Genomic DNA, 72,089 nt, shown 5'->3' on the forward strand with positions numbered 1-72,089 from the left:
GATATGCAACTTAACATGAATTAAGCACACAAAGTATGTTGAATCAGATCAGATATAAACAACTAAACAACTAAAGATGAACCATTTCAACATTCATAAATAATCTTTTGAATTATTAAATATAAACTCAAGTTACTAATTGTTGCTTATAATATTTGTTTAATTTATTTTTATTATTTATTTCAATCAAAGAAATGTCGGCACATGTTGCACGGGGCCATGGTGGAGATGGTGGGAATGAACCTCCCCGACGTCCACAGAAGATCCCAACATATTGTGAGTCATGTAAGCAACTTCTTATGAGAAAATATGTCTTCATGTTGAATATATTTTTAACATATTAAGTTTTCAATTACATGTGTCAATGTAGCAAAGCCAAAGAAAACTCGTATGAATGGACGACACATAAATTTGAATCGAATGTTTGATGATAACAAAGGGCCACTACCACTTGAAATTGAACTTATGGGAAAACAATTTAAGTTTTGTGGAGACAATTACCAAGTTTACATACGTTGTGTCTCAAATAGTGTTCCAAAATTTGTCCCTTTTCACTATCCAAGTTGAAACGATGTCCCTACAAAATTCAAAAACAAAGTTTATCTCGAAGTGCATGTAAGTATACAATATGATGTTTTATTTTTATTTAAATCTTATAATTTTTTGATGTGTAATAATCCTTTCTTTTGTAGAACTATTTTGATGTTGAAGCTTTCTGAGACGCACCTTTCTGGAATCAAATGATTCAAGGAATCGATAGTGATTTTGCATCATGTTACAGGCGTCAGAAAGGGAAGTTGAAGTAACATTTTGATAAAATGGGAGGCTATAAGGATGTAGACATCGTAAAGAGAAATCCCCTACGGGCACAATCTGAAAAAGAGTGGGGAAAAGTTATCGGCAAGCTTTACACAAATGAAAAATGGAAGGGAAAGTCTGTACAAAATAGTGAGAACAGAGGAAAACAACTTTATCCAAGTTCACATGGGAGTGAACCCTATTCCCAAAAACGGTTTAAGGAAGTAAGTTTTTTTTTCGTATTATTTAAGGATTTATTAACAGTTATATGAAATCTTATTAATAGTTTTTTTTTTCTAACTCTATATAATGAAAAGCAATAGGAAAGGTGAATTACATTGAGGGTTGGAAAAAGAGTCACTATAAAGAAGGTCGTGGATGGTGCAACATGTGAGCACAACAAGATTGGGTAACTAAAAAGTTTCTATATTATTATGGTATTAAAAGTGGATTACCAATATTGCTTATATTTCTATTTAAAGTAGATTAAATATATTGATAGTAGATTGCTATTATAGGTATGTTGAAATTTTAGACTTATTGTTCTTATTAATTATAGTGGGACAGGTTGGTTGTCTTCTTTATAGTCGTCATGCTTCCGATTTTTAGTTAAAAAAAAAAACTAATGTATGCTTATTGTTTTTTTGTTGTAGTTTAAAATTGAAAATGAGTATAAGAAAATATTGGACAAGGTTGGTGGTGATGAATCAAAAGTCAAACAGCTAGAATGCTTGGCTCGTGTACTTGGAGAAAGGAGAGGGGTCGAAAAGTGAAAAATGTAGCACCTTATAATATCTCGGCTCCTTCAAAAAATAATGTAGACCTTAATGCATTTGCTCTTTAGTTAACTCAAAAATTGAGTCAACAATTTAATCAACAAATGCAACAAATGTCCATGTCTCAAAATCCAAACACCCAACTTCCACCTCCGGTTCAGTTCAATATTGATCTCTCACAGGTACAACTTCTGAAAAGACATGTGATATATAATGATGATGGTCAAAGTGTTAATGATCAAAGTAATGATTGGCAAACTTCTAGTGGATCCGATTAAATTAGGTAGTATGTGTAATTCTATGAAACTTTTATACATTTCAAATGAATGTGATGGTAATGTTTTAAGTCTTTAAATGTTTTGCGATTGTTTTATATTTTAATGTTTTGAGATTGTATTGTATTTTAATGTTTTGAGATTGTATTGTATTTTAATGTTTTGCATTTAAATTTACCGATTTAGCTATTTTGTAAATTTAGTACTATTTTAACAATTTGGAAAATTATAGAGATTAAAAGGAGCTATATGGGCATAGCTATAGAGACGATATGTTTGTTTTTATAGGGGTATCTATAGAGACGACATGTCGTGTCTACAAATGCATCAACCACGACGTAATGCCGCTGCTATATGGTGACGCCTGCCCACTATGTATCCATCTATGGGGACGACTTATTGTGTCTATCGCTACATCTATGGAGATGACATGTTGTCGCCATAGGTGTATGTATGGAGGCTCCTAGACACATTGTCTCTGTAGATGTACTTGTGCAGACGACAAGTTGCGATTATAGATTAATCTATAGGGACGACCTGTCGTTTCTATAATTATACTTGTGGAGACAACAAGTTGCTTTTATAGATTAATCCATAGAGACGACTTGTCGTCTCTATAGCTTTATCAAAGGAGGCCAGAAACTTATAGCGACGAGTCAGTATAGGACGACATATTGTCACCAAAGGCTACCAATCACGACGAGTTTATTAGCGATAACAACACAGATCTATTGCGACGAGACTATGGAGACGAGAGCTATAGGGGCGACATATCGCCCCAGGCACATATAGGGACGACTTTCGGAACCTATAGAGACGACGATTCTCGTCGCTATAGGTCCCGTTTGTTGTAGTGCGTGTCGTTGTAGGTCAGGTGAATAACACACAACTCTATATACTCATCGTTTCATGCTCCTTGTAACACCACAATGGCCGAAAACTAAGCTTTAGAAATCAACTTGACATTCTCCGCTTATAGATCTGGATATGTAGCAAATCAGCTCGATGTTAAAAAAACATCCTCAACTTTTGGGGCAATTGTGATTAGAAAGGAAAAAAAAAAATCGTTTGCTATTTGTATGTTTGCTTGAGAAACTGAATACCACAATCCAAATTGGTTGTTGAGTGCAAATTCATATCGTTTCAAGGTCTTTGGTTTGGTCTATGGATACTTTTTGTATCATGGATTTTGGTTGGTTTTTGTGTGAGTATTCATAGGTGTGGTATCACCACCCGTGGGTCCCACAACCAACCTGGGAAAGTAAATCACAAAGTCCCTGAAGCAAGGAATGTAATGCGGAGGATTATGACGTTGAGATAACTTATTGATTATGACCTTCTTAACTGCTAGGATAAACATGCGGAGGTGTCCTATATAAATGTATACACAAGAACTATTGTCTTCTTTTACCAACACCCATCATGTCTTTTTAGATTATGTATTTTTCTCATGGTTCTTTCATTATATGTGTAAAAAAACTCCCAGCTGATTATATATCCAACCTTTTAGAAACTTCAAATGGCTATTTGTTGATTGTTATGAGTTTGAGATTGTTAATGGTCTGTGTCATATATGCTAAACCACTTCACAATACTACCTTGAGAAATTGGAGTAGTCGTCATATGCTTCCGGTTGTATTGCCTCGGGTCATGTTTGTTACAAAGTTTTTAGGGCTATTTATTTGTTTATTATGGAATTATACTTTCAGTTTCTTCCAATTGCAACATTGTACTTTGAAAATTTTCTTCGGTTATAAAGTTTTGTCATCCAAATGCAAAGCCATTTTCAATGTTGTTATATTGGTGATATTTTTAAAGCATATCATCCTAATAAGAAAAGAAAAACTGAAAGTACAATGTTATAATAAGGCAGATTTTTCGAAGTACAATGCCTAATACCTTAATAAGAAAAAAAATTGAATTACAATGTTGTACTAAACAGAAGAAAAAAAATGCAGAAATGGTTCCTGTCCACAGAAATCACAAACTTAGTCCGTAGCTTTTTTCTTGATGCGAATGGTCCTTGTGGTTTCAATTTCTTGTCTCTTTGATCCTTGACTCATGTAAAATTACATTTATACCCTTCTTAATTTCATTCACCTGTTTTTTTTAACTAACTTTAGATAAAAAAAAAAAAAGCAAATAAACCCCTTCCCTACTCTCCCTCCCCTCATCTTCATCCTTGTTCTTCTTCGTCACTATTTTTTCTCACTCGAATGTTATTTTCGTCTGTTTTTTCACCATTACGAATATTTAATGAGTCTTTATGAGAAGATTTTGGTTTTTTTGGGCTATTGGATTCTTGTTACATAACTTTCATCTGTAAAATGCTACAAGGTGGATTACTTAACAGTGTCAAAGCATAATAATTTTGTATATAAGACTAGAAGTATATATATATATATGTCTAACCTTTAAGTGGGACAGGTCGTTTCTCCATTAGAACTTTTTCCTGGAATAACCCCACGAGCATCATGTGTCTAACAAATCATGGTGTGGACTCTGAGCTTCTAAGCAACAAACAGGATTTTGGTGAAAGTCATGTGGTTTACAAAGGTCAAGAAAGGAAGTCAAAAAGTTGGATGCTAGGTACATGCCCACTTGTTTCCATGGTTTGAGGTTGTAGTTACATTGAGTGTTGATAAAGGTTATCTGTAGGCCCATGTGGACATGAGCATACACTTAATGTGGCACTTTGTCCATTGGTTAATATTACATGTCTAAATCAATAGATGAAAATCATAAAGGGAGAAGAGAATCAGAACTAGTGTAGCAGGTTTGTTGTCTTAGGAAAAAGAAAGGTTGAATGTCATGCCAAATGTTTAGATAAGGATATTATATTTTGTTTTACAATGAATTTTTTACAAAAACCGACTACATGAGAGGACATCGATCAAAAAGCAAGTCATGGGTGTGTTCAGTTAAGGTGATGCTGTAAAGGCATATCCCACAAAGTAACATAAAAAATGATAACCTCTGCAATAATTTTACTTCCAGAAAAGACAACTCATGAAGATTATCTATATCTTTTTTTATTTTGGTTCTCAAGAATGAACAATTAAAAAGCTATTCTTAAAATAACCAACGAAAAAGATAGAGATTCCAATAAGGTCTGTATGAACAACTAGCAGCAAAACATTGAACAATGAGAATCATAGCAACTCAGCAACCACATTTTAGTCTTTTCTTTCAATCACAATCAACAAAATAACAAACATATAAAGTAATAAAAACAACATTAGGACTTTACACCTGTATTAATCAACTAAAAAACCATTTATATAGTTTTCCTCTGTTTTTGGCAATCAAATATACAGCTATCAAAAACAAAAACCAAAAAGATAAATCATTACCAGAGGTGACAAAAACCAAATCATCTTATTATTCTGGAAAAGATTAGGATATAACTCATTGAGTTACTGTAGTATTAGGTTACCCATCTGCTGCCTCTCTTTCTCAAGTATTTTCATGTTAAGGACGAGACCCTGAAGATTCCCCCTTATCCTACAGATAAAAGGAAACGTAAGAATATCTTTAAAGTAACATAAGTACATAGAGATCTGATACAAAATGCTATGAAAACAAATAGATGGCAATACAATACACCAAGAACTCTTTGAGTTTGTTTGTACGTATCTGTGACTCAGCTAAATAAATGTGGGGTATGTTAAAGAATAATATCGAAAGGATCAGAACATGTCCATAAAAATACAAGACTACAATAAAACATTTTTAAAGCATCAGCCGTGGAGGCATGTAACAGAAACCCTTGCTTATTAGCAAGTTGAAAAGACTTCAAGTGAAAAAAGATAAATATTAAAATTTATATCTATTCTTGGAGGTCAAATGTAAACAGCGAGAATTGTAATCTAAACATCTAAAGATCTTAGGATTACATAATGTTCATGGAGAAGTAGCACAACACTAAAAACTTATTGGTTAAAGTCCAATACAATGTGGTGGACCATTGCCATTGTTTAAAGGGAATTTAATGACCTTTGGTAGTCAAATAATAGTTCAAAGGTTATATAAAGTTTATTGGAGGAAATACAAACTATGAACCGAACCCCTGTGCATTTGCTGTATATTAACCAGAAATAAGGGCTGAGGAAAGTTGGGTTCCAAAAAATGTGATGAAATTTTAGATTTTCTTACAAAGAAGTTCCACAAATTCATGAAGAATCCAAACAGAGGAAATCATCTTTTAGAAAAGATTACAAATATGAAGAAAGTTTAAACCCCTATAAAAGCTGAACTGGGCAGTGATGGTGTTGTAAATTTTCACAAATATGGCAGAGAAAAAACATTTTTCCAATGATAGCAATGCAGAAAAAAGTGATGAAACACGGATCATATAATTTCTAGAAATATCAAGAAGCTGAGATGAATGAGAAAGTGCACATGGGAAAAATGTGGTGGAGAAATATCAACTGAAGTGGAGATCTGGTCATCATCTGATGAGGACTCTGATAAACAAGCCAAATTCTTCCTTAGGTCGCTAATCCGATATAAACAAACTCATCAAAGGATCAATTATTTGAATTTTCCAATTTTAATATTTCTATTAATGAACTTAAAAACCATCCTGCAAATGTTGCCTCTAAACATGTCGATCAAATTCAAAAGAAATGTAGTTAAATGAGTTAAGGCAAAGACTAAGGTGGTGTTTGTTTGTTGGCAAAAAGTCTTTTTGACCACTTATGGCAAAAAAAAAAAAAAAAAAATTCAGGAAAAGACTTTGTTTTTCAGAAGAAAAAAAGGTCTTTTTACCAACAAACAAACAAAGAGATCTTTTTGACCTCTTTTTCCAGAAAACAAAAACACTAATTTCTTATTTTGGAAGACGTTTTCTAAGTTATAATCATAAGGTGATACTTTTTTTCATCACCACCACTGCTGCCGCCACGTATTTGACATAAAAACAAACATAAATAAATAAAACCAAAAGACCTTGATAACAACTAAAAACCCTGAATTTAGTGCCCTAAATGGAGGAAATAGGGATCCATAAGTCCTGACTCTAATATTAAATAGGTAAAGAAAATCAGACAAATTCCCATCATATCAGTCCAAACACATTTTGATATTGCCATTTCCAAGCATTGATTGCAAGACTATGACTCCTTTTATCTTGTTACATCCTAAACAAATCAAAGATATAGTATATAACATACTTGGATGTGTATGCCCTTTATTCATGTGATGAGAGAAAGGTTTGGGTGTCAAAAAGTATACCTCGCATGCACGACCAAGTATGCCAGCCTTCCCTGGGGATAAAGCTCTGAACCAACACTTTTCCTTTTGTTCTGTGTTCATTATTATTCACAAACATCAACATGGACAAAGTAGTTTGTACTGGGTCCTGATATATTTATATGATCCAACATATCAAGACTTAATCGGTTAACATAGACAAATTCAGACGGAGCACTACTTGGGTTGATTCATTTAAAAGGCAGAAGTAGAAATTTTATTATTCATATTTTGTAAGAACAAACTCTTATGGTGGAGGTCAATAACATCGACGATAAATGGGTGGATTTGGGCATGAAACATTTATTTATCTCCTAAAAAAATAGGTCATTATCCATCTATTTAAAGAATATTTATCAAAAATCACATCTACCTTGACAGTCAGGGCCGTGTGCAACGAATTACACAGATAGGGAAACACTCTAATGGCAGGAAGAAAAAATCTGTCATAGAAATTTGATTTGTCATATTTTACAAGAACAAACTCTTAGAGTAGAGGTCAATAAGAATCAATGATAAATGGGTGGGTGGATTTGGGTTATATGAAACATTTATTTATCTACTAAAAATAAATGGGTCATTATCCATCTTTCTAAAGAAGTTGGGTCATGGGTCAGATCATTACGCATAAGACATGACAATAAAATATTTTAATAAGTGGCATCTACCTTGATAGTCGGGGCCGTCTGGAACGAATTTATGATGATATTAAAACAAAAGAATGGCAGACAAAAAAAATCGCATGCGGTTTAGGATGTATTGTCCTGTGGTAGTTTGAAAAGGAGAGAGATCTCCACCAATTATGTGATTCCATGACTTGTAATAACCCAACGCATCTTCTTCTTCTTCATCAGCATACACAAGACTCACCCCACACTCCTTTACAAGTTCATAATATGGATCAAGTTTACGCCTCCGCGGTGTAACAGTGATAGTAATGCGGTCACCAGCGTCCATCTCATTCATCCCAAATATCCAATGACTTAATATTACCCAACAATTCAGAGCTTTACTAACCATGGAACGTTCGTATATCCACGTATGGTTTTTTGTTATATTACTAATTGTTATCATTGGAACCCAAGGTAAAAGATCATCATCTGATAAATCCAACCCCTCATCAGGAAGGTTTAATGTGTGCAGAGAGCAGAAGTTGAGCCCTGTAAGGAGGTTGCTTGGAGATGATGATGATGATGGGATGGTAAATGATATTGATGGCCCCGTGCTTCTATGCCTAAATCAACTCAGCATCTCCTCCGCCTCATACCTTGTGCTGAATATTCCAAATTCATAATACATCCTCTACCAAACACAACCACCTTAATTAATCACCATAACAATTATATTATACGTATTCACATAAAGTAACTAGACAAAACCTGGATTTCAGATTTTGAAGAATTTGTTGCCACGCGCCTTTCGTTGAGGAAGTCTAAATTAGTCCAGCCCAAGCTACGTAACACCTTTTCTTCAACGGTCATCATTTCTTGGATTTTGATCATACCTTCAATTTCGTAATTGTTCACCCCAAGTGAAGAAGACATCCAGTCTGACCAGTATGTTGGTAAGTGGAGTGGGGACATTTCTGGAACAAAAACAACTTTGTCTGTATGATAATCAACAACAACATTCAAAAACAACTTTTTTAGTGTACGTGGAGGATACGCGACTAACTTCAAATATTTACACTCCTTCATACTAAGTATCTCAAGTCTAGGAAGGGTTCTCAAACAACTAGGCATGGAATTGAAAAGATTGCCATCTAAATATAATTTCTTTAACATGGATAAACAACTGAAGTCCAAGGGAAAGGATTCATTGGACAACTTGTTCTTTGTAAGTGACAACGTTACCAAAGACCTTGGTAAAGACATTGCCGAGGACTTCAAATCACGTGGTATAGAACCAACAAAAGCTCTGTTTATGCCAATGTTGGTAACCGTGCACATTTCCACTGAATCCATATCCATATTCTTGATTCGAGATTCACCAAGATTACAACCATCTAGCAACATTGTTTTAACATTCTCTAACATTCCTATATTTCTTGGAAGTTGTTCAAGCTTCGTGCAGTAGCTGAGATCGATGAGGATAAGTTCAACACAATGCCCAATTGATTCACAAACATCACCCAAACCAATACAATTTCTAAGTATTAACCTCTCAAGCGCAGGGAGTTGGTCAAAGTCGCCAACACTATGAAGTTGTTTACAGAAACTTAAATTAAGAATCTTCAGTGAACCAAACAAAATTTTCTCTTTACAGGGGAATTAATTTCTTTCTTTAGCCCTTCCATGCACCCTTCCCAATATGCCACATCCCGATTATGTAGAGACTTGCCCAAAACTTCAAGAGCCAACGGATGTCCTTGACAATACTTCACAAGCTTATCTAACACCTCTTCTTAACCAGCCTTGGGATGGTTACACATGAATGCATGGGAACACAAAAGTTGTTGTGATTCAATCCTAGATAAGCCTTCAAGGAAGTGTTCTACATGCTTGGCTTTACTGTTTGTTTTGAATAGTGCACAACTCTCTATCATCCATCTGTCCTTTGTTGTTATTATAACTTTGCTTCCAGAATGAAAACCTTTTCTTCCAAGTAATGCATCCAACTGATCAATACTATTGATATCATCAAGAACAAGAAACACCCTTTTTCGAGCTGCTGCATTCTCTATCATTGATGTGTATTTTGACACATTAAAAACTTGAATTGGACATGTTTTTGAAATGTCAGCACACAGCTGCTTTTGTACATCAAGCAACCCATTATACTTTCCAGCACATCTCCTACCAATATCTTCAATATAGCTGCTTGTGTGGAATTCACGCCAACATAGCCCATAGACATGTTTGGCTAAAGATGTCTTCCCGATTCCACCTATACCCGAAATAGTGAGTATGTCTGCTGTATGTGAGGATCCATCTTTCAACCATGAAGTTACAAAGTTAATTGAATCATTCATCCCAATAAGTAGTGGTCGAAGAGTCCCTAAGGTTACACGTAATCTACGGTAGATTTCCTTCACAATTTCTTCAATAAACTCCATCTCAAACCTGAAACTTGATTTAATAAAAATTACAAAACACAATCTACAAAACTAACAAATCATATTTGGAGATCTAATTTATATAAAGATCCAAAGCAAAATTATATCACAAGTGTTAGTGTTTGATATATGTAGAATATGGTTTATTTGTTTCTAGGTTACTTTATTTATATTTCCTAGGTACTAGATGATTTATAAATGAGGGTTTAATCTCTTTATCAATGAGAAAATAATATTCCACAAATCTCTTTATTAGTTTTAAACTTTTAATTAAGTTCTTTGCATCAAACCATATAGTCTTTTCATTTTAACCATATAATTATCTAATGTGTAAGGTCATAAATATATATGTATAATAAGACCAAAATTACCAATGTTATACAAGTTTTCACTAATAGGGCTTGTAACTTCACTATGTTTCTACAAGGCTATCAAACTTAACTATCAATGTGGTAAGTTAGAAAAAAAAACTAGGAGGTTATCCTTTACTATTTACAGGTTATCCTTTACTATTTACAACATAAGTATTAATAGTTGTTGTATAGGAACATATTCAAAATTTGGTTTTAATAAAAGGGCTAATTAGTTATTCATGCAACAACATTTCATCTTTTTCCCGGCGTATGCAACAACGTTATGTATTGTAACAACCCAAAATTCAAGACTAAAAATTTATTTTAATAAAATATTACTTAAAGTAAAATCATTGATTCAAAGCATAATTAACATAATAGTTTTCAAACACATGTTCATTATTAGAGTAAAACATTCCCAGGTTGACAATCCTATGGTGTGTGCCATGCGATCACCCCGAGCTCCATCATCAGCTACCAGAAGTACCTAAAAACAAAACTGAAAACCGTAAGCACGAAGCTTAGTGAGTTCCCCACCCTACCACATACCATGCACATAACTGTACACTGCACATACTGGGCCACGCCCTCTATCTAGCTGCAACTAACACAAACTGCAAATACTGGGCCACGCCCGCTATTCTAGGCCTCGCCCCTTACCACGGGCCTTGCCCGCTACAACGGCTCCGCAGCTCCAGGCCCCGCCTGGCTTCGAGCCCCGCTCGGATACAGATCTGTTTTACTTAGGCCCCGCCTGTCTCAGGGCCCCGCGCACTAACATATAATAGCACATACACATATCACATAACAACACATAAGCTAAACATATACTAACAGCTATTGCTCTAAGGCCTTGCCTATCTCTGGGCCCTGCCCGTGTCCTACTACTGATGAGTCATGGAACCCCGTCCATACTCCTACTGATAGTGAGATACGGGCCTAGCCCACACTCACCCTTTCGTAACTTGGGCCTCGCCCCTGATCAGCTGCTACTGAGATGTGGAACACCATCCACACTCTGCTATTGGTAAGATACGGGACCTCGCCCACACTCAGCTCCCTACCAGGCACATACAAGTATCACACAGACAACAAGTATAAACTATCACATAAACCATTCCTTGGGCACCCGCCCTCTATCATTGGACCTCGTCCGAATATCATGCTAGCATACTGTGCCTAAGGCTAACCCCCGGGACTTCTACTCACAACTACATGGGCATGCATTGTGGCCGTAGACCCATTCACACAAAAGGGAAACTCACCTGCACTGGCTGATCTTGCTGATGATCCCACTGGTTGCTGCCCGACCACTCACTGAACTCCTACTCTACTTGCTTCCCGAGCTATCAATATCAATGAAACACTTAGTCTAACTGATCCCCGGCAGTCAACCAAGTCAACTCTAGTCTAAGTCAAAGTCCTGGTCGAAGTCAACCTTCCAGGTCAACCCTACTCGCCGAGTCCACATACTGACTCGCCGAGTTCTTAGGCTCAAAGTCCTTCCAATCGCGACTTGACTCGCCGAGTTAGCCCCTGACTCGCCGAGTCTGCTGATTCCCGATTCCTGTCCTATCCAACTCACTGAGTCCTGGCTCGACTCGCTGACTCGAGTCTTAACTCGAAGGGTTTGGGACCACGCGACCTGACTCGTCGAGTCTAAGAACAGACTCGCCGAGTACAAGGCAATCTTCAACCAACTCGCCGAGTTCATGCCCATCTTCATCCTACTCGATGAGCTGTTCATCCCACTCGTCGAGTTCCTCCTCATCTTCAAGCTACTCGCCGAGTCCACTCGAAGGACTCGCCGAGTCCAATCGGTTAAACACACATGCAGAGGACTTTTGAGTCATGCAGGGACTCCAAACCATAGATCCATACTTCCAAAGCTCAATCCCTACGTAAAGTTGCAAACTTTACATATAACTAAAGAGATCTAGGCTCAAAACATACTAGGGTTTGGTTTAAGGACAAAAGGGCTTTACCAACTACTCATCTCCTGATGCTTTATGACATATTGGACCAACCCAACAATAGATCTGAAGTGGCAACAACATATCTAAGCCCCTAACCCGATTTGGGTCTCAATCAACCATAAAACCCCCAAATCTCAAGACAAAATAGATCTAGATGCAAAGAAGGGGAAAATGGCAGCTTAATACCTCCAAGATGAACACAAACTGAAGTAGATCTCGGGTATACACCTTTCCTTTGCAGCAACCTTCTTGATCTTCAAGTTCCTTTCCAAAGTTTCCTTCCTCCAAAGCTATTTCTCTCAATGATGGAAGCTTTCACGAATTAAAGGGTTTACAGGTCCTCTGGGTTGATATGGGAGTTGAGGGAGGGACATAACACCGTTTAAATAGGATACAACTCCCGGAATTAGGGCTTTCCTCGCACAGACCAGACTCGCTGAGTCACCTTGGCCGACTCGCCGAGTCGGTCACTTACTCATCGACTCGGATCCCACTCGGACTCGCCGAGTTCCTCCTTGGACTCGCCGAGTCCCCCTTAATTTTAGGGTTTCCTTTACTTTCTTGGCTTTCAAAACTTTGGGTGTTACAACTCTCCCCCACTTAAACTAAACTTCATCCTCGAAGTTTGCCATGGCCCACCGCCTGATCTGCCTCCAATACCCCACCAGTTAATCCAACATCAGCTGCCTATCTTCGCTGGTGTTCCTCCTGATCATTCTGACTAGCATCGATCCTTACGGATTATCATCTCGGGTCAACTCTAACCCTGAACATTCTGGAACCACAACTTACTCAACTGACAATCCTTCTGGTACCTTCCGAGTACCGCAACTGAACCTATAGGGGTTCACCCCTTCATTCCTCACGCAATTCCCTCGCCTTCCCAAGGCGACGCTCCAATTTAACTGTCTCCTCAGTCACTGTGAAGATCCCATCTTCACCGATCCCTTATTCCCGCTAAATCCAGTACGAGTCATCACCGCCAATAACCACTGACGCTCCTCCTTGCCAAAACTTGATGCCGAGCACCTCTCGATCAACCAACTGAATTCAACCAACGTTGCATACTCGCACTGCCACTGCTTGGCGGTACTGTTGTTCTTCTTCCGACTTCCGGATGAACTGAGACCACCCTGGTCCCTACCAAGCCTATCAATATCTGGTTTACCGGCTCCCACCGATTGCTGACCCAACACATCCCTTAGTCGCTCTCAGCGACTTCCGGAAGAACTCCAACCTCCTAGCACTGCTCAATCTACCGCCATTCCGGCGCCACAATCCTGGGATCCTCGATCCCCTAACTCGACCCTAAGGTCCTTACCAGGTCCCACCTGTGATGCTAAAACTCTCGGGCCTCGCCCACGGGTCCCACCCGCCTCTAACCTCCTAGTCCCACTAATTTAACCACTCTCGCTCGGGCCTCGCCCATGGGTCTCACCCAACCATACTACTGAGCAACCCTGCTCTCAGGTCTCACCTTTACTGCTAGTCTCATACGGGCCTCGCCCACGGGTCTCACCCACTATATTCTGGAGTGTCCTCTCCCAAGGTCTCCCTTTCTAGGGCTAAACAGGCAACTCCCTATCATTCGCATCCACTACCCATTCCTGATCCCTATCTGATCACTAGGAGGTAAGGGCCTCGCCCCAACTCCGCTAACAAATCTACTAAGGAATGCTACGGCTTACCCGTAGTCTTACATCACCACCCAATGCTGACTGCTAGTACGAAGGCACTCATGTGCCACTAGCTCTCAAGATCCTTATTCCGACTCCCGCGAGTCCTTCGGGCAATCCACAACCTGAATTCCTATCCACGCACTAACCATCACCATCGCACGCGCTAGCTGCCGAAGCGTTTCTAAAACTCCCAATCCTGAACCTTCAGTCCATCAACGCTGAACTACTGCTTTTCCCCCTCGGAGGTCCTCTACTCACTCTGCGGCTGCATGCTCCTGCCTGGGCACACTCGGAGGATTCTCCCCCACTTCGATCCTGCTTACCCCTCGCTGCTTGATTACTCAAAAGAGATCCCGATCGTTTGCTGCCATTCCAATATCATTCTGCTAAGGAACCCAAGCCCGCCATAGCTAGGGATCTAACCAATCCATCCCTAACACTAGGTCGTCCCGAACTAGCGAGACGTACCAAATTCCTCCCAAGCATGCTACAGTTACTGCATCCTTCGAGACCTTCTTCAATAGGGCACATCCCCTAACTATCATACAAATATCCAAGGTATGCAGATGGCATACAACTCGATCACAATCAACTACCCAAAATAAAATACTTATACCGATACTGATGCAGAACCATAACAATATAATCATACACAAATAAAAGAACTGAAAACAGAAGTCGCATACCTGCCATGTCCGGCGCTGCCCGTGCCTCCGAGGTCGTCATCTGAAAAGCCCTGCTCCCTGCTGCAGGTGCCACTACCCGGCCCTGACGGCCATCCGTGAGCCTCATGGTTGCAGGGGCGGGTGCCACCACCCGTCCTGCCGAAAGCAAACTGGGACACTGGGCCTTCTTGTGGCCCCGTTGGTTGCGATGAAAACATATCAAATCAGATCCCTGTGCGGTGGTAACAGTACAATCTCTGCTAAAATGACTAGTCCGACCGCACTTGAAGCAGCCAGACTCACCACCGCTACCACTCCTGCACGCGCCCCCGTGCGTCCTGCCACACTTTCCGCACCAACTGCGGTCTTGATAATCCCTCGATCTCGAATCCGATCCCTTGGGCCTTTTGCCCGAACCCGTAGCTACCTGAACCTCATCCGGCTTCCTTTTCCGAATCTGCTCCAAATCAATTTCCCTTTCCCTGGCCCGAGAAATCATATCTTCCAAAGTTTTGCAGCCGGACCTGCTCACAAACTCCCTGATGTCAGCCCTCAACATCTCATGGTATCGGGCCTTCTTCATCTCCTCATCCGCGACATATTGCGGCACGAGAAGAGCCCTCTCCCTGAACTTGGCGGTGATCTCCGCCACAATCTCAGTAGTCTGCCTCAAATCCTGAAACTCTCGTGCCAGCTGCTGCACCTCAATAGTCGGTGAGAACTCCGCTCTAAACATGGCCGAGAAATCACTCCATGTCATCGCGTCCAACGCGGCATCGTCTCCCAGGGCATGACCAATCTCTTCCCACCAATCCCTCGCTCTGTCCTTCAGAAGACAGGAGGCGAGTCTAACCTTGTCCCCCTCGGGACACTTGCTTGTACGAAAGGCATTGGCAACATCAGCCAACCATCTGCTGCTAGTAATGGGATCCCTAGCCCCATGATAATCTGGTGCCCCGCAGGCCCTGAACTCTCGGAATGTCAGAGTACGCGCTCCCAACAAAGCCATCATCTCGGTATGGAAGGCTCCCAGCCTCTCGTCTAAAATCTCCAGTATGCCCTCCTTGACCGTGCCAAAGATCACAGGAGTCTGATCTAGAATACTGCGCGTAACTTCCGCTGATATCAACTCCCTCATACGCTCCTCGAGCTACTCGATTCCTGAACCCGAGCCTGATCCTTCTCCGGCGCCTGATCCGCCCACTGGTCTCTCTCGCAACGTCACCATTCTGCACTCACAACACAATTACTATCAGAACGCTTACCACTGCTGCGAGACCCAAAAACACGCACCAACAGGTTCTCAGTCTTGTCTTGGCCTTTCCCGAATCGAGTACGGATCCTCTGCTTTCAGTAGTACGGGCCCATACTACCTTCCACATCTATCCGTACTTTCCTCAAGAACTGCCTTGACTCCACTAGGTCCCTTTGCTACTAATTCTGCTCCCAGCACTACCTCATCCTAGGCTGACCCTAGGGAAACTTCTGACTCAACTCAAACCAGTCCTCAGCTGCTGAAGGCTTCCTCGCGATGCCAATTAGCCATTACCTGGATACCATCACATGTGACGAGGCTCATATAATCCTTCGAGTAAAAGACTCGTCCCTACAACGGTTAGACTCAAACGAGAGCTGCGAAATAGGGCCAAATCCAGCACTCTGAGATTATACAACCCTGATTACATGTGACGTGGCATATCCACCTAATAGCTAACTCCCATCACTCAAAATCCCATAATGCACAAAGCAAGCAGCATTCGGACAAGGTAAAAGCTAACCATAACATACGCAAGCAATCATATACACATAGCAAGAATCTGATCTAGCATGCAGCACAACTCATAACGTCAGGCATAACCTAAACAGGCTATCCCACTACTGTCTAATCAGCATAAACATGCAGCGCAAAACACATAATCAGGCATATAAGGCATCCTTCCTAGATCCTTAGCCCTATTCTAGCATGCAGTTCTACTAACTGATAATAAAATCATAAACTTGTATGGGTATTTTGGGGTACTTACTTGAGCTCGGCTGATTGCATGCACCACACCCATTTTCTCTTTTCAAAGTTCTTTTCTTTCTCAATTCTCTGTGTTTTTCTAAAACCATTTTCTTTCTCAAAACCCTCTTTTACAAAAATGTCTTTCTGTTTTAAAAACTTTTATACCAATTCCCCAGTTTGAGTTCAGACACACCCGAGAGCATGTCTGAATCCCTCAAACCAAGGCTCTGATACCAACTTGTAACAACCCAAAATTCAAGACTAAAAATTTCTTTTAATAAAATATTACTTAAAGTAAAATCATTGATTCAAAGCATAATTAACATTAATAGTTTTCAAACACATGTTCATTATTAGAATAAAACATTCCCAGGTTGACAATCCTATGGTGTGTGCCATGCGATCACCCCGAGCTCCATCATCAGCTACCAGAAGTACTTGAAAACAAAACTGAAAACCGTAAGCACGAAGCTTAGTGAGTTCCCCACCCTACGACATACCATGCACATAACTGTACACTGCACATACTGGGCCACGCCCTCTATCTAGCTGCAACTAAAACAAACTGCAAATACTGGGCCACGCCCGCTATTCTAGGCCTCGCCCCTTACCACGGGCCTTGCCCGCTATAACGGCCCCGCCGCTCCAGGCCCCGCCTGGCTTTGAGCCCCGCTCGGATACAGATCTGTTTTACTTAGGCCCCGCTTGTCTCAGGGCCCCGCGCACTAACATATAATAGCACATACACATATCACATAACAACACATAAGCTAAACATATACAAACAGCTATTGCTCTAAGGCCTCGCCTATCTCTGGGCCCTGCCCGTGTCCTACTACTGATGAGTCATGGAACCCCGTCCATACTCCTACTGATAGTGAGATACGGGCCTAGCCCACACTCACCCTTTCGTAACATGGGCCTCGCCCCTGATCAGCTGCTACTGAGATGTGGAACACCATCCACACTCTGCTATTGGTAAGATACGGGACCTCGCCCACACTCAGCTCCCTACCAGGCACATACAAGTATCACACAGACAACAAGTATAAACTATCACATAAACCATTCCTTGGGCACCCGCCCTCTATCATTGGACCTCGTCCGAATATCATGCTAGCATACTGTGCCTAGGGCTAACCCCCGGGACTTCTACTCACAACTACATGGGCCGGCATTTTGGCCGTAGACCCATTCACACAAAAGGGAAACTCACCTGCACTGGCTGATCTTGCTGATGATCCCACTGGTTGCTGCCCGACCACTCACTGAACTCATGCTCTACTTGCTTCCCGAGCTATCAATATCAATGAAACACTTAGTCTAACTGACCCCCGGCAGTCAACCAATTCAACTCTAGTCTAAGTCAAAGTCTTGGTAGAAGTCAACCTTCCAGGTCAACCCTACTCGCCGAGTCCACATACTGACTCGCCGAGTTCTTAGGCTCAAAGTCCTTGCAATCGCGACTTGACTCGCCGAGTCAGCCCCTGACTCGCCGAGTCTGCTGATTCCCGATTCCTGTCCTGTCCAACTCACTGAGTCCTGGCTCGACTCGCTGACTCGAGCCTTAACTCGAAGGGTTTGGGACCACGCGACCTGACTCGTCGAGTCTAAGAACAGACTCGCCGAGTACAAGGCAATCTTCAACCAACTCGCCGAGTTGTTCATCCAACTCGCTGAGTTCATGCCCATCTTCATCCAACTCGACGAGCTGTTCATCCCACTCGTCGAGTTCCTCCTCATCTTCAAGCTACTCACCGAGTCCACTCGAAGGACTCGCCGAGTCCAATCGGTTAAACACACATGCAGAGGACTTTTGAGTCATGCAGGGACTCCAAACCATAGATCCATACTTCCAAAGCTCAATCCCTACGTAAAGTTACAAACTTTACGTATAACTAAAGAGATCTAGGCTCAAAACATACTAGGGTTTGGTTTAAGGACAAAAGGGCTTTACCAACTACTCATCTCCTGATGCTTTATGACATATTGGACCAACCCAACAATAGATCTGAAGTGGCAACAACATATCTAAGCCCCTAATCCGATTTGGGTCTCAATCAACCATAAACCCCCAAATCTCAAGACAAAATAGATCTAGATGCAAAGAAGGGGAAAATGGCAGCTTAATACCTCCAGGATGAACACAAACTGAAGTAGATCTCGGGTATACACCTTTCCTTTGCAGCAACCTTCTTGATCTTCAAGTTCCTTTCCAAAGTTTCCTTCCTCCAAAGCTATTTCTCCCAATGATGGAAGCTTTCACGAATTAAAGTGTTTATAGGTCCTCTGGGTTGATATGGGGGCTGAGGGAGGGACATAACACCCTTTAAATATGATACAACTCCCGGAATTAGGGCTTTCCTCGCACACACCAGACTCGCCGAGTCACCTTGGCCGACTCGCCGAGTCGGTCACTTACTCATCGACTCGGATCCCGCTCGGACTCGCCGAGTCCCCCTTAATTTTAGGGTTTCCTTTACTTTCTTGGCTTTCAAAACTTTGGGTGTTACATATATAATATACAACAATATTTTAAATTAGGACCAAATAATGCAACTAGCTAACCTAAAACCTTTATGTATATGATGTGGCATGATCTCTTCCTTTCTTATTGTTGTGTCTTACTATTTTAAATACTATATGTAGAAACCAAAGGGCTTATCGCCTAGCGGTATCAGGAGTTGGAAAAGGTATCTTCCTCCAACAGGTTGATGTTACAAGTCTTGCTTGAGACACTGGTGTAGTTTAGGATTAGATTAGGAGCTATTAAAAATAAATAAATACATGAAAAATGTGTAAAAAATATCAGAATAGTTAATATATCTATATAAATTGATTTATCAGATCAGATAACATGGATTCAACTTTGTGCATCTTGGTTATCCTACTTTATGAATTATATGTCTATTCTATGATATTAACAAACTTACCGAAATGCATAGGGTGAAGATGATATTGACATTTTTCATATGGGTGAATGTGGTTACCTACTTACGTGCCATTTACGTCATTCCCTTTTAAATTAGCAACTTCGATAAGTGCTTTATTCCATCGGTCTATCTTTTGAGCCCATTGACTTCTTTTATTTTCTTCTGTCTCTTCATCCATTTTCTGTTTATGCTTAGACATTGCATCTCCAAAGCTACTTTGTTGCTTCGTGACATGGGTGGGCTCCACTTGATAAAATATTGGGATGACATTATGGTTGGATTTCATACGCTGCTCAAGGATCAATACTAATTCATCAAGGCACCATGTTGAAGAAGCGTAATTTTTTGACAACACAATAATAGAAGCCTGAGATGCCTTAATTGCACTCTCCAATTCCGGTTTCAGATCTTCCCCTGTTTCAATCTCTTCATCATCCAAGAAGGTAGTGATATTGGCATCTATAAGAGCCTCATAAAGATAATTAGTAAAACTAAGACGAGTGTCAACACCTCTAAAACTTAAAAATACATCATATCTATGATCTTGAGTTGATGAATTATGAACATGAGTTAGTGAGCTATGGCCATGAGTTGACGAAGAAGACGAAGATTTTTCTGGAAGTTTAGATAGAAGAACCATTATGAGTTATGTGTTGACGACTCTTCACCCTTCTCACGATTTTGAGTATTTATTTGAACTTAAGGGTGTGTCTAAGTAAGCTTTGAAACTCCTCCACATGTTATCGATAATGTAAAGTTGGTTTCATATGCTTTCCTCACTTGTGCTTCAATGTCAGGATCCAGTACATACTGCCTCTACAAAAAATCCAAATTATTAGTATTTACAATATGCAACGTAACTCTAATCAAAGAATTTAAACCTCAATAATTTTAGTAGTAATAATAATAATAATATTTATACCTTTGAATTCTGCAAAATAAATTTTTTTGGTAATTAAAATACAATACATATGCATCTCCAAAGTTTTCCATGTGAACCAATACACCTAGAAAATCTTTAAATCTCATTATATGAATTCTAATCGTGTTGATATGCAAATATTTATCCCCAAATTTGAAGTTTAGAGTTGATATTGGAGCTATATATTGCATAATGTTTATATGTGTGTTTTAACCCTCGATTTAATTTTTGTGTTTAAAGGACATTCATAGCTTAATTAGTGCTAAACTCAGCTTTGTGTGCAAGCGACATATGGGAATCAAGGAGAGAGAGACTGCTCTTATTTTGAACCAACTAATTTATTTAACCTACAATGTCCCTATTTTGATTTAATTAACCCACAAACAAATCAACACCAAATACCATTTTGGATACAACTAAAGATCCACTATTGCTTCCCATGAAAATTCAGATCCCAAAAATGAGCAACAACAACCTTTTTAAATGTAAATTTTTCTATCACTAGATCTAATATGATATGTTTTTTTTCCATATGATATGTTTATGAAACTAACAATGTAATCAGAGAGTTGCTAATACAATCACAGCGACTGCTTTCAGTTTGCACCTTGTGCATCAAGGTAAACGAAACAGAAGAACAGGGGATAAACAAAGAAAAAGGTATCCTAGTCTAACTAACTCTAAAACTGGAAAAAAAACTATTTAAATAAAAACCTCCGAAAATATCCCTGAGGTTCTTTTACAGAATTAAACCAACAAACAAGGCATGCCCTTTCAAAGGGTTCAATTTCAAACTCTATACTAGATGAAACTTCAAAGTAAAACACCCATTTTGAAAAATCGAATATTGAAGTTTGTTCGTTATGAAGGTTTAGCTTACAATTAAGGAGCAGAGAACATCCTTTTAAAAGTATTCAATGTAAAAAATCGTGTTTATAAGTTAGAAAATATAGAGGAATTGAGGAAGCAACTTTGGTGGGTTGAAGAATTTCTCACTGTGATTATAATAATATTTATGATTAATAAGATGAAATTATCAAACAATATCTGAAGAATGTGCCTTCATAGTTACCTGGCTACAGAAACACAAGGAGACCAGAAGCAGCCATGATATATAGAGGATGAACCGAAATTGATGAAGCTGAAAAAGAAGATGACTGAAACACAAGGTGTTGCTTTTCCTTTTATTCTTTCAAGTAAACATATTAGGAGAAGAAGTCAGTTGAAAAAGCCAGTGCAAATTTTATAATAGGTTTAATATTAAAGGGCTTAAATTGTTTTTGGAGAAAAAGTCTTCAGCTTGTCCCCCATAGAAAGTCAATCTAAAAAATGTTATGAAAATGCAGCGAAATGTGTTTTTTGAATTTTTGTTTTCCTACCTACTATCACATCTCACATCTCAATTTTATACTTTTAGCTTAGGTTTTAAATTTTCCCTCTTTGAGATTGAAGGTTCAAGTCTCATCGTAGATATAGGTGAATTTAGGTGTTAGTTTAGATCTTTAGGAGTAGTTATATATTATATTTGCCAGTTAAAAAAAAATTAGGAATCGTTAAAACTTTGATTTTTTTTTTTTTTTTTTTTTTTTTTTTTTTATGAATATAGTCTAAACATTTTTATGTTACAAATTCGCTCATAATTCTTTTTTTCATATTTTTATGGTTACCATTTTACAACTTTGTTTCCAATCTGTTTAAAGACTATTTTTAAACTTTTTATGAACTTTTTTTAAAAAATCTTACAACTTTTTTATAATCTTCTATTACTTTTTACAATTAAAAAAAAAAACATGTTTTATGTTTTATAATACAGGATTCTAAACTTGGTTTACATTTTTAGATGTTCCAATGACAATCTCTTGATGATAAGGTGATTGGAATGACATGAGAAAAATAAAATGCATAATCAACAAAAAATGTTGTAACCGAGCAACACAAATTTATGAACTTAAGGGTTTTTGTAACAAAAAGAGCATCAAGGAACAGAAAACTTATGGCTACATAATTGACTTTCCTAGTTATATCACTTACAATTTCACCTTATTGAACTAAGTAGCAGCAAAACAATGAACCGTGAGAATCATGGTAACTCATCAATCGCATTTTAGTATTTCTCTTAGTCAAATGAACCAAATCAGCAAAATAAAAAAATATATAAAGTAATACAAACAACATTCCAAGTATTATTAATTATTGATAGTTGATAACATATTTGGTGAGTCTTTGTAATAATAACCTTTGTTGATACCTAATGATTTAAAGGGCTAGGTTGAGTAAATGTGAAACTATTGTTGGAAACTATTAGTTGAGATAACGACTTGAGTAGTTATAAACTCATTAATTGGTGGAACCATGTGGTAAAACCTATTATGAGTATATATTAAGTTATGTGAAAGGCATTATGAGATTTAATTAAGTTGTTACTGAATTTAACAATATAATTGATTTTGAAGTTGTTACACAACATTTTGTTGGAGTTACCCACTAAGCTCTCATAGCTTACTTGTAACACCCCGTTTATTTGAATAAAATAACACATGAAAGTCCAGGACTAAATTGTGAAGAATTTTAAAAGTCAGGGGTTTAAAGTGAAAATTCGGGACTTAAATTGAAAAGAAGTGAAGGCTTAAGGGTTTATTGGTAAATTAAATATTTAAATTGAAAAAATTTTATAGAGTCAAGGGCTAAAAGTGTAAGTGTTGGATTTAAATTGAGAATAAATTATGGAGGAGCGGTTGTTTAGTAATTTTGGGCCTTATTATGAAAAGAATTTTAGAAGCCGGGGTCAAAAGGGTAATTATTGGATTATATTTGAAAAGATTCTAAGGGGAGGGACTAGAACTATAAATATGGGAAAGATCTATGTGGAGCCGGGTATAAAGCATGACATCCGGTCAAACCGTAACCCGAGATGCTTCAGTTGGCCGCCACCTTCACCATATCGCCCTCTCCAGCCGCCTCCTTCCCTATTGAAGCCGAAGCTCCCGTCGTCAACCACTGCTATTGGAGTCGGCAACCCCCCCCCTTCCCCGCGCCACTCAATGTGTCACTATCGTCGTCGTCATGCTCCGCTAGAGGCGCACCCTTCATTCCTCGTTGTAGCAACCTTCTCTCTCACTCCTACAATTTATTGCTGTCGGCACAACGAACCTGTGGTGGAACCACCGTTCTTCTCTCCGGTGGAAGCGCCTTTTGTCGTTTCTTCTCCGTCTGTGGCAGCATGGCGATCCACTGCTGCGCCACAATCGACGAAGACTTGGAGTTGTCGCCTTCTCCGGTCGTGGGTTTTGTCAAGAAGGCTGGTCACGGATTTCGTTGTCGTTATCTTGGTGGGAGACCGAGAACCTCCATCTTCTCTTCCTTTTTCTGTTGATGCACCACGGTCGTCGGCGCTCAATGTTGTTGCCGCCACTCCGAGTTGCCACCGCCGACATACGCCACCAGGTGGGTGGCTGGGTTCCGCCTTCAAGCAGATTATGCGTGGGTGTATTCTTTTTGTGTGTGTGTGTTAATTAGTATGTTTGTGTAACTTAGTGTGTGTGTTGTGTGTTTGGATTTGTTGTTGTAACTGTAATCGGTGCCGGAATAATATTAGAGAAACTCCAAACCACCACCGTAAGGTGGTGGTTGCTGCCTCCTGCCGCCACCGGCCGTCGTGTCAGGTGGCGGTGTGCTTTGATTGCGTTTAGACCTCGTTTGGGAGTGGTTGGACAATGTGGAATCAAGGAAAAACCCTAATGGGTCCAAAGAAGCCCTAGTGGGCCCGATGGAACCCTAATGGGCCATTAAGGCCCAAAGAGACCTAAAAGCCCAACTAATGGACAAATGGGCTAGTATTGGGTTGGAAAACCCTAATTAGGGTTTGGAAAACCCTAAGAGCATAAAACCCTAATTGGTGGGAATTGATCGCGTCACATGGGGATTATTTAATAAGCTTAATATAGTAAATTATAATCATGCGTAATTAACCAAGGCAATGATGGACTTAATGGATTAAGTCCTTAATGGGTTAAGTAAAAAACACTTAACCCTAATCGTCATTTTATGTGAAACCCTAGTTTCACTTGGGCCTTTCAGTTGGGCTTTAGTAATTGGTTTATTAATAGGCCATCCAAGAATAATCAAATGGACTAAATTATTTAGTTGGGCTTTAAGGTAAGGCCCATATGAAGGATTGGGCCTAATTTGGTAAATTGGGCCATAGATGGGCCATAATTTGGGCCTAGATGATTGTATGATACTGGGCCTTAGAATGAGACATGTTGGGCTGGATTGAACATTTGGGCCTTAAGGGAAGTCCATGTAGAGATTTGCGTCCAATTTGGAAAGTTGGGCCATGTGTTAGGCTTTGATCCCTAGTTAACTTTGGGCCTATGGATTGGGTCTTGGGCTTGGGTAAGCCAAGCTAGGGGTAATGTAGTAATTATCCAAAGTATGTATTTATAGTTATGTTGTGGAACCTAATTATTAATTGGGTGTTATTTTGATATGGACAGATCGGGAATATGTCATCGAGTAGATATGGTTCTGTCAGCGGGACTTCAGCAGTGTGAGGTGAGTTTCCTTCCAGTAGGAATGAGTCTATGGCCACAATGCCGTCCCGTTTAGTTAGCAGTAGTTCCGGACCTCAGTCTGATGCAGTAGTTCAGTATGCTTGGTGTCTTTGTGATACAGGCATGGTATGAGTTAGGTGTTCCGGACTATGGTCTGATGCAGTATGTAGTATATGTGTTCATATTATATGCTATGATCAATTAGTTCCAGACTTCGGCCCAATGCAGTAGTTAGAGTGCGTGATGTCTTTGTGATTCAAGCATGTTTTGTGTTATGTATTCCGGATTCTGTTCCGACGCAGTATGCACTATATGTATTCATGATAGTTGATATGTTTACGATATGCTATGTTCATCCGGACTTCGGTCCGATGCAGTTAGTTCCGGAATTTCGTCCGATGTAGTTAGTTTCGGACTTTGGTCCGATGCAGGGGACGGGGTCCCAGTCAGTTCCGGACTTCAGTCCGATGCAGTCAGTTCCGAACTTTGGTCCGATGCAGGGGACGGGTCCCAGTCAGTTCCGGACTTCGGTCCGATGCAGTTAGTTCTGGACTTCGGTCTGATGCAGGGGACGGGTCCCGGTCAGTTCCGGACTTCGGTCCGATGCAGTTTTCGGACTTCGGTCTGATGCAGTGGGCAAGGCCCAATATGTGTTTATATGTTATTGTATGGTATGTGGTAGTTTGGGGGAGCTCACTAAGCTTCGTGCTTACAGTTTCCGTTTTGGTTTAAGGTACTCAGTTTTCAAAAGAGGAGCTTGGGAAGATTGCAGTGCACGCACCATTTGTTCAGCCTGGGTGTTTATATTCTGATATACTTGACAGTTGTTATAATATTTTGAGATACATTGCTCATGATTTATATATGAGGTTTATTGACTATGATTTTTATTATTAAATTAAACGAAATTTTTCAGACTGTGTTTTTTGGATGTTACATTACTTTTATTATTGTTTGCCCTTCAGCATGTAGGTTATAAAGCTAATAGCTAAGAGATGGCAGAACTATAGAAGGATGCTAATGCTTGACTCGGATCTTCGTATTACTAGTGTTGTATACGATCATTTTGATAACTTATTGTATTTAACTAGTTAGTATAAGTGTACACCAAGTTGTTTTATAAAATTAAAAAGATTAGATGTACCTTGTATTAATTTGTTGGGTGTTACATCTCAGTCTTCTTGGCTATTGTTCAAAAGAAAATGTATTCTTAACTCAATTTTTAGACCTTAAACTCTCATAACCTACCTGGTATGAATACACATATTCATGGTAGAAAAGTTCTTTGTCACAACTTTAGTATCTGCTTAACTCAAAAATTCTTAAAAAACACTTTTCATGAATGCAAAAAGAAGTACGTATAATAAACAAATAGCACACAAAGTTTTATAGAAAGGAAAAAATTCTCAATACAAGCAAAATCATATATAAGGACCTATATGCATGGGTAGAAACTAAACTGATAGTCAACTATAAAGTCAATACTACTTTCTTGTTACATCGTCTTGTCTTGAAATGTCAAAAGTATACATTATCTCCTCATTCACCAATTTCTTCAATGAGACCAAACACATAAATTCATATACATATTAAAAGTACTATTTTTATTACACCTTAATTTAGTTATTAGGCTCAATAATATTTATATCTGTTTAATTAGTTGCTCCACCTAAATAAGATGAAACTAAACAGTTACCGTCTATTTAAAACTATTCGTCAACTAAACAAATGATCAAGCTAATAAGCCCATACGAATATTCTTATGATATGTTTTATATATTCTCACAATTATGATTAAAAATCACTTAAATTAGATTCACTTTATAATTTGTACATGGAACATATATAATGGTATCGACTTAGAGAATCTAATGGATGGATATATTTAGAAAATTAACATTTAGCAATTATTTTAAACTACATAGATTTCACTTCAAACATTTTGGAAATCTTATAAACTTATAAAAGCCCAAAGCCTGAAATTCAATTGTAGTTAGCCCAATATACCTATTATTTAGTTTAACAACCACTTTATTTAATCCAATAACTTAAGCCCAATAAGAGATCTTTCAATATGTTTTCTAATCTTTTGAAAAATGAAAATTTGAGCCCATTACCTAATTTATAATGTCGCTCCACCACAAGATCTCCTCTTGTTCATGTACACTGCTCCGGCGGCGGCAATTAATCGACCACCGTATTATGTGGTTTACCGGGAAAAAAACATGATCTCTCCTCTCCAAGCCATGCCTCCCTCGTCGGAGTCTTACTACATTCTCGTAAACCACCACAGTTCATGGTCTTTGTTGGAATTAGGATTGAACTTGTCACTTTACTCATGCCGGAGAAAAACCTAAACAAAGCTGATCAGAAAATTCTTGTAAGTCAATGAAGTCTATGCTGGAAAACGGATCAGAATACCTTTTCCCTCACATGTCGCTGGAGGTCAAGTGAATAACACAAAACTATATACTCATCGTTTCACGCTCCTTATAATTGTAACATCACAACCCTGGCTGAAAACTAAGCTCCAGAAATCAACTTGACATCCTCCGGTGGCTCTTATAGATCTGGGTATGTAATTCATGTCGGAGACTCTACAATCTAGATCTGAACAATAAATTGCTTTTGTCTTGGTAAGTTCTGGCAACTGCTAGCGTTATTCGCCATCTGGTTTTCGAAATCCAGTTCCTTCTCCTAGTAAATCATGATGTGGAGTTGTGGACTCCAAGCTTCTCTGCAGCAAACGGGATTTTGGTGATAGTCGTGAAAGCATCAGAGATAATAAATTAATAATACACGTTAGTGAAGTTTCAAGTCATGTGGTTTACAAAGGTCAACAAAGGAAACCAAAAAGTTGGATGCTAGGTACCACATGAGGCTTCTTCTGATCAATTCTAGGCACTTCATCATCGGCTAGTAATATGTCTAAGTGAATAGATGGAAAATCATAAAAGGAGAAGAGAATCAGAAGTAGTGAAACAGGTTTGTTGTCTTAGGAAAAAGAAAAGTTGAATGTGATGTCAAATTATTAGATAAGGATATTATATCCTGTTCGATAATGAAATTTTTACAGAAACTGGTTACATGAGAGGACATCGATCAATAGGCTAGTCATGGGCTTGTTCAGTTAATAACGTGCTGCTATAAAGGCATATCCCGCTAAGTAACATAAAAAATGACAACCTCTGCAATAATTTTACTTCCAAAAAAGACAACTCATGAAAAATTAAAAAGCTATTCTTAAAATAACCAATGAAAAAGATAGAGATTCGAAAAAGGTCTGTATAAACAAGTAGCAGCAAAACATTCAACCGTGAGAATCATAGCAAATCAGCAATCACATTTCAGTCTTTTCTTTCAATCACAACCAACAAAATAACAAACATATAAAGTACATTATGACTTTACACGTGTATTAATTAACTAAAAAACCATTAATATTGTTTTCCTCTGTTTTTGGCAATCAAATATACAGCTATCAAAAACAAAAACTGAAAAGATAAATCGTTACCAGAGGTGACAAAAGCCAAACCATCTTAATTATTCAGGAAAAGATTAGGATATAACTCATTGAGTTACATTAGTATTACTATTAGGTTACCCATCTGACTAAATGCATCTATTTTGAATTCAGACAGCCATATACTGCAGCCTCTCTTTCTCAAGTATTTTCATGTTAAGGACGAGACCCTGAAGATTCCCCTTTATCCTACGAAAAAAAGGAAACGTAAGAATATCTTTAACGAAACATAAGTATATAGAGATCTGATACAAAATGCTATGAAAACAGATAGATGGCAATACAATACACCAAGATCTATTTATGTTTGTTTGTACATATATGTGACTCAGCTAAATAAATGTGGGACATGTTAAAGAATAACATCAAAAGGATCAGAACATGTCCATAAAAATAGAAGACTACAATAAATCAATTTTAATACATCAGCTGCGGAGGCATGTAACAGAAACCCTTGCTTGTTAGCAAGTTGAAAAGGCTTCGAGTGAAAAAAGATAAACATTAAATTTATGTCTATTTTTGGAGGTCAAATGTAAATAGTGAGACTTGTAATCTCTTAAGAATACATGATGTTCATGGAGAAGTAGCATAACACTAAAAACTTATTGGTTAAAGTCCAATACAATGTGGTGGAACATTGCCAATGATTGAGGGAATTTAATGACCTCTGGTAGTCAAATAATAGTTCAAGTTTATATAAAGTTTATCAGAGGAAATACACACAATGAACCGAACCCCTGTGCGTTTGCTGTATAATAACCAGAAATAAGGGATGAGGAAAGAAGTTATCATCTATTTGACAATAAATGCTTAAGATATCATGTATTTGACATAAAAACAAACATAAATAAATAAAACCAAAAGACCTTGATAACAACTAAAAACCCTGAATTTAGAGCCCTAAATGGATGAAATAGGGATCCATAATTCCTGACTCTAAGATTAAATAGGTAGAGAAAAATAGACAGATTCCCATCATATCAGCCCAACCACATTTTGATATTGCCATTTCCAAGCATTGATTGAAAGATTATGACTCCTTTTATCTTGTTACATCCTAAACCAATCAAAGATATGATATATATAACATACTTGGATCTATATGTCCTTTATTCATGTAATGAGAGAAAGGTTTGGGTGTCAAAAAGTATACCTCACATGCACGACCAAGTATGTCAGCCTTCCTTGGGGATAAAGCTCTGAACCAATTGTCTTCCTTTTGTTCTGAACACAGATAAAAAGTAATGTATTAATTATTATTCACAAACATCAACTTGGACAAAGTAGTTCGTATTGGGTCCTGATATATTTATGTGATTCAACATATCAAGACTTAATCGGTTAATATAGACCCATTCAGACAGATCACAACTTGGCTCGATTCATCTAAATGGCAGAAGTAGAAATTTTATTATTCATATTTTATAAAAACAAACTCTTATAGTGGAGGTCAATAACATCAACGATAAATGGGTGGATTTGGGCGTGAAACATTTATTTATCTCCTAAAAAAAGGGTCATTATCCATCTATTTAAAGAATATTTATCAAAAATCACATCCACCTTGACATTCAGGGCCGTGTGCAACAAATTTACAAAGATAGGGAAACACTCTACTGTCAGGAAGAAAAAATCTGTCGTAGGAATTTGATTTGTCATATTTTACAAGAACAAACTCTTATAGTTTAGGTCAATAAAAGCAATGATAAATGGGTGGTGGATTTAGGTTATATGAAACATTTATATATCTACTAAAAATAAATGGGTCATTGGTCAGATCATTACACATAAGACATGACAATAAAATATTTTATTAAATGACATCTACCTTGCCATATGGGCGCATCTGGAACGAACTGACGATGATATGGAGACATATAAATCCCCAAATCAAAAAATCGGATGTTGTTTAGGAGGTATTGCCCTGTTGTAATTTGAAAAGGAGAGAGATCTCCACCAATTATGTGATTCCATGACTTGTAATAACCCAATGCATCTTCTTCATCATTCTTCTCTCCATCTTCATACACAAGACTCACCCCACACTCCTTTACAACTTCTATAAAATGGTCATGCCTCAGCCGTGTAACAACAGTATGCCTCTTTGGTGTAACAGTGATAGTAATGTGGTCACCAGCTTCCATCTCGTTCTTCCCAAACATCCAATGACTTAATATCACCCAACAATTCGGATCTTTACTAAATCTATCCACGGAACGTTCGTATATCCACATATGGTTTTTTGTTATATTACTAATTGTCATCATTGTCGTCGGAGGGAGAAGATCATCAACTGATAAATCCAACCCCTCATCGGGAAGGTTTAATGTGTGCAGAGAGCAGAAGTTGAGTCCTGTAATGTTGTTTGGAGATGATGATGATGATGACGGGATGGTAAATGATATTGACGGCCCCACACTTCTATGCCTAACCCAACTCGGCATCTCCTCCGCCTCAAAAACCGTGCTGAGTATTCCAAATTCATAAATCATCATCTGCCAAATACAAACCACCATAATAATTACATTATATGTCTTCACATAAACACATGCAGTTAAGTTAACTAGACAAAACCTGGATTTCAGACTCTGAAGAATTAGTTCCCACACGCCTTTCATTGAGGAAGTCTAAATTAGTCCAGCCCAAGCTATGCAATACCTTTTCTTCAACAGTCATCATTTCTTGGATTTTGATGATACCTTCAATTTCGTAATCGTTCAACCCAATTGTACGATATATCCAGTCTACCCAGTCTATTGACAAACGAAGTGGGGACATTTCTGGAAGAAATGCAACTTTGTCTGTATGATAATAATTAGTAACATCAAGAAACAACTTTTTTAGTGTACGTGGAGGATACTCGACTGACTTCAAATTTCTACAGTCCTCCATACTAAGTATCTCAAGTCTAGGAAGGGTTCTCACACAACTAGGCATGGAATTGATAGGATTTTCATCTAAATATAATTCCTTTAACATGGATAGACAACTGAAGTCCATGGGAAAGGATTCATTGGATAGCTTATTATTTTCCAGTGACAACCTTACTAAAGACCTCGGTAAAGACATTGCAGAGGACTTCAAATCACGTGGTATACCACCCACAAAGGCTCTGTTTATGCCAATGTTGGTAACCGTGCACATTTCCAGTGAATCCATATCTATATTCTTGATTCGAGATTCACCAAGATTACAACCATCTAACAACATTGTTTCAACCTTGTTTAACATGCCTATATTTCTTGGAAGTTTTTCAAGTTTCATGCAGTAGCTCAGATCGATGAGGATAAGTCCAACACATTGCCCAATTGATTCACAAACATCAACCAAACCAATGCAATTTCTAAGCATCAATCTTTCAAGTGCAGGGAATTGGTCAAAGTCACCAACACTATGAAGTTGTTTGCAGAAACTTAAATTAAGAATCTTCAGTGAACCAAACAACCTTTTCTCTTTTAAGCACGATCCATCCAACTACAAAATAGAAATAAGTTAGTATCGTATTGAATTTCATCAACTCACATGCATGACTAGTAAATGAAGATAACTTTACCTTTTTCCTGTTCTCAAGTCGTTGTGGATTGCTATAACAACTGACAAATGATTCAATATTGCTATATGACATATCAAGGGCAACCACATTCTGCATAGGTAACTCTAAAGGCATAGACTTAAAACGAAACCCATTCATACACAACCATTTTATTTCTTCTGGAAAGTTCTCATAAGACCCATTCATGTACACATAATTGAGTTGCAGTAGCATCAAATTATCCATGTTACTTAATGCATCTGTTTTCAGCTCATACGATGCTCCCAACTTCTCTTTCTCAAGCATGCGCATGTCAAGGGCAAGGCCCAGAAGATTTCCCTTACCCTAAGAAGAAACAGAATGCAAATAAACAAATTAGGCGATACAAAGTATTTTGGACATGCATAATACTAAAAGCATAATGGCTTCTTACCTTTTTTCGTTTCAACACTCTTAATGAATCCATATGACACCATAATCGACTTCGCTTCCATGGTTTATCAGGTGATTCTTGATGTACTTCGAATCTTCCCATCTCTTGAACCAACTGATGCATCTTCAATTCATTATTCCATCCGATACTAAGAAGACATCTGTCAATGAGATTCGTGATTCCGGATCTCGTGTCTATATCACATGCCTCTAATATTGTTTCACTAACATATCTATCTGTTCCAACAAAAAAACAAGCAATATGCTTAAACAATTCCTTATCGTTTTTGGATGGCAAAGAGTTGAAGCTCATTCTCAAGACATTATTTATATGATCATTTGTTTCTTTCTTTAGCCCTTTTATGCACCCTTCCCAATATGCCACACCTCGATTATGAAGAACCTTGCCCAAAACTTCAAGAGCCAATGGATGTCCTTGACAATACTCCAAAAGCTTATTTGACACCTCTTCATAACCTTCCTTGGGATGCTTGCACATGAATGCATGGGAACACAAAAGTTGTCGTGATTCAGTCTCATTTAAGCCATGAAGAAAGTGTTTTGTATGTTTGGGTTTAATGTTTTTTTTGAATAGTGCACAACTCTCTGTCAACCATCTGTCCTTTGTTGTTATTATAACTTTGCTTCCAGGATGAAAATCTTTGCTTCCAAGTAATGCATCCAACTGATCAATACTATTGATATCATCGAGAACAAGAAACACCCTTTTACGAGCTATTGCATTCTCTATTATTGATGTGTATTTTGAAACATCATAAATTTGAATTGAACTTGTTTTTGAAATGTCACCACACAGTTGTATTTGTATATCAAGCAGCCCGGTATATTTTCCATCACATCTCCTAGTAATATCTTCAATATAACTGCTTTTGTGGAATTCATGCCAATATAGCCCATAGACATGTTTGGCTAAACATGTCTTCCCCATCCCACCTATACCCGAAATGGTGAGTATGTCTACCGTATGTGAGGATCCATCTTTCAACCATGAAGTGATGAAGTTAATGGAAGACTTCATCCCAATAAGTAGTGGCTGAAAACTCTGTAATAATGGTACATGTAATCTACGGTAGATGTCCTTCACAATTTCTTTAATAAACTCTGTCTCAAACCTGAAACTTAATGTAATAAGAATTACAAAATACAATGCACAAAACTAACAAACCAGATTTGGAGATTTCTTTTATATAAAGATCCAAATCAATATTATATGACAAGTGTTAGTGTTAGATATATGTAGAATAGGATTTATTTGCTTTTAGGTTACTTTATTTGTATTTTCATGTTTTAGGTACACTAGTTGATTTATAAATGAGGGTTTAACTTGGTTATCAATGACAAGATAATATTCCAGAAATCTATTCCTTCGTAGCAACTATTAGTTTAAAACTTTTAATCAAGTTCTTCGCATCAAAACATATTGTATTTTCATTCTAACCATATACTATCTAATGTGTAAGCCCGTAAATATTTATGTATAATAAGACCAAAACTACCAATGTAATACAAGTTTTCATAATGGGCCATGTAACTTCACTGTGTTTTTACAAGAACATCAAACTTAACTATCAATGATGTGAGTCTTAAAAAAATGCCTGTAGGTTATCCTTTACTACTTACAACAGAAGTTATTTATCATAAAAGAGAGTCTGATTTGAAGGTAGTATGGTATAACTAATAGTAGATGTATAGAAACCAACTCAAAATTTGCTTCTTAATAAAAGGGTCGACTATTTATTTATGCAACAACACTTCGCCTTTTTCCCAATTTATGCAACAATGTTAAATTTATATAAAATATACGACATTTCGTCCTTTTCCCGATTTTATGTAACAATGTTATATTTATACAAAATATGCATCTTAGTTATCCTACTGTGTCAAATGTATGTCTGTTTGATAATATTAAAAAAAAATACCAAAATGCATAGGGTGAAGATGATATTGACATTTTTCATATGGGTGAATATGTGGTTACCTGCCATTTACGTCATTTCCTTTTAAATTAGCAACTTCGATAAGTGCTTTATTCCATTTCTCTATCTTTTGAGCCCATTGACTTCTTTTATTTTCATCTGTCTCTTCATCCATTTTCTGTTTATGCTTAGCCATTGCATCTCCAAAGCTACTTTGTTGCTTTCTGACATGGGTGGGCTCCACATGATAAAATATGGGGATGACAATGTGGTTGGATGTGATACGCTGCTCAAGGATCAGCACCAATTCATCCAGACACCATGTTGAAGAAGCATAATTCTTAGACAACACAATAATAGAAGCCCGAGATGCCTTAATTGCACTCTCCAATTCTGGTTTCAGATCTTCCCCTGTTTCAATCTCTTCATCGTCCAAGAAGGTATTGATATTGGCATCTAGAAGGGCCTCATACAGATAATTAGTAAAACTAAGACGAGTGTCAACACCTCTAAAACTTAAAAATACATCATATCTATGATCCTGAGTTGATGAACTAGGACCACAAGTTGATGAACTAGGGCCATGAGTTGATGAAGAAGATGAAGATCCTTCTGGAAGTTCAGATAGAAGAACCATTATGAGTTACGTGTTGATGAATCTTCACCCTTCCCACGATTTTGAGTATTTATTTGAACTTAAGGGTGTATGTAAGTAAGCTTTGAAACTACTCCACAGGTTATCGATAATGTAAGTTGGTTTCACCGGCTTTCGTCACTTGTGCTTCAATGTCAGGATCCAGTATATATATAATGCCTGTACAAAAATTCAAATTATTAGTATTAACAATATGCAACCTAAATCTAGTCAAACAACTTAAACCTCAATAATAATATTAAAAATATCTTTGAGTTCCTCAAAACTAAATCTTTTAAGTAATTAAAATACAATACATATGCATCTCCAAACATTGCCATGTGAGCTAATATTCTTAGAAAATGTTTAAATCTCACTATATGAACTCTAATTGTATTAATATGGAAATATTACACACTAACTTTGAGTTTAGAGTTGATATTGGAGCTATATATTGCATAATGTGTATATGTGTGTTTTAACCCTTGATTTACTTTTCGTGCTCAAAGTTGATTCATAGCTTTAACTGGTACTAACCTGGGTTCTTTTTTTTGTGCAAGGGACGTATGGGAATCAATCAAAGAGAGACTGCTCTTACTTCAAACAGAAAAAGGTATAGCTAAGTATATATTGATACAGAGTAACAATTACATTGCCACGGGAATTATTTAGAAGTCAGTTACTCAGCTAATAACTAATTGAATTGGTTAACCTATATTCCCAGATAAGTTTGGGTGCAAAAAAATATCGAACCATTTTATTCATGCTTTCTCTAGATATCAACAAAGAGTAATTTGAAGATCCAAACAGAAAAAAATAATAATAATAAGCTTCTTGGCATACAGATCCCCAAAATTCCTTGAAGATATAAAGGAATTAAGGAAAGTAATTTTGGAGGGTTGAAGAATTTCCCACTGTGCAGGAATTTCTGTTCGTCATTCTGCACAAGTGGACTTTACTCTAAATGGTATATAAAATAAAACAAAAGTAATTGAAATAGAAAAAGAAATTCAATCACATGTTCACGAAATAAACAAATGATTATGATTTTGATTTATGAGTAATACGAATGAAATAGTCAAACAATATCTAAAACTTACTTGTAACAACGTGGCTTCGTAGTCAGCTGCCTACAGAAACACAAGGAGATCTGAAGCAGCGAGGATTGAGGATGAGTCAACAGTGACGAGGCTGTGAAAGATGACTGAAAGCTACAGACCGAATGGCGGTAAGTCGGCAGGGAAATGGTGAGTCAACAGTGAAGGGAGATCGCCAGAGAGGAGAGTCAACGAGGATGATGGCTTTTCCTTTTGGTTTATGATCGAGAGGCTTCAGGGGTGTGAGTTTTTCTTTTTTATTCTTTAAGTAAACATATTTATAAGGAAAACGTAAATTCCAAGAAAGTGCAAAAATCTTTCAAAATAAACATATTTATTAGGGCAGGGTAGATTCTAGGAAAATGCTTAAATAGTTAAATAGCCACGTGCACTTTTTATAAGTAGTGACAATTTCTTAAATTAATGTATAGAAGGTAGTGATATATAGTGGGGTTAATATTATAATACAATTTTATCTTGTTTCAATAACCTTTATACTTTTTCAATTTTTGGCTCCAATCATTTTAGCATGTTTATGGATCTATTGCAACTGTAATAATAATAAAAAAAGTTAAACGAACTTTTTTTTATTTAAAAGAAACCTCTTATATTTGATTAACTTTTTCGTTTTGGCTATAATTAATTGTTTAAGGTGATCTTAATGTAGAAAGATGGAGGTTTTTAATGTAGAAGGATGGAGGTTTGGTTGTATCTATGTTTCCTAGTTTGAAAACGGAATGTTTTATCAAGGGCGGAGCTAGGATTTAATATTAAGGGGCTCACAACGTAATAATATATTTAAAATATAATGTTATACCCGAATAAAGTAATAGGTCTAAAATTTTAAAAGAAAAAACCACAAAGAATTAAAAATTTGTCTCCATTAACCTCAATCTTCAAATGTTTTCAACTAACTAAAAGCATCGACTCATATTTATCCATTAACATGCAAGTATTAAAATAAGTAATTATAACATAGATTCATATGGTTCATAATATATATATATATATATATATATATATATATATATATATATATATATATATATATATATATATATATATATATATATAAACATAAGAATAGTACCTTATGCACTTTAAGTTGTACTCGTCTTTGTTTAATGGAATAGAAATCATCTATAATATCATCCGTAGGAAATGTATCAGCAATCTCTCTCTCTCGATGTTAACAAGCAAACAACTTTTAAGAAAATCAACATTCATGGTATTTCGGAGACGTGTTTTCACAATTTTCATTGCTGAAAATGTTCTTTCAGATGTCGCGATAGAAACAGGGAGAGTCAATATAAGACGAATCAATCTATCAAGCAAAGGATAAGTACCTGACTTTCTTATTTCATGTAGGCCTCTACACAACTCAGAAACTGTAGAATAATTTTTCAGTTGTGGGTGATTTTGGACATCTAGTTCATAATGTTGTAACTCAAGTTTCAACAAATTCATTTCATGCTCTGTAAAAAGTCCATAGGATAATATGATATTGCCAATTTACATATATCCTCAAAATTTAAGGATTTTCTTGGATCTAACATAACACTGAGACGGAGAAGCTCTGTTGCAGACTCATTAAATCTAGAGTTCAACTCTTGCAATTGACTAGCAATAGCAGCAATGAATAGTTCAACTCGGCAGTGATGCTCTGTGGTTGTATTGTCTTTGTCATGACGTTGGCAATTACATATCTATAAGTTTCATTCATGTTAGGGACAAGAATGTTATTTTTCTCACAAAAACAAACGACTTGGTCCAAAAGCGATTGCCAACCTTCATCTCTCAACTTTTGAATCAATATTTTTGTTGTAGAAACCAAGGATAGAGCATTAACAATATCAATAGATTTTTGGTGTAAAGTTTGGCAAAGCTTGTCACTTATCCCCATTATTTCTTTCATCATGTGCATAACAATGACAAAATCAAATGAAAATGCATGTGTACGTGCATATGCCGCATCACCTCTTTGAGAAGATGTAGAACCTTTTATAGCAATGTCATTCAATACTACACAAGATGGACCAAACAATCTCATCAAACTGCATATTGATTTGAAATGAGAACTCCACCTAGTATCTCCAGGCCTCTGCTGTGTTTGTATTTCATTGATGCCTTTTCCACTCTCAATTTCTCCGGCCTCAGTTAAATGAGAAATTTCAGCAATTTGAGCATCTTGAAGTTGATCATTACGTTTGGAAGAAGAAGATATGACATTAACTACAAAGTTTAAGGTCTTAAAGAAGATATGTACCTCAGTCACATCTTTAGACGCTACAACTAGAGCCAATTGTAGTTGATGGGCAAAAAAATGTATATAATAAGTCTATGGACATTCCTTTAATAATAAAGGTTGCAACCCATTCCATTCTCTACGCATGTTACTAGCCCCATCATATCTTTGACCCCGAATATCTTGAACACTAAGTTTATGATAAGATAAAGAACATAATATCTCATTTTTCAAGGTCAATGAAGTTGTACCTTTAACATGAATTAAGTCCAAAAATCTTTCTTTCACATGCCCATCTTGGTCGACAAATCTTAAAACAATAGTCATTTGCTCTTTCTTAGATTTATCTTGAGACTCATCAACTATTAAACAAAATTTTGACATCCCGATTACATCATGAATTGCTTTTTGTACATTTGTAGTTAAAACATGTAATATTTCTTTTTGGATATCTGGTGATGTGCACTTTGCATTTTGAGGAGCATTTTCTAACACAACATCAGCAACAGTCTTGTTATAAGAAGCAAGGAACTTTATTAATTCAAGAAAATTCCCTTGATTTCTTGAGTTAGGTCATTCATCATGACATCTCAAAGAACATCCCTGAAACGTGAGCCATTTAATGGCTTCAATAGAAACTTTAAGGTGTAGTCTATTCTCTATAACTTGATTAGTAATTTGCTTCTCTATCACATTCTCTATGTGTCATAACTAGTTTTTTAGATCTTCATAGCATCTAACAGAAAAATGATGTCCCGAGGCTGGAGTCTTACCTTCATGTACGATGAAAGCACTGTCTTTACCACAATTTACCTTTTTCCATTTATTAAACCCTGATATGGCAAATGTATCTGAACCTACTTTGCCAATAGGTTTTTTTTATTGAAAAGGAAGTAAGGGAAACAAAATGCAACATCTTTTTTCTCAGAATATTCCAACCACCAAAAATTCTTGAACCAAGCTTGTTGAAAACTGCACATAGATCCTCTAGGACCACTAGGATTGAATGGATACCATGGATTTTATCACCAAGCTTCCCAGGACCGCACGAGGGGTAGATTCGATATGGGTAGTAGTGGATCAGTTGACGAAGAGTGCTCATTTTATCCCGATCCAGGAGAGCATATCGGCAGAAAAGTTAGCCGATATCTATGTGCGTGAGGTAGTGGCATGTCATGGAGTGCCGGTATCGGTGGTGTCAGACCGAGACGTCCGTTTTACATCCAGATTCTGGAAGCGGATTCACGATGAGATGGGTACTCGTCTCCATTTCAGCACCGCTTTCCACCCTCATACGGACGGACATAGCGAGAGGACGATTCAGACTCTCGAGGACATGCTCAGGGCATGTGTTCTAGACTTCGGTGGCAGTTGGGATACGTATCTTCCGTTAGAGGAATTTTCGTATAACAATAGTTATCATGCGAGCATTGATCGACCTCCCTTTGAGATGCTTTATGGGAGGAAGTGTAGGACCCTGATTTGTTGGGGCGAGGTCGGTCAGCGGGTCGTTGGGAGCACAGAGGTGGTCCTCAAGACGACCGAGTTGATTCAGCAGGTCCGTAGTAGACTGCAGACTGCGCAAAGTCGGCAGAAGAGCTACGCCGACAGGAGGCGTTCAGACTTGGAGTTCCGGATGGGCGATATGGTCCTTCTAAAGGTCTCACCCTGGAAGGGTGTCATCAGGTTTCGGAAGAGGGGCAAGCTGGTCCCTAGGTTCATTGGTCCTTTCAGGGTTTTGGCTCGAGTGGGTCGGGTTGCTTATCGGTTGGATCTTCCAGTAGAGCTTAGCCAGATCCACAACACTTTCCATGTGTCGCAGTTGAGGAAGTGTTTGGTGGATGAGTCAGCAGTTGTTCCCTTAGAGGATATTCAGGTTTATAGCAGCCTGAATTATATTGAGAGGCCGGTCGCGATTTTGGACCAGAAGACAAAGACCTTGAGGAACAAGGCAATTCAGTTAGTGAAGTTGCAGTGGCAGCACCGGAAGGGGTCTGAGTGGATGTGGGAGGCTGAGGAGGAAATGAGACAGCACTACCCGGAGTTATTTGCAGATTCAGCCGTAGCAGACTTCGAGGACGAAGTCTGAGACAAGTGGGAGAGAATTGTAACGCCCCATCTCTGGTATGTTGTTTCTGTGGCATTTATTTAGAAGTTTTCTAGAGGGACTCGGCGAGTCTATGGCCTGACTTGTCGAGTAGGGTCGAGATTTCGAGCACGTGTTAGTCGGCGACTCGGCGAGTCCATATTCGGGACTCAGCGAGTCCGCCTACCAGGTAGAAACCCCAAATCCTCGGGTTTGCACCCTATTTAAACCACCTTATGAGCCCCAAACTCGTCCCCTTCACCCTCAGAGCATCATTTAGCAAACCCTAATCATTTCCTTGAGTAATTGAGCATTTCTTGTGTGAATCTTGAAGTTTTGAAGAGAAGAAGGAGGCTAGATCCAAAGGAGAAGAAGAAGATCCAAGGTCTTGCACCCATTTCAGAGTTTATTGAGGTATCAACCGAATTCCTTCTGTTTCTATGATTGATTTCTCTTTCACAAGCATATTTAGCCTCTTTTAGCCATTTCTTAGCTTGTTCTTAGTAGAGAGATCACATTAGATTGATTAAGCCTTCAGATCTAGCCATGTTTCAGTTCCAAAATCGTAGATCTATCACCTTTATAGAGACATTTTGCATGATAGCCCTAGATCTACTCTTCTAAGTGCCTTTTTAGCTTTTGTATCCCTTTTCATGCGTATGTACACGTAAAGTTGGAAACTTTACATGGTAAACAAGCCTTAGAAACTCAGATCTATAAATTGTATGCGGTGGTTTTGAGCAGAAGCGAGTTTTTAGTAACTGCATGCATGTGACTCGGCGAGTCGTTCTTCAGACTCGGCGAGTCAGGTCGCGAGTCCCCGATCTTTCCCTTTGAGTGATTCCGAGTGGGGACCAGTGAGCAGTAGGATGGACTCAGTGAGCCGGAGGTTAGACTCAGTAATGGAGGGACTCGACGAGTTGTTCATACAACTCGGCGAGTCCAAGACAATCTTCTTAGCTCGAAGAACAACTCGTCGAGTTGTTCATATGACTCGACGAGTCGGATGCAGATTGCCTGAGTTTTTGAATCAAGAGGGTACCCGTCTAGTCGATGCCATACTCGACGAGTAGCCGCGAGTAGGGTTGAGAAGTGAGACTAGAGACTTGGCGAGTTGGCGGCCCAACTCGGCGAGTCAGGTCAACTGTAGGTTGACTTTGACCGGGAGAGTTGACTTTGACCAGGGGTAAAAGAGTCATTTTACCCAATGCAGTGATTAGCATATGATTGAGTGTGTTTATGGATTTGTAGCCGGGGAGATACCGGAGCAGCAGCAGATAGCTTCCAGAGCCATACACACGGCAGCCAGTTCACGAGGTGAGTTTCCTTCCGGTAGGAACGGGTCTACGGCCACAATGCCGACCCGTTTAGTTAGCAGTAGTTCCGGACTTCAGTCCGATGCAGTAGTTCAGTATGCTTGATGTCTATGTGATTCAAGCATGTTTATGTGTTATATGTTCCGGACTTCAGTCCGATGCAGTATGCAGTATATGTGCCTATATTAGTTGATATGTGTTATGCTATGTTATGATCAGTCAGTTCCGGACTTCGGTCCGATGCAGGGGACAAGGTCCCAGTCAATTCCGGACTTCGGTCCGATGCAGCTAGTTCCGGACTTCGGTCCGATGCAGTGGGCAAGGCCCAGTATGTGCTTTATTTGTTATTGTGTGGTATGTGGTAGTTCGGGGGAGCTCACTAAGCTTCGTGCTTACAGTTTCAGTTTTGGTTTCAGGTACTTCCGCAAGCAAAGGGAAGAGCTCGGGATGATGACATCGCACACACCACATCATCAGTTTTTGTCTTGGGAGTTGATTCAGTTTCTTGATATGTTTTGATACAGTTTTTCTCACAGTATTTTATTATGGTTTTCAAACACGTAATGTATGGCTTTATTATGTGATACTCAGTTTCATGTTTTTTGTTAAAATAAAAATGAAATTTTTGGGTCGTATTTTTGGGTTGTTTCAATTCCTATCAGGTTGTGGGTGTGTATTACGAACATCTTCTTTAATATTATCACTAACCGGATGCAATTGTCGGTCACACACATCCTCCGTTCGTTTGAAAAAAGAATTGATGGTTCTTTTCTTGCTGATAATTTACCCTATAAATTTATAATTATAATAAACCAAATTATAAAACCATAATTAAATTACTAATTACAAATAACAAAAAATAAAATATGCAATAAGTATTAAAAGTTACCTTCTTAATTAAATAATTGAAATCGCTTGATGTAACGTGTTTCCGGAAAACAATTTGTTACTTAAAATTTAACCTCTTATCCTCTTCGATGAATAACAGTAGCCACACCTTGTCTTGAACCCTTGATAAAGCATCGATTAATAACCCTTTTTTTATAAACAAATGGGGGTATTTTGCTATTGTTATTGATTAATATTTGATTACCACTTAAATAAAATATATATGATGGCGACAGTAGTTAAAAATAGACATGGGCCTCAATCCTCATAATTCTACTTATTTGTATATATAATATAAAATAATTTTTTCAAATAATGAAAGAAGGGGCTCAAACCAAATCACTTAACCGAAGTGGCTAATATTTTATTGTTGGAGATTTTTTTTATCAAGAAAATAGCTACAATTGAAAATAGATTGGGGGGGGGGGGGGGGGGGGGGGGGGGGGGGGGGGGGGGGGCAGAACACCTAACAACCCCCAACCCCTCTAGTACGTCCGCCACTGTGTTTTATATTTGCTAATTACTTGACTGAAATTGTATAGCTGTTTGCACATCTACTACTTTGAAGCATTGACGGATCTAGTATATATCGCGGGGTAGCACAGGATACCCCTTAAAAAATTTAGTAGTGTCATTTTTTCGGATTTTTTTTCTTATTGTGTACTATGCGATTTTTTTTTTGTCAGGATACCCCTTTACCTTTACTTTGTTCATGGATTCGCTACTATTTGAAGATTGAAGGTTGTATGTCTATTAAATTGGGTGGCATCTGATCACAAATGCTTTTATACATGTTAGTTTCAAGACCAAAGGATTTCATCTACTACTTGGAGACTACAACTTCTTCTTTTGCTAAGAAAAGGTTTCTTAGTTAATTTGAAAATGAATAATAATGCAACGTCTAAGGAAATTGTTGATTATGCTCTTATCTACATGTCTGTATAGCACGAAAAATGACTCTTAAAGGAATCTAATAAGATTTTAGTTTTTTTAACAAGAATATATTTTTTGTTTAGGAAATAGCTAGCGAGGGGCAACAATTACATGATGTATGTATTCCTTGTGTGATTCAATACAACACTTTAACCCACAAAAGGTTTCACCTTCACTAGCTCTAATTCTAAGTCAATGTTACATCACTTACTAACTGGACGTAGAATGATTATAATTGTTGACTAGGCTTTCAAGAGTCAAGATCAAGAAATGATTGTTCTTGTTATTACAATATAACAAGTAAGGTAATCATCTAATCTTGTTTCTTATGTGAATTTGGAAATTGTATGCTAGTATATAGGATTATTGCTTTAGTGTTCATATTTGTATGTTCAATAGAGAAAAAAAAATTAGATCCAAAGCAATTAGGGTTGCATGTGCACCGTATGAATATTGTAATGTTCAAAACCCAGAGCCTAAGATGTTTTTCAATTGAACTGATGCTAGAGTGTACTGTCCAAAGTAACTAAAAATCGTTTTTCTGCTGTCTGATGCAGGAACTCGACGACTTCTTTGCCTAACCCGACGAGTTAACTCGTCTGGTGCCAAATTTTTCGAATTTCAGATAAGTTTTTGACTTGGATAACTACCATAACTAGGTTTTATTGCCTAAAATCGATTTTTATAAATGGTTATCTTCATCAAAATCAAAGAATTTGGTTAATTATGGATAATATAAGATTATTTTGATTCAAGGATTTAACCTAGTAATTTTGAAAAAAAATTAAATTACACCCTCGTGGTTTTATAGTTTAAATTTGAAATTAAGAGTTTTAATTTTTGGAACTTTAAATGGTTAAACCCTAGTATTTTGAAAAGTTTCAAAAGTGCACCCTTTGGTTTTATATTTTAAAATTTAATTAAATAGCTTTAATTTTGAAATCTTAAATTTAGAACCTTGGTATTTTTGAATAGTTTAAAAATACACTCTCATGGATTTTATTAAATTAATTAAGTGTTTAATAAAAAGAGAGAATTAATAAATTCTTAATAATAACGTTTAAATTTAATTAAATTAAAAGTCTAATTTATAAAAAGATTAAACCACAATGTATTTAAAAAAGTTTAAAATACACTCTTATATTATATAAAATTAAAAGTCTAATATATTATATATGTATAAGAAAATGTCAGTCTTACCATTAGTAGACCTCATTCACGAAAGTGATCTATAATGGGTGTTTAGGGAAGTGATATTGTCATATTTATACATGTTTTTAGGAAATATTATTTATATTTTTATTGATATTTTGGTTATTTGTTAGGGTGCAAAGTCACTCTTGGATGTAGTTTTATGGCTTGCCTTCTTGTATGTGTAAATGGGTTGAGTCTTTCCTATAAATAGGAAGTAAGTGACTCGCTTTATGTAAGGAACCATTTGGAGTGTTAGACTAGAGAGAGAAATTATGTACAAACTCATTTGTATATCCTTTCTAGATCTAATATGAGCTTATAAAGAATTATTTACTCCTTGTGTTCTTGAGTTTGCATGATGATTCACTAGATCTTTTCTTATTCCACACATGCCATCATAATCAACACCACTATATTATTTGCATTGAATAATGGTACTTATAAGCTTTAATTGTTCTTTGCAGCCAAAGAGAAGCATGGTCGGTGAAAAGGACTAAAATTGACAAAGCATGGAAGTTTGGAGGCTTGGAGAGTAAATGAGAAGGAAACTTACGTAATCAGCTAATATTCACATCGTGAGGATTATAAATTCACGACATGAGCATGAATCTTCCAGAAGATTAACAACGCGAAGAGGAGTCCTTAGCCAACACGGATATCTACTATTCATGTCGTGAGAGATATCACGACATGAGTGCGGAAAAATCAGAAAGTATATAACTTCTTGCTCATTACGAATGAGGAGACTTTTGGCTACCTTAGAGGGTTCCTAGAGTGTAACATCCCATTTAAATATAATAATTTAAGAATAATCCCGGAACCCCGAGAAGCGATTTCTATTATTATCATATGTTATTATAGTCCAAAATCTGATAATAATTATCTGGGAGTCGTTTTCGGGAAGCCAAATGATAGGATTTGAATCTCCAGGGGCTAAAGTATAATTTTGGGATTTAATTTGTAAAGATTTATGGAAACATGGACTAAATGGTAAGTTTTGGACCAAACTTGAAAAGGGATTTTGCATAGGAACGGCCATTTGGTAACAATTGGATCAAATTTGAAGGAAAAACAAGATGGAGGGGCTTGTTCTGTCGTTATGGGAAAATGTTATAAGGGAGTCAGGGTATAAAACCTGTTACCCTCTCAAACCCTAACCCTAGATCGGATATGATGCAGCCGTCACCACCCTCTCCACCCTTGTTTCCCCCCAGCCGCCATTACCCTCTTCTTCCTCCTTCTCCGACTCCGGCGCTGCACCACCACCTGTTGCTCTTGTGTTTCCGACCAACAAAGCCAACCAATGTCGCCCGTAGCCACTTGTGATGTCATCAATGTTGTTCTAGCGTCCCCTATCGACGACTCCCTTCCAGCAGGTGGTTGCCTCCGCTACGCCGAACCACCACCAGTCGTAGCGCGATTGTTGCTGCCATGGCTGCCGATAACGGAGTTGTCGACAACAAGATCGATAGCCACCAAGTCGAGGACCAACGAAGGACGTCGTGGCCACTGCTGTGACGGGCATGACAACCTCCCTACTGTTAATCACATTCTCTCTCTCTCTCTCTCTCTCTCTCTCTTCGTTCCGTTCAGGCCACTGCAAGCGGTAGACTATTGATGGACCATCCAAGAATAAGTTAATGGACCAAAGTAATTAGATGGGCTTTAGGATAAGGCCCATGTGAGGAATTGGGCCCAATTTGGAAGATTGGGCCATATGTTGGGCCATGGCCCATTACTTGACCTTTGGGCTTTTGTAGTGTGAGTTGGACTTTGAGCTTGGAACCCAATTATTAATTGGGTATTGTTTGATGGTGACAGTTCGGGAATCTGTCAATCAGCAGCTGGAGCGTACCTGCGGGACTTCAGCAGTGCCAGGTGAGTTCTCCTCACTATATCAACAGGGTTTAAGGCACCAAGGCCAGTCCTTTTTGAGTTCTCCTCACTATATCAACAGGGTCTAAGGCACCAAGGTCGGCCCTTTATGGATTGTATACGGATTATTACATGTTATGCTTACTGATTTATATCCTGGTAGTTAGGATGGTGATATGCTATGCTTTAGTAACCTGTAGGTCGATATCCTAGTTATGGGATTGTTGTTATGCTTTGTAATTTGTTGGATCGGTTTGACTGTTATATATATATATATATATATATATATATATATATATATATATATATATATATATACATGACAATGTTATATGATGTCTATGTGCACATGTTTCTCCTGGTTATATGATGATGCTATGTTAGTGACCGGTTAGGTCTGTAATCCCGGTTATTGGGATGTTGCTGTGAATTGTGATCTGTTAGATCGGTTTGATTGTTATATGAAATGAGTTAGCGTATGATATTTATGTGCACATGTTTGTTTGATTGACGGTTGGGTTGAGGCGGTCCTGCTTTGTGCTGTAGGCCAACATACCCGACGAGCGGTACGAATAGGTTGTAGGCCCTGCGTGGCGGTCCAGACGTGCCGAAGGCTCGAAGAGCAGTCCAGATAGACTGAAGGCCTGTGAGGCAGTCCAGTTAGGCTGATGACTCATTATGCATCTTGTTCTGTAGTGGTTATACGATATGGTTATGTTTGTATGGCATTGGTATTTTGAGGAAACTCACTAAGCTTCGGGCTTATAGTTGTTGATTTTGTTTCAGGCACTTCGGATGATTGTGGGAAGCCGAAGGCGTGATCGTGCACCTCCTCATATTTTCATGATTGATTCTGGGAATACTCTGATGTCTAAACTATTTTATGGTACTCGGTATTTCAGATGAGTGGTACTCGATTGTCACACCCCGCTGAAGCGGAAACACGAGGCGTGGCAGTATAAAGGGTTTCATAGCAAAAGTTAAAAGACAACACCAACCATAGTATTAAAAATCATTACAAATTTACAATGGGTTTGAACAATTTTTACAAGAAATTACAATGAAAATAGAAATACAACACATGCGAATGCTCCTAAAAGTGAAGTGTCCCTAAGTGCCACTTACTCGATAATTCCTAAAAAAGCATGTAAAACGAGCGTCAACTATAAAAATAGTTGGTGAGTACTCACAAATAAACAGAATAATCTTGGTTCCATGGGTTGAAATCAAAGTTTTGATAAAAGTTTCCAATAATACAAGTATATTGTTAAAATGAGTAAATAAGTTTGTAAAAGCAAAGTTCTTTTGTCATCATGAGAGATAAAGTATATTGCCCGAATAAGATGCAACATTCATATTCTCATGGAAGATAAAGTTCGTTACTCAAACGAGTAAACAAGTTTCATTGCTAAAATGAGCTGTCAATTTCGTTGCTACAAGGAGCAAACAATTTCATTGCTAAAACAAGTATATAAGTTTTCAGTAATAAAAGTTCGTTGGTATAATGAGAAACAAAGTTCGTTGCTATAATAAGCGTAAAAGTTTCGTTGCTAAAATAAGTATACAAGTTTCATTGCTAAAATAAGTATACAAGTTTCATTGCTAAAAATATGTATACAAGTGTCGTTGCTAATCATGAGAATACAAGTTTCGTATGTGCATAAAGATTCGTATGTGCATCAAGTTTCCATTCATGAGTTCACAACCCAAGCCTAATGACCGAATCATGCCATATTGACTACTATGTGTATCGCAAACATAGTGTAGAAAATGGTAAAATGCACTCCAGCGAATCGTGGGAGTGAGGAGTTATCTACCTCCTGATAGCGCTATCCATAATAACCATAGGCTCAAAAGAGTTAATGATTTGTGTCTAGAGATTCCAGGGACTTAACCGCAATACCGTCCTCATGAATTAAAGTAACATACACATACATACGAAATATAGCAACCAAGTTTCATACAAGTCAAAATAAATACAACAAACATAAAAATAGTTTAGGACATGCTTTTCCACCCCAAAACATTTAAAAACTGAAAATAGGGGAGTGCGTGAATACTCACAATATGCATTGAGATGATGCAAATGGTGCCTTGACTATGCTCCACTCGTACCACTATCGATTCCTACAATAATGGTATTCGCTAGTGAGTCTCTAATCGAAATCTAACACTAGTATACTTACTACTACAACAGAATTATGCCAATAGTGTGTCAAAATTTAATATTGATAAGTTATAAACATTTTTCTGTTAAAATTAAATTCCAATGAATCAATTGTTATATAACAATTTAAGTGTAATTTCTCACTATTGAAATGTTAATATTTAACATTTTAAGAGGCGTTCCAATGATTAAATATTCAAAAAGTAAATCATTTTAGTTCTAAAATATCCCAAACCTTGCATTTCAGTTTTAATTGAAGTCAAACACCTTAAGATAAATTTTCTTGAAATTTTGATTTGTCTAAATATTTTTCACCACTTTAGTTTCTCGAATAACCATAAATTCATGAAAAATAGTAACGAGTTAAGAAAATTCCCCAAAATTTTATATTATTGTTATTAAACATTGCTAAGCTGGGAAAAATATAAAAATGGATTTCCAAGCTGATTAATTATATTTTATGATTTTTGAACATTTATTCCAATAAAAATTGAAATAAATAGAAAATAGTTTCCAAAATTACCCATACTTTTTATTTAACTTTTATTATACATAAATAGTCTGGAAAAAATATAAAAGATATTTTTTAGTAGGTATTTCTATTTTTCCTTGCTTTATCCCCTTAAGTAATCATTAATTGAAGAATAAATAATAAACAGTTAAAATAAATTACCAAAAAAATTTATAACATCATTTACAGTGTAAGTAATCTGGAAAAAATACCAAATGTGGTTTTCATATTGTATAATCCGGTTTGGGTATTTATGTGTATTTAAGTGTATTTAAGTGTATTTAACCTTAGAAAATAGGAGAAAAATAGTATACAGTAGAGAAAAATCATCAAATTTTTATGTAACTCCTACTGTACAACATGATGTTCTGGTAAAAGTTCATGAATTTTGGATAATCAGAACTATTTTTCCTATTTTTAGGCCATTATAATTACAAAAAATTGAGAAAAATAGGAAGACATGATGAAAAATTCTGAATTTATTTTTCTGAGTTTCCCACCACAGGTAAGAGCTGCGAAAATTGTTAGATACAATTTTCACACTTCCTAAAGTGGTTTTGTGATTTATTATACCCAAACGAAAAGAAAATCGGAAATCATACCAAACTGCAACAGAAATTGATGAAATTTAGTGAGGGGTCATTATTCACCATAAGGTTCATCCATGAATTTATTCCGGATTTATTGACCTCTGGAAGTGTTTTATGTGATTTATGCCCTTGGTTTCTAGTAATAATTTTAATAAATCAAAGAAATAATAAAAGCTTTTGGTATTTTACAGATTATCACATGCATGTGAGGGATTTCAAAAGGAAAAATGTTCAAAATTTATTCAGAAGGGAAATAGGGGTATTGTACCCAAACAAGTTAAGAAATGTTGCATGCAATGGTGCATGAGATGTAAATGTGGCTGAAGTTCATGAATTTGTATAGCCCATTCGGTGGGGTTTTAAGCCACGAAATTTCGGCCATAATTCACTGGATATGTTAAGTTTCTAAAGTATTTTTCCCCAGATTTATGGTTGGGTTTAAGGCCATTGATCATACAAGGCAAAAATGGTGATCACAGAAAAAGAGCTGTTTGCACAATCATTTTGTAAAAATTGCCAAAAATCGGATATTTAATATTTTATAGTGAGACCAGTTGGGTTTGAAAGTTAACTCAAAGTATTATATTTCAGAAAAAGAATCACGAATGTGGGTTAAGAAATGAGTGACATATAATAGTTTAAAGTAAGGTAAAGAAATCTGGCAGATTGCATGCATGATGATTGGTTAGAAAAGTGGGTTTTCATCATTTCCTTGAGTAAATCTATTCAAGTGTTTTAAATATATCATGATACACTCATATTTTAGTCATGTTTCCAGAGATCAAAAGATTAAAACTTATCAAAATGTATACATGCATTTATGAACAAAATTTTGTTTCTCAAAAACTCTTAACTTGAGTTTGATGTTTTAGTCCTTAAAATTGATTTTTGCACTAAGATCATGAACGTGCAACCTTGTTTATCATACATGCATGGTGTTAGAACACATCCATGATGTTCTAAAAACCATTTTAACAAAAATAAAACAAGTTTGAAGAAGATGATGAAGTAGAAGTCGGTTTTTGAAGTAAAATGCACATGCATAGCTTAAATCATTGTTGTGGATCTTCAAGAGATGTATGTTCTTTACCTTAAATTTATTTGTGGCTTGAAAAACCCTTATGAATCTCCATAATTTCGTGGTTAAGAGGCTGTGGTTGTGGTGTTTGGAGAAAAGAAATTAGAGAGAAGGTAGAGAGAGTTTTCTAGAGAGACAAAGAAGAGAGATGTGTGTGTGTGTGTGTGTTGGAGAGTCAGAGTGAAAGAGAGATATATGGGAAGAGAGGGGTCCGAAATTTTGAGTATAATAACCCTTTCTCATTCATTTTGTTTTATAAAATTTAAGTCATTTTATAAAATATCTAAATTTTATATAAAATATGCACTAAAATCAAGTTTTTATTCATGAAACCTTGATTTTTGACTTATAAATTAAGGATGAATGTTAATGGCTTAAAATTTTATTTTCCTTGATTATATTTCCCTGAATTTAACTGTTTTAAGAGAATATTATAAGTTTCATAACTATTTTTATAGAATACTTGATGTCAAATTTTATAAAATTTAGGTTTTAGGGCTTTTAGGGTTTTGAAGTTTAATAAACTTCGAATATCAAAATAAATTGAATATTTGAGACTTCAAATTATCTTATGGTATTATAACTCTTTTATATATAAATAATGTTTGTAATTTATTTTAATCGGTTTATTGGCATTCTATGTAGTGATTCCAAGATTCAAGCGAGATTGAGGAAATCAAGTATACTAGTCCTAGTCTTCAACTTTGACTTAAGTTTCTATGAGACTTTGAACTCACTTCTACTTCTAGGTCAAGTGCATGATGTGTGTATATGATTCATAAAAAGGTGTTCGATTCAAAGAGCGACCCGAATATGGATAGTCACTACAGTTAAGTAATTGTAGAATTCACATATCAATGTGAAATCTAAGTACACCATCCATTGTTTCTATCTGTTTCCAAGTTTCTACTAGGTTATAACTTAGCTTCTAATTACTAAGTCTAATATGTGTTGTGCCTATATGTGCAACTATGTCTAGTCAAATCTAGAACCGACTCGAATTTTGATGGTTGTCATATCGGTTGTGACGAATCAGAGGATTTTAGATGGGATGCAAGGATAGGTCCTTGGATTTTGAGTTATTGGTTAGACCCGAGTTATGTATATAGTGGTATTCCAATCTAGGGTATTCCATCGTTAGGATGACCGAACCCTATGATTGATTGGATATGGTGTGTTTGGTATTCCAACCCGAGGGTTGATTGGACCAAACATGTACGTGATACAAGGGTATTCCATCCTAGGGATGACTAGACTCGTCGTAGGCATGCCTAGTATTCCAACCCGAGGCTGATTGGGCCAGGTATGAGTATTTGTGCTTATGCGCCGGTTATTATATGTATGTGGTTCGGGAACTAAAGGATCACAGTTAGCAATGTGGGATTCGTGATTCTGTTTTTTTTTGTGGGAACCTCAGATTATATGAAGATGAGTAGCTAGTTGGGAGTTAAGTCTAGTGTATTCGACAATCATCTAGTGTGGGCAGTCTGTTAAGGAGCCAGACCATCTCGAGACTTCAGTTTACGAATTAAGTAAATGTAATCATATTGCAAGGTATTCGTTTATTTTCAGGTTTTGGAACCCTGCAAGGGTTTGTTACTATTTCCTTGGAAAGGCTAGGGTTATACCCGGGGTTGTGGTTCAAGTTGTTTGGAGTGTAAGGAATGAGAAGAAACGATTTCGAGGACGAAATCAAATTTAAGTAGGGGAGAGTTGTAACATCCCATTTAAATATAATAATTTAATAATAAACCCGGAACCCCGAGAAGCGATTTTTATTATTATCATATGATATTATAGTCCAAAATCTGATAATAATTATATGGGAGTCGTTTTCGGGAAGCCAAATGACAGGATTTGAATCTCCAGGGGCTAAAGTATAATTTTGGGAATTAATTTGTAAATATTTATGTAAGCGGGGACTAAATGGTAAGTTTTGGACCAAACTTGAAAAGGGATTTGCATAGGAAGGGCCATTTGGTAACAATTGGATCAAATTTGAAGGAAAAACAAGATGGAGGGGCTGGTTCTGTCGTTATGGGAAAATGTTATAAGGGAGTCAGGGTATAAAACCTGCTACCCTCTCAAACCCTAACCCTAGATCTGATATGATGCAGCCCTCACCACCCTCTCCACCCTTGTTTCCCCCCAGCCGCCATTACCCTCTTCTTCCTCCTTCTCCAACTCCGGTGCTGCACCACCACCTATTGCTCTTGTGTTTCCGACCAACAAAGCCAACCAATGCTGCCCGTAGCTGCTTGTGATGTCATCAGTGCTTTTCTAGCGGCCCCTATCGACGACTCCCTTCTAGCAGGTGGTTGCCTCCGCTATGCCGAACCGCCGCCACTTGTAGCGCCATTGTTGCCGCCATGGTTGCCGATAACGAAGCTGTCGACGACAAGATCGATAGCCGCCAAGTCGATGACCATTGAAGGATGTTGTGGCCACTGCTGTGATGGGTACAAAAACCTCCCTACCGTGAATGACATTCTCTCTAACTCTCTCTCCGTTCCGTTCGGGCCGCTGCTAGCGGTGGTTGCCGCCGATAATGGAGCTGCTGTCAGACTTCTCGTGTCACCGCCGCCAAGTGGGTGGCTGGGCTTATCTCGCGATCAGAATAGTGTGTTTTGTGTATGTGTCCTTTGTGTGATTGCCTTGGCCGGAGTTACAAGAGGGCCACCACCACCACCGTGAGGTGGTGGCTGCCACTCTCTACCACCGTTTGCTGCCACAAGGTGGTGGTGGGTGTAGTTATGGGAAGTTTATTTTTGGTTATTGTGTGTATTATTGTAATTGGTGCTTGAAATAATAATAGAAAAATCCATAACCACCACCGTGAGGTGGTGGCTGCCGCTTCCTGTCGCCACCGGCCGCCGTGTCGGGTGGCAATGTGCTTTGCCTTGTTGTGTTGATTCGTTTGGGATGCATGAAACCCTAGTGGGCCCAATCGAGCCCTAATGGGCCCAAAGAAACCCTAATTGACCTAATAAAACCTTAATGGGCCCAATGAGGCCCAAATTAACCTAAAAGCCCAACCATTTGATTAATGGGCTAATATTGGGATGGAAATTGATCGGGACACACACGAGAATTATTTAATAACTTGAGATATTAAATAATAATCATTGGAAAGTTAATCTATGGCAATATTGGATTAAGTCCTTAATGGTTTAATTAAGAAACACTTAACCCTAATCATCATTTCATATGAAAACCCTAATTTTGGGATTATGTGCTTGGACTTATCGGGACCCACATTTGGGCGATTGGAAAGGAATTATGTGTTAAGCCCAATCACACCATATGACTTATTTAGTGAAGTGAGGGACTTAATGGATTAAGTCCTTAATGGGTTAAGTGAGAAACACTTAACCCTAGTTGTCATTTTATGTGAAACCCTAATTTCACTTGGGCCTTGAGTTAGGCCTTCCTATAGGGTTTTGGTGGTTAGACTATTGATGCACCATCCAAGAACAAGTTAATGGACCAAAGTAATTAGATGGGATTGAGCATAAGGCCCATGTGAGGACTTGGGCCCAATATGGAAGATTGGGCCATATGTTGGGCCTTGGCCCATTACTTGACCTTTGGGCTTTTGTAGTGTGAGTTAGACTTTGAGCTTGGAACCCAATTACTAATTGGGTATTCTTTGATGTTGAAAGTTCAGGAATCTGTCAATCAGCAGCTGGAGCGTACCTGCGGGACTTCAGTAGTGCCAGGTGAGTTCTCCTCACTATATCAATAGGGTCTAAGGCACCAAGGCCAGCCCTTTATGGATTGTATTCGGATTATTGCATGTTATGCTTACAGATTTATATCCTGGTAGTTAGGATGGTGATATGCTATGGTTTAGTGCCAGGTGAGTTCTCCTCACTATATCAACAGGGTCTAAGGCACCAAGGTTGGCCCTTTATGGATTGTATTCGGATTATTGCATGTTATGCTTACTGATTTATATCCTGGTAGTTAGGACGGTGATATGTTATGCTTTAGTAACCTGTACGTCGATATCCTAGTTATGGGATTGTTGCTATGCTTTGTGATCTGTTAGATCGGTTTGACTGCTATATATATATATATATATATATATATATATATATATATATATATATATATATATATATACATGCCAGTGTTATATGATGTCTATGTGCACATGATTTTCCTGGTTATAGGATGATGTTATGTTATTGACCGGTTAGGTCTGTAATCCTGATTATTGGGATGTTGCTATGAATTGTGATCTGTTAGGTTGGTTTGACTGCTATATGAAATGAGCTAGCGTATGATATTTATGTGCACATGTTTGTTTGATTGAGTGTTGGGTTGATGCGGTCTTGCTTTGTGTTGTAGGCCAACATACCCGGCGAGCGGTACGGATAGGCTGTAGGCCCTGCGTGGCGGTCCAGACGTGCTGAAGGCTCGAAGAGCAGTCCAGATAGATTGAAGGCCTGTGAGGCGGTCCAGTCAGGCTGATGACTCATTATGTATGTTGTTTTGTAGTGGTTATACGATATGGTTATGTTTGTATGGCATTGGTATTTTGGGAAAACTCACTAAGCTTCGGGCTTACAGTTGTTGATTTTGTTTCAGGCACTTCAGATGATTGCGGGAAGGCGAAGGCGTGATCATGCACCTCCTCATATTTTTATGATTGATTCTGGGAATACTCTAATGTCTAAACTATTTTGAAAACAACCTGTAATAACTTAATGGTTTTAAAATGTGTTAAAAAGTTTAAATTTGGCTTGAATTTTATGGGTGTTATATAGAGACGAATTTCAGAAGAAGAAGAAGAAGAGATCTGGAATTGGCTTTCAACACCAAGGGAGAAAGAAGAGTTCATACTTAGCTAGATAGTTTGGTACTTTTACTATGTTTTTGAATATGAAGTATTTGTGTTTGTTTGATAGTATGTCCAGCTTAATCTAGCTGCTTCTGTTAGCCAGATGAAGCTGGAACTCATGGTTTTAATACAATAGATTTGACTTTGCTTGTTGGTTATGACTTCTGTTGATTGATTTTATCTAACATGTTAGATTTGATATTTAATTGCTTGATTTCTTATTCTGTGTAGTTAATGACCATTAATCTGCTTGAATTAGAATACCTGGTAATTTAGTGAACATTAGATTATTAGAGCTAGGATCAAACCAATCCTAGATAAGTAATTAATTATTGAATTAGGCTATGCTAGAGAACTCAAATTATGAATATAATTGTGTTTTGCAAATCAATCTTACATAGCTCCAATCCATTAAATAATTGATTATGTGTTAACTTAAGTGTGAACATACTTTGATCTACATGAATTAGCTGAATATTAGTAAATTTGGAATTGAATTGCTAATACCTTATTAATTGGTAACCAACAGTAATTTGTCATAGCTAATTTATAAACCAATGAGGGAAAGTGGATTCGAACTAACAGAAGTGTTTGTTAATTGATTGAATTTTGAGTTGAGAATTAAGTTCATCAAAACTTGCAAAATTGGATAAAACCCACAATTTTGCTAGAAAATTAGGTTAACTTAATACTAAGTAGATTAATTAATCAAAACCTTTCTCGGGTGATCGACACCCAACTTACCCGACTATTTTATAATTTGACTAGGTACACTGCCTAGGTGCAATTTAGTTAGTTAAGTTAGTTAGGTTATAAATATAAAATTAGGTGTATCTATTTTCACGCCTCAAGTTTTTGGCGCCGTTGCCGGGGAAACTGCTTATTTGATTGTTGATTTATTTGCTTTAGGTTGATCGATCCTTTTTGTGGGGTAAAACCTGCAAAAAGTTACCTTTTATAGCTTTGGTTTTTGTTTTGGTACTAGATTCACGACATGAGTCTTAAGCTCACGACGTGAGTTCAGTAGTTTTATGTTATTCTTCATTTTTCTTTTCTGTTAGTTTTTCTGCGAAAACACGAGGTGGTGACCCTTACCACGTCGTGGAGGCCAGTGAGTAGGCAGATTTTTTTTTAGTTTTTGTTCAGTTTTACATTTTTATTTTTGTTTATTTGCAGAAGTTAATGACCAGAGATTCCAACAAACCTTTGGTGCCACCACTTGAAGATCTAGAGTCTACCCTTCACTAGAATACTGATAAGAACGTGAAAGAAGATCAAACACCAAAGAAGTCGTTCTTCAAAGATCTCAAATCGGTCTTTTCAAAGAAGTCAGAAAAGAAAATTGGAGAGTCGAATTCATCTTCAAAGGACAAGAGCAAGGTTGACGGTTTCAATCAATTACCTATCCCAAACGAATCCAAATATGAATCTGAGGCCGAGTTTGGACTATATACAAGTGAACCTGAGAACGAGCCAGAAAACGAGATGGTGAATATTAAAAGATGTCCATGGGAGCTTACAAGAAGCGAATTAAAGACGATGTTGGTCCATGGTTAGTACAACCTACAATTTTGGCCATTGCCACATTCGAGCTAAAGGGACACATCCTTACTGCACTTAAGGATATTCCATTTTACGGAAAGGATCATGAGGATGCTTTCAAGCATCTAGATGAGGTCAATGACATTGCAGACTATTTCAATCTCCCTAATGTTCCTAGAGAGACAGCTTTGTTGAGGATGCTACCAATCACTTTTAAAGGAGCTGCATAAGATTAGCTGAAGGCACTACCACCTGGTGCAATCACTAGTTGGGCCCAAATGCGTGAGCAGTTTCTTGAACAATTTTGCCCACCATCCAAGATAGCTAAAGTCAAGAAGGCAATAGCCAATTTTGAGAAACAACCAGGTGAGTAACTATACAAAGCATGGGAGCGCCACAAAGGATTACTAAGGAATTGTCCTCCACATGACCTTAATATTCAACAAGAGATGTCTATATTCTATGATGGGATCAATGTCATGACGAGGCAAATTATTGATTCGCAAGGACCTCTTACGAAGAAGAATCTAAATCAGATCAAGGTGTTGATGGAAGAATTCACGAAGCATTCTCGTAAGTACCACAACCAAAGACACGATGGAGTAAAAGGCAGTGGGGGTGCACATTCTAAAGAGATGGCTACTATGATGGAAATGCTCAATAATATGGACCGGTGGTTGACCCAGATGGACCAATCAATTCATGCAATTAGAGTTGGTTGTGAGAGATGCAGTAGGCCACACTTGACCAAGGACTTCCACTTGGATTAATATGGGAAGAAGAAGGCTCAAGTTTGCTACTCAAGTGGGGATAAGTATGATGAAGACTGGAGAAAACCAAAGAGGGAGTTGCTGTCATATGATGAATACAAGAAGCAGAAGGAGGAGAAATACAGGCAGACTGGCCGAGGTTTGTACCAAAAAGAGCAACCACCAGCTGAGAAGAAAGTTGACTTGGAAACCATGTTGGTTCCTGTCATGGAAGCTTCAGAGAAAAGACATGATGATACTGATGCATCACTGAAGGATCAAATAATAATGATGAAGGAATAGCAATCTATGATGAAGAATCATCAGGCAATGATGATTAACCAGCGAACATCATTAAGAAATCAGCAATCATCAATCCACAATCTCAAAGCTCAACTTGGTCAACTAACCACTTTGGTGAATGAGAAACTATCTCAACAATTTCTAGAAAAGAAGACTCAATGCCATGTTATGGTAACTTAATACTAAAGAAGTGGCAATCTATAAGTTCTTAGAAGCACTAGAAGTAGAACCGAAGTAGTCCGATCCAAAGCTGAAGAAGCGAAAGCTTGAAAATAAAAATGTTGTTGAATCACTGAACTCACGACGTGGGCCCGGTCTGAACAGAAGACTTCAGAATTCGTTCCGGCTTATTGTCCGCCTTTACCGCTTCCATTTCGAGCTTATCTTAGTTCACTGGAAAGGGAGCATCTGGAGTTTGTTAATCAAGAAAAGGGTATTCCTATTAATACTCCTTTTATCAAGTCATTATCAAAAACTCCCGAATATGCGAAGTTTTTACAAGATTTGATGGATACTCGTCAATAGTTGAAGAAGACTTCCAAGGTTATTCTTAGTGAGCAAAGCTCAAAAGTTGTATTGGGGGAGATACCTAAGAAGATGGGAGATCCTGGACGCCTCACTCTCCCATGTGAGTTTGGAAACAATTTGAAGACTTATGCTTTAGCTGATTCTAGGGCTAGCATAAATTTGATGCCATATTCATTTTATTAGAAGTTAAATATTTAGAAGATGAAGGATACAAAGATGACCATTCACATGGCCAATCGTTCAGTGACTCATCCTAGGGGGATTGTAGAAGACATTCTGGTGAAAATTGGGAAATTTGTTTTTCCACTTGATTTTGTGGTTATGGATATGAAAGAGGATGTCAATGTCCCAATCATTCTTGGTCACCCATTACTTAATACTGCTAGAGCTTTGGTTGATGTTCGTGAATCCAAACTTACTTTGAGAGTTGGTGATGAAGAGGAAACTTTTGGAGTACAAGATGGTTTCAAAGGAAGTAATGTTCAAGGTGAGGTCTTCAACATTGATGAAGAGAATGAACTTAAAGAATTAGAGAAGCTCATGGAGGAAGAAATCAAGACAATTCTACAAGTTAAAAGCACCAAACCAAGAGCATCTATTCCACTTGTTTTTGAAATGTTTGCTTATAAAAAACCAACATCTTTGGTGAGTGAGGAAACGATGATTTATCAAGTGATGAAGACGAGGTTACTTCTAAGGAGACGAGTCTGATGGTGAAAGAAGAGAAGATTTCTATGGAGCTTAAAGAGAATGAAGAAAAACTGGAGACTAAAGGGATAAAAAGAAAGCTTGATGTGGATGATGTGAAAGCTAAAAAGGAGAATTCGAAAAAGGCGTATATTAGACGTTTCCAAGCTTACAAGAGGTGATGGAAAGAGTAGAGGTTCAGGTGGTTATGGACTCTTCTGTTAGCTCAACGTAGGGAGGCACGAAGTCTGGATCATGACTCCATCAAAAACAAGCGCTTCTTGGGAGGCAGCCCGAGCTCGGTTTGAATTTTCTTTTCATTTTAGTTTTTAGGAAAATCAATCGTATCATCTAAATCATTTTATGCATAATAAAACACTAAGCGAGGGGTCCCTAATTTAAGTGGTAATTAATTAAGATATGTAGTCAATAAAAATTAAATTAATTTGCCTAGACAGACTTCACGACATGAGTCCATACGCTGCATGACATGAATCCAAGAGGAATTATGAACTACTTATCTGTTAGCCCAACACATGTCCCAACCCAGTCGTTACTTAATTGAATGGCCCATCCGCACAACGTAAGACATCTCACGACGTGAATATTCACAACGTGAATTTTAAAAAGAACACGGGACCACAGATAAGGACCAAATTCCATTTGACTTAACTCACTTCTGCATTCCCACGAAATGAAGGTGTTCTCTCCTAGTTCCCCCATTCCGATTTCGGCCATATTACACTCAATTTTCAACTTTTGCTTACGTAACTCTCATTCTAAGGTATTAATTTCTTAATTTTATTAGTTAATTTTGCTTTAATAGTTGACTTATGGGCTAGGGTTTTGTGTTTAGTAAATCATAGAAACGTGCCCTAAAATTCATGTTTTAGCCATTGTATGTGACTGGAATGTGTTTAGACTTGTTCTAGTAATAAAACCCAACCATTATATTGGCCTGATTCGAACACTGCCATGACCGATACTGCCTTTCGCTGACAAACTCACGACGTGAATCTTAATGATTCACGACATGAATCCTGGGCACCATCGGACTAGTTTCTGTTGAATTCTAATTTGTTGAATCTTTCTTGTTTGGTTTTTGTTGTTTCTTGTTTTTCAAAAATGCCTCCTAGATGTGAGGTTCCAACAGGGGTAGCTAGTTTGCACCCGTTTTATGTTTTCCCAACAAACTTGTCACGAGATGTTCTTACACGTTGCAAAAACTGTTTGGGGTGGTTGTATAACTGGGAAATCGGCGTCGCACCCACTGTTAATTGGTCAAGATTGAGGGAGGTCGGCATTGTCAATCGGTTGTCCCCGTTTCTTAAGAAATTCTTTGTGGGAAACAAATTCTCTTTTACATGCAAAGGGTGCACAATTTGTTTACTATCAAGGAAAGGGTTCATAAGGAGCTTTGTGTGGAGTTTTTCTCAACTGTGGCATTTCAAGAAAATGTCCAAGATCCTACCTACCAACAAGCCTTAGTTTTCCGTTTAGGCGGAGAATACCGGGAATGTAGTTTAGTTGAGTTCTCTTGGAGAATGGCGTTGTATGAGGCCCAAGAATCCATCACTCCCGAGTTTGTGATGTTTTTGAGGGAGGCTACCCGAGGTTACGAGGGTGGATCATCGGGGATCGAGTTTTAGAGTAAAATCGCATATGGAGTGTTCAATTTCGGGGTGTCACAGGAAAGCAACATCAAATCACTAATTCACCGCCTTATCCACGGACTCATCACATTTTCTATCCACCACAAACGACATGGGGACAAGGTTACCAAGATGAACTTGCTCTTTTTAGGGTCCATTTTACAGTCGGGAGTGTGTTGCAACATCCCGTACTTTTTGGCCCGCTATTTGGCATATTATGCCATGAGTTCCCGCCCTGGGAGCCCTATTTTTGGAAGCCATTTTATCACCCTTTTGGCCCGGTCTTACGGTGTGATAATTCTTGACATCACAAGGTCCTTGACTTGTAAGGAAGGGAATGAATTTACTTTGGGTTATTTGGAAACTATGAGGTTGGTAAGGAATTCTGGGTCACATTAGGGGATTGCGCATTCTGAAGATGACGGTGATGAGCAACCGAGTGACAAACTTGAGCAATAGCCGCAACCAAGATCTCGTCGATGAAATGTGCGAGCACGTGGAGATACGGGACGATTTCAAAGGTTTGAAAGACGAATTGCCAACGACCCATCTTAAAGTTTGGTGGGTACATATTTAGACAACCTTCGTGGGGGTGTTACATATAATATGCAACTTATCGAGGGTATCTATTCCCACATGGGTGTGATTCGACCCCCTACCGTGCCACCACATTGCTTGTATATCCCGACGTGGGAAGAACTATAGATGAAGTCGGAACTCATGGTTTTAATACATTAGATTTGACTTTTCTTGTTGGTTATGACTTGTGTTGATTGATTTTACCTAGCATGTTTGATTTGATATTTGATTGCTTGATTTCTTATTTTGTGTAGTTGATGACCATTAATCTGCATGAATTAGAATACCTGGTAATTTAGTGAACATTAGATTATTAGAGCTAGGATCAAACCAATCCTAGATAAGTAATTAATTATTGAATTAGGTTGTTCTAGAGAACTCAAATTATGAATATAATTGTGTTTTGCAAATCAATCTTACATAGCTCCAATCCAGTAAATAATTGATTATGTGTTAACTTAAGTGTGAACATACTTTGATCTACCTGAATTGATTGAATATTAGTAAATTTGGAATTGAATTGCTAATACCTTATTAATTGGTAACCAACAGTAATTAGTCATTGTTAATTTATAAACCAATGAGGGAAAGTGGATTCGAACTAACAGAAGTGTTTGTTAATTGATTGAATTTTGAGTTAAGAATTAAGTTCATCTAAACTTGCAAAATTTGATAAAACCCACAACTTTGCTAGAAAATTAGGTTAACTTAATAGTAGGTAGATTAATTAATCAAAACCTTTCTCAGGTGATCGACATCCGACTTACTCGACTATTCTATAATTTGACTAGGTACACTTCCTAGTTGCAATTTAGTTAGCTAGGTTATAAATATAAAATTAGGTGTAGCTATTTGCACGCATCAGGAAGCGGCCTGTAAAAGGACCGCCATTAGGTATCCACTCTTACCCGCCGCACCCTTGACCAGTGGAGGGTCGTTAGCCAAACGAGTTTGATTGGACATTAAATCTCATTAATAAGTATAATGAAAATACAAAGTAACTAAATGCTTTTATAAATTCCCAACTTTAAGGAAAATGTGAATTGATGTTAATCAATGAAATTGCACATTGCACCTTATTAGTCTTTAGTGGAGCGTGCGTGGTTAACTGGCATACTAATATGGGGCTAATGAAGGTTGGAAATGGGTAGCTCGTAAATTATCATTGATTGATGGAGCATGGGTGGTTAACCGGCACATTGATTAGATGATAAATGACATCAAGAGTACCAAGCTAATTTGCATGGTTATTCTCACCTTGTTTGTGATCCTCGGTATCCCAATCACAAACTTGAAGGGCATAATCGAGATTAAACATGATATTGAAAAGTTCAATGAATCTCAAAAGATATAGAAATTTCAACTAAAACCTAATTCATTAAAATTTTGTTTTCGTGGTGGAATTGGTAAATCGTCATTTACCTACCTTCAAACAATTTGCAATTAGATTACTGAATCCCTCTTTCAAATTGTGAATTATTGTGTTGGGTCCTAGCCTTAATATTTCATATGGGTGTTATATTAAGGATTAAATCAACTAACTTGAATTTTTTTCCCTCTGTAGATGTCTAGATCTGACAACTATAATCTTCCTTATCCTTTTGGTAAAATCTTTCCTCATGAAGATGACATTCCACGTGTCGATCAAGGTGAAAGATCAATCCCTTCTTCATGCATTGGTGGAACTGGAAATCATATTTTTCTTCCTCCACCTCTTTCCGTTATTCTCCCCGATCCACGTTTTCGTCGACTTGAAAAATTCAAAGTCACTCAAGCCCTATTGGCATGCAAACATCAAGATGGAAGTCTTGTGTGTGCACACGTTCTCAAGATGAAGCTACACATTGATAGACTAGGAATGTTGGGTGTCGTTTTTCGGAGGAATTTGGCTGTTAACTTGGTTCTTCAATCGTTTCCCGAGTCATATAGTGAGTTCCTAAAAGATTACCATATGACAGACCATGACGTGAGCCTTATCGATCTGACATATTTTCTAATTATTGTTGAATCAACAATGATTTGGCACACTGGTAAACTAAAGTTGATTGGAAGATCTACCTCCCAAATTACCATGGACATAGGCAATGACAACTGTGATAGTCCAGAAATGATTTCTTTTCCTAAGAGAGAGAAATTGGCCAAAGTCAAAAAGTTTGAACTTAAGAGAAAGGCCAGATCTAAGATAGCTCCACGAGTCACTCCTGAAGAGTCCATTTGTTTCTATTTCCATTTGAAGGGATACGGGAAGCGAAGTTGCCCTGACTACCTGAGAGATCTAAGAGATGGTAAAGTTAAATTGTATGACTCTATTTTAGGTACATTCACTATCTAACTCTACTAAGTTCATGTTTAAATATTCTTATTACATGATGTAAAGTTACATTTTGATGTTTTGTAGAATCAAAGAGAAAGAAGGAAGCTTAAAGGAAAATTAAGTTGAGTCTGATCATCAAGAAGTGGCTTCCGATCGCATAGTTCGATGACCAGATTTTTGAGTTGCTGCTGGGAGTTATGATAGATTGCTTCGAAATATTTATAAACATAGTTTTCATGTGTATTAGCATTGTAAGGACAAGTTTTCTGCATATTATCAATAAAATGAATTTTTTGCTTTATTTTATATTTCGTTGCAATGGCATTTATGGAAAATTGGTGTTTATATATATATATATATATATATATATATATATATATATATTTTTAACAATATTGAAAATGGATTTGATTCTTAGTTATATCGTATTGTGGTAATGTCATAATTTACCAAGTGAGGAAGGATTCTCATCAGCCAAGTTTCAATTGGATAGAAACTTGGAATCATATGATTTGAGTTATCTAATGTATGAGAATCTTGCTCCTTGGGAAATTCGGTCTAATTCCTTGTTTGCATATGTATGTGAGTTAAGTGAATGACTGATGGATCTAGTACACATTGATGTCAACTGGTCAGATCCACCTCAAAGGACAATAATTCTATTCGTCATGATTTACTGATAGTTCAGTAAATATGGTTATGCTTACAAGTTTAAGTGTAATTCTGATACATTGAAAAGTTTCAATATATAGCAGAACAAATAAGAAGAATCAATTGGGCGGAAAGATAAAAGTTTCTCCAATCTAAATGGAAAAGAGAGTACTTTTGTATCGTGTTTTATGATCATCCTAATGATTGTGAAACCATGTCACAATTGATCCTCTAAGAGCACCTTAGTGCACTTGTATGACTAAGAAGAGGAATCGGGAATTGTTGAAATGGTTAAATCAAAAAGATGAGTCATACTTCATTCCAAAACAAGTTTTAAAGTTATACTCTAGTTACTTCAAGTTATACCTTGAGTGACATATCCTAAGAAGGGTTATAACGCCTCATGAAATGTGGAGTGGAAATGTTTCTTACTGTTGCACATTTGGAATTGGTAGTTGTGATGTTTTGGATAAAGCAAAGACCAAGTAAGACCAATTATATAGAGTGTTTCTTGATAAGAACCCGGACTAACTCTTGAATATTTGTTTGCCAAGGAATGTTCTTTAAAAGAGAATCTTATATGTCAAGAGGTCACTGAGAGTCTTAATAGTCTTTAATATTTTCGGGAACTAATCAAGTATAAACTTTTATTTATCACTAGCACACGACCTGAGGTTGATAACCTATCGTGTTGACATATTCTTCTTTCTATGCTATTCCAGATAAGTTGACTATACATATGAGTTCTTATTTGATTGCATAAGGCAAAGCACCTTGATCAGTGAAGCTACATTGAGTTGTTTGGGTGAGATGCTCAATAACTTGGAAGCACTGGTAGGCCCTTATGCTATCGGATGGCAAGAAATTAAGACTAAGCAAGTTCAGTCCATATGAGAGCTTGAATTTGTCATAAACCTTGTCTTATGACAGTGATTGGAAAGGAAAATTTTGCATGGATAGGAACACATGCACCTTAAAATCTAAGTGGTAAGATATTTCTCTATACTTCATGAAAATGAGTGTGTGGAAATGCTTTCACTAGTAGATTTTGAAGAATTAAACTCAACAGTTATGTTGATCGCGTTCTCAAATTCGAGTATGATTATGACTTCCCTTTTCATAGTTTGAATTGTGAGAAATGGCAATTAAAGCACCACGTATCAGAAAGCCGAACTTTGGTAAGAGAGTTAATATGTATTGATTTCTATAAGTCCAACTGATTTCTGGGTGCATGTCAAAGCTTGTGGGAGCACAAGTGTTGTGCTAATAAAAGCATAATTGTTATAATTGTTATGCTAACAAAAGTATAATTGTTATGATAGTGGGAGCATAATTATTGTACAAAGTGTTGCAAGTGGGGCAATACTATTTATAGGAAACAAAGGTTACAAATTTGCAAAGTGAAAATTTTGAAAAGTTGTTTCGCTATAGTAAGGCTTATGGGAGAGGGAACTTATACTTCATTTCGAATCTAAAAGGTTAGATTGAAGTTTTAATAGAACTTAGTCGTGAACATGTATGAATGTCATGTTGAAATGATTCACCATTGGAAATTCTATATATGGAGATATTATAGCAAATTACTAATAAAGTATTGTGTCTTTATGTAAGACATTATGTATCGAATCCCATATGCTTCAGATATAGGATTGATCACATGTGCTATAACATTCGCGTGTTCTAATTTTTTTGAAATGACTAGTGCATTAAAAGGATAAAATGACTAGAATAAAGTATGATTGAAGTTATTAAACAACTGTCAAGGACACTTTGAGGTTTAACCAAAAGATTGGTTGTATGTGGGTAATTGGAAGTATAGTAACTACATTGACAATTTGTCAATGAATCTAGGGTAGAAACAGGTTAAGTAAAGTTGAAAAGTTATGAATAGAACTATGGGTGAGCATTTCCTTTCCAAAAATAAGATAACCTCATGAATAAAGTATTCTGACGTTGGTTTATATACATTCTCAAAACGTATGAACTAAAGACCATTTCATGAAGTCTCACAAACCCACAACTCTCACTTAAAGTCAATGCCATTTTCATGGCTTTGTTGAGCCTTTCTTGAAGCAAGAAAAATAATTTGAAAAAGTTTTATGTTTGGAATATTAAAATTGACCATTTTTCCCTTTGTGAGAATTTAAAAGAAATTCATTGTTTTGTGGATCATAAAACAAAAAGATTTTTATTCTCCGGTTTTCGACATTGTATTTGTTAATTTTCAATTTTGTTTCCTTTGCATGCATATTGTTCCTAGAGTTTTCAGTATTTGTTCTTTGATCATTAATCGTTTTTGTTTCTAAAAACTTATTCCATGCCTTTTCTTTTCTTTTCCTCCTTTAGGATAAGGAAGGGGTAAAATTTGGGTGATTTGATAGGTGCATTATCTTTCACCTTTTCTGAGTTTATGTTATACCTATTTAGTTTAGTTTTCACTTGCTTTTTGCATATTGGGACGGAACTCGGAATTTGCTACTTTCACACTTTTGTTGTGTTTTAGGTTGATTAGAAGGCTAAATATCATAAAGGAGGTGTTTAGAAGTTATGGTGAAAGTTGTAAATTGTACGAAAGCATGGTGAGTTGAATTGGGCTAGGCAATGCATAAGAAATGGGCTGGAATGGAGTGAAGTGAAGCCTAAAGAAGACATGCGCTAAACTATTGGGTTTGTACTTGAAGATTTAGGCTAAGAATATATGTCCAACCTGCACACAAGTTACTCATATAAGGCGTGAAATATTCACATACATGATCACACATGAATAGCTGGAATCAAATATTCCATACTTAGTGAATGATTGAATAACTTTCCAGCTTGAAAAGGCAAAGAAGATGATTATCTATAGGGGCGTTTTCGTAACTTTCGTATTTCTGGTATTTTTGGCATATAAATACCATTTGAGAGTTAGAGAGAAGACACAATTCATTTTCCAAGGAAACCCCTGGAGGTCATACTCTCCTACCATTGAAGACCACTTGAAGAATACTCTCCAAAGTTTGCATTTACAATATTGGTAAAACTGATGAACAACTAGTCTTGTTTTGAATGTTTATGAGTTTCTTATCTATTTCCATGAATATAATTTCTAATTGTTCTTGTGTTTTTTATCATGAGCTTAAATACACGAATGGTTTAGTTAGTCATTTTCTTTATTACGTAATAGATATTCAAAACGACAAGTAACAAATGTTTCTTTATGTTTGTTTTCATTTCATCTTAAATTATGAAATTGTGTTCTTCATCATGGCAATGAAAGCAATAGATTACCTCTTGGATTTAATGATTCTTTAAAATATAATGCTAATCAATATTTGTGTATCAATTGCATATATTGATCGATGACCATGATTAAGGGGAATTGTTATGAACTTTTCTAACTTTCCTAAAAACTATGAAGAATCAATGTAACTTTGGCTTCCCTAGTTACTATAGTCAAGTTGGAATGAATTATAAACATTGCACCATAAACCATAATAATAAACTAACTAGTCCGAATTGAGACAATATCCCAATATTGATTATTTCTCTAATATCATTTTATCTTAATCTTTGTTATTATTTTTATGTCATTTTATAATAATCAAATCCCCCTCTGTTTATGTACTATAGATACCTTAGGAAAAGAGGTATTGGTATAAATTATTTTTCGTGTCTAGTAGGATCGATCCTTGCTTACCTTGTATTAATATTTAGTGCAAAATAGCATTGAATAAATCTTGGAGTATTACATATATATAAAATTGTATATTCCATTATTTGTTGTTTCCTTTTTCACCTGATACATGATACATCATATGTGCTTTAACCTATTTAGACCAAAAAATAACATTGTCTAATATAATATCTTAATTAATTTTGGGCCCCAGATTTCCATGTTATAGGCGTATGTTGAACACCTATTGGACACATGTTGAATACCAACTTTTCTTTCTCACATGATACATCATATGTTCTTCAACCTATTTGGGCCAAAAAAATAACATTGTCTAATATACTATCTTAATTAATTTCGGTCCCTAGATTTACGTGTTCATAGGAACTTAAACACCCTTTTGATAGGCCCTAAAGTTAATATGGCCATGTGACTATTCTTATGATCTGTTGTATATGTTCTCACTATCGTGATTAAAAATCAATTAAACTAAATCCATTTTATAATTTGTACATGGAACATATATAATGGAATCGACTTAGACATCAATTATGCATGGAACTATTTAGAAAAAATAGCATTTAGCAGTTATTTAAAACTAAATAGATTCCAATTCAAACATTTAGAAAATCTTATAAACTTATAAATACCCAAAAGCTTCAGCAGTTATTGTTGGCCCAATAAAGCTATTTTCTAGTTTCATTAACATCTAAATTTAATCCAATACATTAAGCCCAATAAGAGATCTTTCAATATGTTTTCCAATCTTTGAAAAATGAAAATGTGAGCCCATTACCTCATTTACCAGACATTGCTCCACCACACGCCTCCTCCTTTTTCAGGTACACTGCTCCGGCGGCGGCAATAAATCGACCACCGTTATTGTGTGGTTTAACGAAAAAAGACATGATCACTCTTCCAAACAATGCCTCTCGTCGAAGTCTTATCACATTCTCATAAACCACCACATTTCATGGTCTTTGCTGGAACTAGGATTAAACTCTGTCACTTTAACTCATATAGTTGGCCAGAGTAAGACGTAAACAAATCTCCTCAGAAAATTCTTATAAGTCAACAAAGTCCATGCCGGAAAACGGATCACTATGCCTATTCTCGTTATCGAAACTCCTCCAAACATTCATTTCCACTCGTGACTACAAAAATAAACACCTATAGGTACGAGTTCTATAGGGACGACATTAGTCGTCGCTATAGGCTTCCTATAGGGAGGACATATCGTCGCTATAGAGTTGATCAGTTTTTATTGACTTTTTAAGATATAGGGACGACTTGTTGTCTCAACATGTTAAGTGGGAAAAATAAGGGATTGGTACGTTCTTTAAACATCTATAGAGACGACATATCACTCTCATAAATAACAAAAATTGAAAATAACATATTTTTTTAATTGTTTTAACGGAAACAAAGCCTTTGGGGGCAAATATAGGGACGACTTGTCATCCCCAAAGCTTTCTATGCCCAAAAAAATATATTTTTTTAATCTATTTAGTTGGAAATTTTAAAACATATATATTTTTAATCTATTTAGTTGGAAAAATTAAAACGATGTCGATTGTTTGTGGGTATAGGGACGATAGATCGACCCCATAGGGTTATGATCTTAGGATCCCTTTCCGTTTGGTCGTCTCCAGTCTCGGATCTTCTCTATCGATTAGCTTGTCTCAGGATTCGTCCTCCCCCTTTCACCATTGGTGTTTAACCTAACCCTTTAACACCAGTTGATTAACGCCTCCATCTCCATTTATCGTTTCAAGGCTCTTAGAACTCATGCAAATCTCTATTTCAGGTTCGATCAAGCTCATGCGCATCTCCATTTTTCTATTTTTTTTGTTCCTTCTTATCCATCCCTAACTTGTGATTTTTCTGTGGTTGCACAATTGCTCTCTCAAGAGGCGATTTGCTCACATCAATTAGCAAATTTCCATTACAATTTCATGCTCCCCACCATAGCTTTCCGCGATTAAAAGGTATTTTGCTTTCAACAAAATCTATAATCCACTACCCTTGCTACTCTGATAATTTGCTTTAAGTTGAAACACGTGTACTTGTTGCCTAGTGTCACATGTTACAGTATGGATTTCCATCATGTTTTCCACTAGATCAGGCAGACTCTACTGAGTCAGTTGCTAATCATGAAGCCAATATACTCTTCTTGCTAGCCTCCCCCTTACTATCCTGATATTTGACATTGTTTTGTATTTTAAGATTGAATAGAATCTTTATGATAATAAGAACAATACTCCTTTAAGAAGTGAATACACTCAACCTAGCACACTTGCATACTCCATAGATACCCCCTTCTTGGAATTCAGAAAAAATAACAACCAGCTAAACCTTTGCAAATAGGAGGGTCTCCATCTAAATCAGTTCCATTTCGACCACCGGAATCAACAACAACTACATTCACAAATTTAGATTCAGGGTTGATGCTGTGGTTGAGGCAACTAAACCTCCAATTCTACTCCAGAATTTTCTTTCTTTCTTTTCTATTGAGTTTCCAATTTTTTCCCTTCTTTACCCATTGACATATGAAACAACTTTTCGATGCCCACTAAAAATATGCAAGGGTTGTTTATTTTTCTCAAGTCATTAATGTATGTGATGATTTGCAGAACCCACAAAAGCCACATAAAAAGCATTCCCATTAAGTGAAGGTAGACATGTATACAATTGAAATCAACTTACAATTACATCTTTAGTCCCTGTGCTATAGCAATATTTTCATATTTGGTCCAAAGAGGATTATTTTTTCCTTTCTCAGGGACAATTTGGTTGAAGCAGGGTGGTTGAAACACGGACCAAAGGAAAATAAGAAAGGTTCCTTTTTGGACTAGATATAAAAATATTGTTATAGTCCTGGGACCAAAATGGATAAAAAAAATATTCGTTGTTGAACCAGATCCAAAATATCACTATAGGACATGGACAAAAATGTACTTTTCTTGATAATCTAATGAATGGTTGAAATTTGAAACAACTGAGACAAAATTACTGCAACATGAAAGTTATTTATCTATTCATGTCAATGTTATATAATTCACATCAAATTTTCTATATTTCCAGCTATTTGAGACTTAATTGTATTCTATTTATCAGTTCTTTGTTCATAATAGCACCAGAACTTCAATATTCTCTTTTGTAGAGCACAAAGGATTTTATTACAAGTTTGGTTGAAATATGAAAGAATCGATATTTTGTCACATGTGTTTGTTGACAGAAATAGAATGGAATTTAGTTCCATTCCTTTGTATATTTCTATTATTAAATGAATATAAATGATA

The 72,089-nt window shown here is 37.1% G+C and overlaps 2 protein-coding genes and 1 non-coding gene across 6 annotated transcripts; all 3 read right to left on the reverse strand.

Moving 5' to 3' along the window:
* Positions 1–5,039: 5,039 nt before the first annotated feature.
* LOC111893500 (disease resistance protein RPV1) lies at positions 5,040–36,660 on the reverse strand. Of its 3 annotated transcripts, none has more exons than XM_052763907.1 (8): positions 36,402–36,660; positions 34,730–35,481; positions 32,732–33,863; positions 32,320–32,643; positions 31,341–32,240; positions 30,595–31,261; positions 29,920–29,990; positions 5,040–5,353 (listed from the first exon to the last, which is right to left on the reverse strand). In XM_052763907.1, exons 2-8 carry the CDS (start codon positions 35,302–35,304, stop codon positions 5,321–5,323), a joined length of 3,702 nt encoding a protein of 1,233 aa, XP_052619867.1. In that variant the 5' UTR covers positions 35,305–35,481; positions 36,402–36,660; the 3' UTR covers positions 5,040–5,320. The 3 variants fall into 3 exon arrangements, with proteins under 3 accessions (XP_052619867.1, XP_023745333.1, XP_023745334.1); XM_023889565.3 differs by lacking the exon at positions 5,040–5,353 and adding an exon at positions 28,662–28,955; XM_023889566.3 differs by lacking the exon at positions 5,040–5,353 and adding an exon at positions 28,994–29,823.
* On the reverse strand, positions 13,888–28,430 carry LOC111893501 (uncharacterized). Of its 2 annotated transcripts, none has more exons than XM_042902435.2 (2): positions 21,763–22,263; positions 13,888–20,584 (listed from the first exon to the last, which is right to left on the reverse strand). In XM_042902435.2, the coding sequence occupies exon 2, from the start codon at positions 15,966–15,968 to the stop codon at positions 14,754–14,756; it is 1,215 nt and encodes a 404-aa protein (XP_042758369.2). In that variant the 5' UTR covers positions 15,969–20,584; positions 21,763–22,263; the 3' UTR covers positions 13,888–14,753. The 2 variants fall into 2 exon arrangements, with proteins under 2 accessions (XP_042758369.2, XP_052619871.1); XM_052763911.1 differs by lacking the exon at positions 21,763–22,263 and adding an exon at positions 27,361–28,430 and having other exon boundaries at positions 13,900–20,584.
* Positions 36,661–57,995: 21,335 nt separating the features above from the next.
* On the reverse strand, positions 57,996–58,102 carry LOC111893576 (small nucleolar RNA R71). The gene has a single exon (XR_002850908.1). It is a non-coding gene; the product is annotated as a small nucleolar RNA R71 (small nucleolar RNA).
* Between the last annotated feature and the right edge of the window lie 13,987 nt (positions 58,103–72,089).

The sequence above is a fragment of the Lactuca sativa genome, chromosome 1 (genome assembly GCF_002870075.4).
Source record: "Lactuca sativa cultivar Salinas chromosome 1, Lsat_Salinas_v11, whole genome shotgun sequence".
Lineage (NCBI taxonomy): Eukaryota > Viridiplantae > Streptophyta > Magnoliopsida > Asterales > Asteraceae > Lactuca > Lactuca sativa.

Excerpts from the sequence above, each read along its gene's own strand:
- LOC111893501 (XM_042902435.2), bottom strand. The coding sequence starts at position 15,968 with ATGAGGGAGTTGATATCAGCGGAAGTTACGCGCAGTATTCTAGATCAG.
- LOC111893500 (XM_052763907.1), bottom strand. The coding sequence starts at position 35,304 with ATGGTTCTTCTATCTGAACTTCCAGAAGGATCTTCATCTTCTTCATCA. Across the intron at positions 33,864-34,729 it reads GGAAATGACGTAAATGGCAG|GTTTGAGACAGAGTTTATTA; the intron begins GTAACCACATAT and ends ATTAAGTTTCAG. Across the intron at positions 32,241-32,319 it reads GACTTGAGAACAGGAAAAAG|TTGGATGGATCGTGCTTAAA; the intron begins GTAAAGTTATCT and ends TCTATTTTGTAG.